The sequence below is a fragment of the Panicum virgatum genome, chromosome 1N (genome assembly GCF_016808335.1).
Source record: "Panicum virgatum strain AP13 chromosome 1N, P.virgatum_v5, whole genome shotgun sequence".
Taxonomy (NCBI): domain Eukaryota; kingdom Viridiplantae; phylum Streptophyta; class Magnoliopsida; order Poales; family Poaceae; genus Panicum; species Panicum virgatum.
This window is the reverse complement of record NC_053145.1, coordinates 44,158,591-44,229,862: the sequence shown is the minus strand read 5'-3', so window position 1 is coordinate 44,229,862 and position 71,272 is coordinate 44,158,591. Positions and strand designations below refer to the sequence as shown.

Genomic DNA, 71,272 nt, shown 5'->3' with positions numbered 1-71,272 from the left:
CAAAACCATGGAGCAACTAGCCCATCAAATGAATATGGTGTAGCAGCATAATTACCTTGATGTGGGCGAGAATCCGGTTGCTCCCGATGTCCCAGCGATGGCTTCGTCAGCTTTACTTGACCACATTTTCTACTCTTGAGCGGCTCCTTTCTTCTTATACTTGGAGGAGCTCTTCAAAGCTCAGCCACCCCTTCTTCTTGTTTTTGAGACTTTTTTACAAAATTCCCATACGAACCGGATTCCAGACGGGTCTTTGTAGACCTGGTGCTCCTCTTTTGGTCTGGCTCCCTGAGCGCTGAATTTTTTAATGAAACTTCAGGGGTCTTCTTCTCTAGAACAACGTTGCCCCGTTTCAAAAGCTTAGATCTTTTTTCACCTATGATTACATTTTTTTCCCTTTGTTGATTCGGCTTGATACAGAAGAATAATACTTTGGGATTTGCAACTCAATAGCATATACTGGGAATTTGCATCTGATAAAGAACCAATCGACCTTCATTAATGATCAATTGAATTTGTCTCCGAAATACATTGCAATCGTTAGTTGCATGAGAGATTGAATTTTGCCATTTGCAGTAAGTGCGCCGCTTGAAGTCATCAAAGCGGTATAGCATGAGACATGTGATATTTCCATCTTTTTTGCAATTCATCAAAGATTCTTTCGCACTTGGGTACATGAAAAGTGAATTTAACATCACCTTGCCAATTTTTATAAATCAGCTTGAGAGAATTGCAAGTGCTAGATTTATCCTTAGATGGCCATATAAATTATGCAGCATAAAAATCTTTGCCTTCATCGTCCAAATCATTTGAATCACAATCAAGTGCATAAATAAGATGATTAAACTTTTCATTAGACGTTGATAAATTTGTAGTTTCTTTAGCTCAGCTTTCATTAGCCATATCCTTTTGCAGAACTTGACTAATATCTAGAAATTTCTGTCCATCTTTTATTTCTTTATGAAAATCAAGTACACAAGAAAAAGCTAGATCAACTAAATCTCAATTAGAAATTGTCAAACTATAGCATCGGTTTCTAGTATTTCTAAACTGTCTAATATATTCAGAAATATTTTCATGCAAATTTTGCTTAACTAATGTAAGATGTGTCAAGTTCATTTCAGTTTCATTAGTAAAAAAATCATGAAATTTCTGCTCTAAATTAGCCCAAGTGTAAGCTTCACCACATTGTATAATGAACTAACCTATATGCTCTAATATGGTTCTACTATGATCACCAGTGAATTTAACAAATTTATGAATTTTAAATCTTGAGGATATGCAATATACTCATAATTATCCGGGTATAGTTTCTGATACAATCAACATTTAACTCTTGGCTCTATACCAAAAGTGTATCTAAAGATCTTAATCACCTCCTCTTTAAGGTTACCAAATCCAATATCTTCGGCCTTAGTCCGATTTACAATTGTTGTACTATAAGTTTGAGCAAAGTTCAGCTATGTAGGGATGTATTGCAATGAACTTTTTGGCCCATATGGCACACTTGCATTAGGTGCTGAATTATATAAATCATCATAGCATTAGTAACAACAGCTGGAATTGCTTCGCTAGCCAAAACCACCCATCGTCTTATTGGCATCAGATGTAGATGTATCCTTATTATCACCGATAGACTACATATCATGTTGGGCTTCTGTTCGAATAAAGCGATTTCAAACATATATGAATATTTTAACCCACAAAATTCTATTATTCAAATGAGCAATAATAGCACCATCTACCACATTAAGAACTTAAGTGTCAAGTGCTGGCTATTTATTTACATTGGTTTTTTCCTCAAATTTTCAAGAATTGAAGGTGACATCTTTGATCTTCGTGACCTTCTCTTGTTGATCCACAGAAAAGTGCGACATATAATGTTTTATAGCTTCTTGCTCCTATCTTTGGATCTCCTGCACCTTCTCACCTCTGATCTTCTTTTGATATCATCAAGAGCTTTCTGATGCTCAGCCGAGAGTTGCTCAAATTTCAGCGTTTGGATGTTATCAACATCATCCTTACTAGGTGCCATGGCCAGCCTATTGAACTTCTTTCTTTCCCAGCGGAGTTGCCAAAATATATTGGCGCAAGTTCAGGGCCAACACCATGAGAGCACTCAGGACCAGTTTGGGATGCCAGTCAGATCAGTCAACACACGATGAATTCTGCTGGGCCAACACCATGCAAGGAGCTGCGTCGTCAAATCCAATCAGCTATCGAGCAAGGCCGATTAATTCTGGCTCAACACACGATGAAGGTCGACACGAAGCCCTTCCCGCAAGCTAACGTGGTAGAGTTGTCAGACTTCACTCCTACGGGCCAGAATTTTTCATTCCAGACCAACATGGCGGGGCCTGTACGTCGTCGTGACGAGCAAAGGAGGGAGGCTGTTTCTGGCAAACGGACCCAAGATCAAAATGAGCCAGGGCGACAGCATATTACTGAAGAGCAAGTGCGTCACATCCGTAATCAGCTTCCTGCTTCCGATCGGCTTCTGGAAAAATATGAATATCAGCACAAGCTGTGTCGCCGATATCAATCGGAAGAAGAGGAGTACGAGTACCGTACAGGGAGGACGCTGGGAAGGCGCCAGGCTGTACGCGACCACTGGCATTGCCCGTTCTTCAGGTACTGCTGGAATTCCGGCATGAGTCGATTGCCCACTATAGATGATTGTCTGGAGTGCATGTCTCGGACGCGCCAGTCAGGCGAGACATCGGTGTTCCGGCGCTTGGGGCCCAAAGTGCGTCACGACGATCACGCCGAGCAGTCGACCAGGGGTGATTCCGAGCCAGAAGAAGAAGACAGGTACCATCGCCCACGGCGGTGTCCTGACGGCCTTAATCGCTCGCAGAAGCGCAGAGTGCAGCGCTTGCGCAATCTAGAAGAAGCAGAAGCAAAGTACCTTGACGTGCTGAGGAAGGCGCGTCCGGATCTCGCGGAACAAGACAAGCACCCGCGAAGGGTGGAATGGCGCCCCCCAAGAAAAGAGTGGCGCCCCAAGCAGACAAGAGCCGATGAGAAGCCATCGGCTGATGTGAACATGGTGTTCGTGCTCCCATCAGAGTTCCGGGCACCCCAACCGGAGGATTTGCCTATTGCACAGTTGGATCTTGGCCCACAGCAGATCATCTTTGAGAAACCAAAGGAAAAAAGTTACAAACATTTGAAGGGGCTGTATCTCAAGGGCTTCATCAACGGTAAACCCGTCAACAGGATGCTGGTTGACACCGGTGCTGCAGTCAACCTGATGCCATATTCAGTGCTGCGCCGGTTGGGGCGTTCTTCTGCCGACCTAATCAAGACCAATGTGATGCTCAATGACTTCAATGGACAACCATCAGAGGCAATGGGGGTTCTTAATGTGGAGCTGACAGTGGGTCGCAAGACGATCCCGACTTTGTTCTTCATCGTCAACAGCAAGAGTACATACACGGTACTGCTTGAGAGGGATTGGATTCACGCCAACTGTTGTATCCCTTCCACAATGCATCAGTATCTCGTCCAATGGGATGGCGATGAAGTGGAAGTGGTCCCTGCGGATGATTCCAGCGAAGTCTCGCTCGCAGATATGAATGCCTGGGACACAGAAGGACAAGAGCCGATCTCAAGGATCGCCTTGGAAGATTGTGATCGGATCGAAGCGACAAAAAATGGACTGAGGCTGGTCTTATCCACTGGCCTCACAGAGTAAACACATCTTGGCATGCTACGGGGTGTAATAGAGATAGAGAGGCCGGTCCCAGCGTCCAGCCCCGAAAAATAGAAAAATCCTATTTGGGGTCGGAATTGTTACATCATGTACATACGATGGCCTGCTCCAGCAGTTGGCCACTCATTGATTGTTTGGTTTCGAATGATAATGGAAGAATAGAAATGGCCAGCCCATGCGGTTGGCCAAATAATTTTTCTTGTCATCTCCCTGTGTTCGCCGCTGATCTTGTGGATAATGAGGACCCGCCTGCGTTCACAGCTGGTTTTTCAGACGACGGCAAGCTGGGATACGGGTTCACGTCAGTTGATGATTTGGAAGAGGTTGACATCGGTCATGGGGATAAGCCACGGCCGACATTTATCAGCAAAAAGTTGGATCCGGCGTTGCGTGAGGAGATGATTGCACTGCTGAAAGAGTACCTTGATTGTTTCGCGTGGGATTACACTGAGATGCCCGGTCTAGACAGAAGCATCGTCGAGCATCGGCTCCCGCTCAAGAGAGGGTTTCGGCCGTCAGATGAAGGCCGAAGTCCTAGAAGAAGTCAAGAAAGAAGTGGAGAAGATGTTGGATGCTGGGTTCATCAGGCCATGCCGGTATGCAGAATGGATCTCTAGCGTGGTACCGGTGCAAAAGAAGGATGGCCGATGGCGAGTCTGCGTCGATTTTAGAGATCTCAACAGGGCGACGCCAAAGGACGAATACCCGATGCCTGTTGCAGAGACATTGATCAACGCAGCTGCCGGCCACAAAATGATGAGTTTTATGGATGGTAATGCCGGCTACAACCAGATCTTCATGGCCCCAGAAGACGTGAATAAGACCGCGTTCAGAGTTCCAGGCGCGGTCGGCTTGTTCGAGTACTTGGTTATGACCTTTGGACTGAAAAATGCCGGTGCAACGTACCAACGTGCCATGAATTACATTTTCCATGATCTCATTGGCAAACTGGTAGAAATTTATATTGATCATGTCGTGGTCAAATCCAAGTCAGCTGGGGGGCACCTAGAAGATCTGTGTCAAGTTTTGGAGCGGACTCGAAGGTTTGGGCTCAAAATGAACCCAAAGAAGTGTGCCTTTGGCGTGTCGGCCGGTCAATTTTTGGGATTCCTGGTGCATGAGCGGGGAATCGAGATTGGCCTGAAGAGTCAAGAAGCTGTGAAGACGATGAAGCCACCTGCTACGAAGAAAGAGTTGCAGAAGCTCATCGGTAAAATTAACTTTGTCAGATGATTTATTTCTAATCTGTCTGGGCGCATCGAACCGTTCATGGGTTTAGTGAAGATCAAATCCGATGATGAGTTTCGCTGGGGGGTAGAACAGCAACAAGCTTTCGATGAAATTAAAGAATATTTATCAAAGCCTCCAGTGTTGGTTCCTCCTCAGCAAGATAGGCCGTTCTACGTGTACCTATCCGTGGGTGACACTTCCATTGCTTCGGTGTTGGTGCAGAAGCACGACGGCCAAGAGAGGGTGGTTTTCTACCTCAGCAGGCGCATGTTAGACGCCGAGACAAGGTACTCTTAAATCGAGAAGCTTTGCCTTTGCTTATTCTTTACATGTACAAAGCTTCGTCATATTTTGCTCTCGGCGGAAACAATTGTCATATGCAAATCGGATGTCATAAAACATATGCTGGCGGCTCCTGTCCTGAAAGGCCGGCTTCGAAAATGGATGTTTGCATTGTCAGAGTTCGATATTCGGTATTAGCCTGCAAAAGCAGTCAAAGGACAAACACTGGCGGATCTTGTTGCAGACAGGATCAGTACTGATATTGCTGCACTATTTATTCGTGCTTGGGCTATGTTTTTTGACGGATCGGCTTGTGGGAATTCTGTTGGTGTCACCTCAATGGGCGACTTACTCTTTTTCCATCAGGATGACTGCCCCATGCACCAATAATTTGGTGGAATATGAAGCCGTTCGCAAAGGAATGGAACTACTCGAAGCTGGTGCAGAAGCGGTGGAAATATTTGGAGATTCGAAGCTGGTGATTTCTCAGCTCACGGAAGAATATGGATGTGAGAGCGAGGCTCTTTTTCCGATATGGATGCAGTGCCGTGAGTTGATGTCACGATTCAGGTACATCAATTTCCACTGGATACGAAGAACTTTGAACAATGAAGCTAATGATTTAGCACATATGGCTTCTGGGTACAAGGAAACAGCCGATGTAGTCGATGTAGAGGTTCAGTTTCTAGAACCTGGAGACTGGAGAGCCGATATCTTCAATTACTTAAAGGATTCGGCTCGGGGGGCACCCAGAAGGATAAGACTCAAGGCCATGAAGTATGTTCTGATAGGGGATGACATGTTCTACAGGACCTTGGAAGGACTACTGCTTAAATGTCTGGGACCTTCAGAGTCAAATCGGCTCTTGCATGAGGTTCATGAAGGAGCCTGCGGTACTCATCAATCGGCTCATAAGATGAAGTGGTTGATTAGGCGATCGGGTTATTACTGGCCCACTATGCTTGAAGATTGCTTCAAATATTACAAAGGGTGTCAGGCATGTCAGAGGTTTGGCAAGATTCAGATCGTGCCGGCATCAGTAATCAATCCTATCATCAAACCGTGGTCATTCAGAGGTTGGGCCATGGACATGATTGGTCAGATCAACCCGTCATCTAGCAAGGGTCACCAATGGGTCTTAGCTGCTACAGATTATTTCACAAAGTGGGTAGAAGCAGTGCCCATGAGAACAGTAGCGTCAAGAGATGTGATCAGCTTTGTCAAAGAGCACATCATTCACAGATTTGGGATCCCTCAGACTATTACGACCGATGGTGGATCGGTCTTTATATCAGAGGAATTTAGGAAGTTCGCCGATGACATGGGAATTAAACTGATTAGATCATCTCCATATAAGCCCAAGCTAATGGACAGGCTGAAGCATCCAACCAGAGCCTCATCAAACTCATAAAGAGAAAGATCAATGAATATCCTAGGCGCTGGCATGAGGTGTTGTCAGAAGCTTTGTGGGCGTATCGTATTTCATGTCACGGGTCCACCAAGACATCGCCGTACCATTTAGTCTACGACCAAGACGCTGTGTTACCATGGAAAATCACGGCCGGATCAAGGCGTGTTGAGTTTCAGAATGATCTATCTGCTGAACAGTATGCAGCCTTGATGAACGATAATGTGGAGGATCTGACAGAGCTAAGGCTTTGGTCACTGGAGAAGATCAAGGAGAATAAAGATAAAGTTGCTCGCACGTACAACAAGAAGGTCAAGCCAAAGAATTTTCAGGTTAGAGACTTGGTTTGGGAGGCAGTATTGCCATTGGGAACTAAAGATAGAAAATATGGCAAGTGGTCTTCAACTTGGCACGGACCGTACAAGATTGATCAAGTCTTGCCTGGGAATGCATACATGCTTGAGGAGCAGGATGGTGTCAAGTTTCCTGTTGCTGTCAATGATCAACACCTCAAGAAGTATTTCCCGAGCATGTGGGAAGGCGAGTGACAAGAGCCGATGAGATCCATCCGGCTGTACTGAGATAGGCCAACACGTTGAGTTGGCCAAGAAGAAAAAAAAATTATGAAGGGCCAACACGTTGAGTTGGCCAGTAAAAAAAAGAGAAAGGCCAACACGTTGAGTTGGCCAGTAAAAAAAAGAGAAAGGCCAACACGTTGAGTTGGCCAGTAAAAAAAATATATGAGAAATGAATGAGGGGCCAACATGTTGAGTTGGCTAGTAAAATACATATAAGAAGCAAGATAGCCGATGTGCGACCATCGACTTAAGATGTTTTAAACAGTTACAAGTTTCAGGATTAACAGGCAGTACTAGTTGTTTCTGGAGCCTATCTATTGGTTCAGGAATTCTTCTATGGCGTGGATGGCTTCTGTGCGGACGGCGTCTGCTCGTGCTATGATTGCTTCGTCATCCTTGTCATCGCTTGTAACTATCTGCCGGCTCAAGGTGCTTATCTCTGCAAACTCTGCTTGTATCTGCTCGGCTATTTCCTGGGTTTCTTGTTCGGAGTTTGCGATGGAAGTTTCCTCGGCCTGGATGAGTTTCTTGGTGGTATGAACCTTTTCTTCGAGTTCTGCCAGTTCTTTCTTCAGGAGGTCGAGTCGTTTCTTGTTGGCAGACACGTCAGCTTTGGTATCTAGAGTTGCCTTCTTCTGGTTGAGGGCCTTGCACTTTTGAGCAATGTCAGCTTTCAGAGAAGCTTGAGAGCGACGTGCTTCTATTCTTTGTTGTGCTTTGTTCACTTCTACCCAGAAGAATGGAAGATTGCTAGCTGGCCAAAGTTTGATTTGCAATGGCTTCGAGAGTTGGGATTCTATTTGCTCGAAGATGTTCTTTATTTCACTAGAATCGCCAATTAGAGCAGTGAGTGGAGCAGATAGTAGATCCTTGATGAGATGAAGCTGATGCGCCAAATTATCCGATTGCTGCAAAGATGGTGTTTTTGCTCCAGGGCCAGTCAGACCCATTGATATCGGGTCAAAGGAAAGCAAACTTGAAATGTCAAAGCCCTGTGGATATATCTGAAGTTAATAGCAAGATGCATTTATGGAACTATCGGCTGGTTCAGAATTAGTTCTTGTAATATTACCTGTTCTGAACAGGAAGTGATGATCGGTTCTGGTGTAGCTGATCCGGATGGATTGGAGGTGACAACAGAGGCTTTGACTGTGTTAGCCTGTTCGTCATGTACATCCGTCAGAACATTTGAAGTGTCAGTTTCAAGGATGTCTTCAGTTGCGTCCTGAAAATAGAATCACAGTCAACCAGAGTATGTGTGTATGCAATAAAGAAGAAATTTTAAAAAGATGAATTACCTGGTTGGTGTTGGACTCTGATGGACTCGGGGAAGCTGGTGCTGGTTTTTTGATAACGCGCCTCGTGATCATCTTCCTTTTCTTGGTTAAGACTCGGGGGGCAACAATTGTAGAAGCTTGTCTTCGTTTGGAAGCCGACTGAAGTAAGTCTGGCTGAATGGTCATTATCACTTTCTTCAACGATGGCAATCCTTTGCAGAAGAGTACATCAGGGGCAGTTGGAAGAAAGTGGAATGGCTCCCCGTTGCTGGTCATAGGTTCTGGACCATCTTGTTGCTGCAAACAGGGTGAGCATGATTAGTCAAGTAAAGGAATGAAGGACTTGGGAAGGATGTATGTATAAATTCAGTACCTCTTCCTTGGGGATTACATATTCAGGATCAATTTGCTGCAGTCGAGGATCTAGAGCTTTCCTGAATACATGTGTTTTCCACATTCCCCACCATGTGCTAAAATCGATCGATGAAGGATCAAAGGATAGATCGGCTGGTATTGGAATGTGGAGATCATTGAATATGTTGTAGCATCTTGAACTAGTGAGGCCATCAGGCAGATCAGCTCTACTTTCCACCAAGTGGTGAATATGGAAGTGGGGAGGGACCAGTCCTAGGCCAAATTGCCGAGCTGCTATGACTGGTTGGTAAGATTCATAACCTGGCTTGATAGTTCTATTAGAGGTGCTAATGCCAACAGGAAGGAAGTCAGGTCGGATCATTAAAGAGTATAGATGCCGAGTGCTGTTGTCATCGGCAAAATTATCTAGTCTAAAGGCAGTTGGGTTTTCAAAGGATTCAGATTCGGTGAATGGGAAATAGAGTGGATTATCCCGTCCCTTGTAGAAGATTCTGAACCAGTTTGCTGCATCTGCTGAATTCAGTTTACTGCCAGGAAGACTAAATAAAGTTTGGCCGTAGCTAGTACATCTAATTGGTTTGCCATTCTCATCAGGAAAAGAGTTCTTGGTTAGGCCTTGGAAGTTCGGAATCTGGTGCTGAAAGTATAGTTGTGCCCACAACTGAATAAACCACCAAGGGCCACCAGTTCTCAGTTTCTTTTGGTTAAGCAAGTTAGATATCATCAAATGGAGATATCTGTAGGTTTCTCCAAGAAAAAGTTTGCCTTGGCCGATGTGATTGCCATGGGCCAGGTGGTAGGCCAAGGGAAGATAGTTCTTAGTTGGAGCTAAAGAAGGGCCACAGAAGATGAAGTGCTCTAGCCAAAGATTTAAGAAGGCTGTGTGTTCCTTCTCAGTCACTGGACCTTTTCTTTTCATGTGCTGATTCATGTAAGTGCCCCAGTTTGTGCAGTTAACCTTGGAAGAAAGTTTGAAGGGGACTTCTGCCATTTTATGGGCAGCTGGATTAGGAGATCCAATGTCTAGGCCAGTGATCATGGTGACATCTAGCAGAGTGGGAGTCATGAGTCCATGACCAAAGAGGAAACAGTTCAGAGCATCAGACCAGAAATAGCCGATGATTTTCAGAAGATTCTCATCTTTGTCAAGAGGAGATAATAATAAGCTAAGTGCATCGGCTATGTTCAAATCCTGCCACAAGGGCATATAAACTTTTGCTACTCTGTTGTACCATATAATCCAGCTCTCAGGAGGGTTGGGCCAGGCTCTTAAGCAGTCGGCCCAGAGGTTCAAATCGATGTTTTGACTCACAAAATGGATCCTATTTGCTTCACAAGAGATCAAATCTGTGGGATTTTCATAGGTTCGTGGGCCAAGACATAAAAATTTTGGATTGGAGGGATGCGACAGAAGGATGTCTGACACCTGAAGTTCAGAAATTCAGAAGTATGCATATGATGTCATGTTTCAGAGTTTAGTATTTCAGAGGCTTAATAAGCTGAGGGAAACTAAAGGATTAGGCCGAATATTACCTTCAGGCCACAGATTGCCGCATCACCGGTTGCATCATCAGCAGTAGGATTTGTTGTCTGAGTTGCAGAGTCTGCCATGGCTCAGATCCGTTGACTTGGGGTTTGGTTGCTGTGGGCTCTGATTCGAATTCCGGATGCTTGAAGAGTTCTTGCTCGAATTTGTAGAGCTGGGTTTTCGAATTACGCTCGGATTTGAGAGCTTGTTTCAAGTTCGGTTCAAGGTGGAAGTGATACTCTACTCTTATGCGGGTTGCTTCTAGTTTGAATTTCGTCAGCTCTTGGATATTTATAGAAGCCTGATGCGTTGCCGTCGGCTTTTTGGAAAGAAAATCAGACACACAGAATTGAAGGAAAGTGATTTCATTAATAAAAGGTCATTACAAGGAAAGCCGATTGTTACAAAGGAATTAATCCTTCGGCTTTGTGATCCTACCCCTACGATGCTACAGTACTACTTCTACTGCTCGTAGGTACCTAGTACCTACGGCGCTTGGGGCTTCGGGCCGGCACGTCCCTGCTATCGTCATCGTCGTCATCGTCGTCGCTGCCGAAGGCGCTGCTGCCGCCCTCGGACCCGAAGTCGCTCCAGCCGTTGCCGCCGCCGCTGTTATCTTCCTCGCTGTCCTCCTCAGAGGACCCTAGGAACCGGAAGGGCTTTCTGCCCATCGGCTCGTCGTCATCGGAGGAGGAGTCGATCTCCTCTTCCGAGGAGGAGTCGACTCCCTCTGAGGAGTCTTCTTCGTCGCTCTCCAACTCCTCCTGGAACAGGAGTTGGAGGTCTTCTCCTTCAGTTTCGGGCTCGTCCTCCTCGGAGACGACCCCGAAGTCGAACTCGTCTGCATCCCAGTGCAGAGGAGCCAACGCTTCATACGCTGCGGTTGGGTCCCACTCCGGCGTCGGCTCCCGACTCTCCGGGATGGAGTCGATGGAGGAGGCGGAAAGGGAAGAAGAAGAATAGGGAGAAGAGGAGGAAGAGGAATCTCCGAAAGAGTTGGAGCCAGAGGAAGAAGAGATCGCCATGGCTGGCAGAGGAGTGGGGTTTTCTGTGCTATTTGGCTCGGGGAGGAAGAAGGAGTTCGCTGTGAAGAAGAGCCGATTCGGGGTGAGATTAAATAATGAGAAGATGGAAGACGGATTGGCAGTTTCACGTTCTACGAGGAGCCAGTTGCAGAGACGTTGCATCTTCCTTGGTGGTTGCAGTATGTTTAATGAGCATTAACGGGAAGATGAAATGACGGAGTGGTTTTGGAACTATCATTGCCAAAACCAGGGGTGCATGTGTTATCGCCATAATTTAACAGGATTAATTTATGGGCCGAAAGTAAGATGGGCTTGAAGCAGGAGAATAAGAAGGCTTGTAAATCGGCTCCTGCGTGAGCATTTGGGCCACATGGGCCATGTATATTAGATTTAGTTTAAGATTAGAGTCCGATCGGGACAAGATTAGTTTAGATTGTTTCCCAAGTCTCCGGACTATAAATATGTACCCTATGTTATTCATGAAAAGAAGAACGTCATCACATCTCGCAATCAACAATCTCGGCGCATCAACACCCCTAATCTTAGGGTTTCATCCAAGTAAGCGCCATGCTGCCCTGATCGCTTCTCGCGATCAGGGCAGCGTTGTTCTTGCTTTTACCTTGGTATTACTCGTACTGAAGCGTTTTTGATGGCGAGTGATGCTAGTTATCCTGATGTTCATAGCATGGCTTTTAGTAGACCTGTCGTGCTTTGTTGCTTTTTGTCTACGAATATCATGTTGTCTTTATGTGATCATGTCATCATCTTATACTAGCTCTTGTTGCATAGAGTTAGCTGCGTAAAGGCAACACCCTACTTCTTTTATGTCTGGTAGATCTAATCTGTTACGGTTTGCTCTTATTCTTAAGAGTTGGTGTAATATCTGCTAGGTTAGGCCTTGCAAACGGGTTGGACAATCCGGTGGCGTGTTAGATGCTCTGCTTTACTCTTAACAGGGAATTGATCCGGGAATCGGCTCTTGCTAGTTCTTAGGCCTCTGTTTTGGTTATGGTTTAGTTATCTGTTATGTTTATTAGGCTCAATCACGTGTAGGATGTTCCGATCTAGCAGTGAAGCCTTTACTGTCGTGGATTAGATCAATTACATTTAATTGAAGCAGTTTTACAGTTATTCGTTTTAATCATCAATATCCGGATGCAAACAGATCCCATCTGACACCGGGACTCGATCGGCTCTTTAAAGCCGATGCAAGAGTCGTCCCGGGGAGCCGACCACGGTTCGGACTTATGTTTCCACGTGTTTGTATATGCAGGCAAATCATTGCAAGTACGTTCGCACCTTCCTGATCGGGTATAGGTCAGGTGGCACGCCCTGCGTCTTCACAAGCCGCGGCGTGTGCTGGAATTGCGGGCCGTCGACGAGAGAGCAGTGCCTGCCAGCGCCCCGGCAACCTCCCGGCTCTTCGTGTTGCCTGTCGGTGTTCGCCGGTGGATTTCGACCGACAACAATGACTTAGCCCAGTTACCTTTTACCTAATTCTCTGGCATGCAGCCATTGTCGCTAGCTTCTAGATGACTAAACTCAGCAGCAGCGGCGCACAAAAATCTGAGTAAACATAGCATGCAGAGACCATTTTATCTTTTGAGGAGACAATGCAGAGATATATAGCACGCATAGACCAAATCAGATTTAAAAGTGGTGGAATAAATACTAGTCACACTCTTGGCTCAACTAGATCAACCGTACATGACCTTCTCCTGATATATGGAGAGAACTGAACGACTGAGTCTACCAGCTGCACCCTTTCAACGATTTTCTAGGAAAAAAAAGAGAACACACAGAAGTCATTGACAAGAAAATAGAAGTGCAAGATAAATTATTGTCTCTGATTATTTGTCATGGGTGTTGGGCCCAGGATGGCCCAGGCTGGGCTGGCGTGAACAGTACCCACGGTACTGTAGTGCGCATCTAGTTTAGGAAAGATTAGATTAGATTGGTTTGTTATTTAAAGATTAGTTTCTTAAGGGTCAAGTCAACCATCTATATAAGGATGGGATTATATCTTTTTTAATCAAGCAAGGAGAATATCAGTTATCCTCTATCTAGGGTTAAGTCCTGGCTCTTGAGGCGCGGCACCGCCACCACGGCGTTGAAGATCTGGATCGGGATGGCCCTGGACCTCTAGGGCGCGGCTTCGATGCCATGGTGGCGGTGCCGCGCCTCAAGAGACAAGACTTAACCCTAGATAGAGGATAACTGATATTCTCCTTGTTTGATTAAAAGAGAGATAATCCCATTCTTATATAGATAGTTGACTTGACCCTTAAGAAACCAATCCCTAAATAACAAACCAATCTAATTTAATCTTTCCTAAACTAGATGTGCGCTACAGTACCGTGGGTACTGTTCACGCCAGCCCAGCCTGGGGCATCCTGGGCCCAACACCCATGACACTACTCCCTCCTTTTTTGAGCAGCTCGTCATCGGGCTGAAGCATACTCTTGGACGCAGCAACCACCCCTCCTGGTTCCCAAGGAAAACACACGGGTCTGCTTGCATGATAGCTATCTACTAACATCGCTGCACCTGGCACAACTTGCATCGAGGCCATAGCGGAAGTAGTGGGGATGATGACGGTGCGGCCAAACCAGTTCATCGAGACGCCATGTGGGGTACAAACAGGCAACTGCGGCAGCGCGGTTCTCAACCGGCTACAGAGTCGAGCAGGGCCTGGATCAGCAACAACTAGGGCCTTGTGACAAGCAAGCTGATCCACAAAGACGCCGCCTTGAAGCTGCTCCTGTGCCAACGCCACGGAAAGTGGCAATGGCAGCGCTGCCCGTGCCTGTTGCCTGGCCAAAAATCCACGTGCTGCTGCTTGAAGCCGCACTGCCGCCTTGTCGCGCAGCAAGCTCTCCTTTAACTTCAGGAGTAAGGCTTTGAGCTTTGCGCAGCCTTCTAGCATGTTGGCGCACAAAACCTCCGATGGATCACCGGCAGCAGAAGCCATGGAATCAGATCGAAACCACAGCTAACTGATACCAATTTGTTATGGATCTGGATCGGGATAGCCCTGGACATCTAGGGCGCGGCTTCGACGCCGTGGTGGCGGTGCCGTGCCTCAAGAGACAGGACTTAACCCTAGATAGAGGATAACTGATATTCTCCTTGCTTGATTAAAATAGATACAATCCCATCCTTATATAGAAGGTTGACTTGACCCTTAAAAAACCAATTTCTAAATAACAAACCAATCTAATCTAATCTTTCCTAAACTAGATGTGTGCTACAGTACCGTGGGTACTGTTCACGCCAGCCCAGCCAGGGGCATCCTGGGCCCAACACCCATGACATTATTTGAAAGGAATGGAGGAAGATATGCTCGTATAAGAGTGTTGTCAGAACAGAACATCATGTCAAATGCTTAGACGCAGATGATGGCACGGTTTGGGCGAGACTCTAGTTTAATTTATGCAAGTTTCAAGCAGAGGAACCTAGGTTAACGAAATTGCAAAGTTACATATTATATTCTTCAAAGTGAGAACCGTTCAAGCAGAGGAACGAACAGTCATCAAATGCCTAGCTACAGGTTAAAGGTAACAGTTAGTTGTTTTGATAAATAGAATCGTCTACTGTCAACTCCATGGGCAGCACGCTAACACACGATGAGTTATTATTTAGCTCTCCCCTGCTGTCGGCATTCAACTTTGATGCACGCTTCCCCGTTCTCTGCACAGCCACATGATATACTCCATCCCGGCCGGATAAATCACGGTCCATGGACGCCGACATGATAGATGGAGCTCGCAAGTTGTGTCTAGCTAGGCTGCTAGCCCATCCACGCTTGACGCCATGCTGTTACTTGTACGTAGGAGTGGTTTGCCAGCTAGCCAGTGCCCAGTAGCCACTAAATCTTTGCTCCATTAATTCGCAAAAAATATATATCAGTAGGTCCCATTGCAGATCAGATAATGTTGGAGATGCACCGTAAAGTTAGCTCTTCTTCTTCCACTACTACAGAATAGACCTTTGTTCCAGGCCATTTGTCCCGGCAGCCTTTGGGCCCGGGACAATAGGTGGCTTTTGTCCCGGGTCCAACGGCTAGCCGGGTCAGCGGGGGGACAGGGGCCTTTTGTCCCAGTTGGAGACACCAACCGGGACAAAAGGCCCGCGTACCCTTTTGTCTCGGTTGGAACCACCAACCGGGACAAAAGTCCACCCCTTTTGTCCCGGTTGGTGTCTCCAACCGGGACAAAAGTCCTTGGTCCCCTTATCCCCTTCCCTCTCCTCCCGCCCGAGCCATTCAGCTCACTTGTTTCTTGCTGTTCTTGGCTCGGGAGAGAGTAGTTCTTGCTCATTTCTTCAACACATTTGTGAAGATCTTTGATTCCCCGTCCATCCATCGGCGCTAAAGGTTTGGGGCTTATTTTTCTCTACTTCTTTAGCTTGTATAGCTCATTTCATGCTTTAGAAATAGAGAAAATGTGCAGCTAGCTCATTTTTTGGATATTTAGCTAGATTGCATATGTAGGTGTGATTTTCTTTTAGATTTAGATGAGTATGTGGATAGTAGAAATTTTTAGAATTAGTGTAGACACTTCATGTGATGTACTTGTATATATGACCATATTGTGGATAGTTGATTTTTGTATTCAAGAATGAATTAATGAAATGAGTATATTAGAATTTTTTGTATTATGAATGGATTATTTTGACACTCTAGTGATGTATTTATTCAGGCTCACCTTGAAACCATCTAGAAGCTAAAAAAAATCTTTATTTCGAAACAAGTATACATCGTTAATCTCCATCCAACGGTGATGGCACTACCTTTCGGGAATACACCATGCGCTATAAGCACGTCGCGAATCGGTTGGTCGCATCACCAGCACTTCCGATTGATAAGAAGACAGCATTTGACGCAGTCAGCATGGCCGTTGTTGTACTGAGAGCATATCAACGAGCATGCTGCCTGTACCAAGTGCTGTGCCTATTAATCGTAAATGTTGGTGCTGCGACTGGCCGATTGGTGACATCCTTGTACCGCATCGTGCCCCCCCGAAAGGCAGTGTCATCACCGTAGGGTTGAGGTTACTGACATATACATTTTCAGAAATAAAGGTTTATTTTTCTTCTAAAGGGTTTCTGGAAATTGAAAAGAGTGTACTCCTGGAACTGAAGGGTGTCAAAGTAATTAGAAGTTATAGAGATTTCTTTCAATTAATTAGAGATTTCTTGAGGATTAATGATACATTTCATCTTTTTTATATGATTTCATTGTTATTTGCAAGAGTTATTAATCTGATCATTGTAATTGTAATATTAAATAATTTTTGCATTGTAATGGTAAGAATTTATAATTTTGTGGAAAATAAAGATATTTTTCAGTAAAATATGGCTTCAGCAGCCGGAGGGAGTGGCGCCGGTGGGGGTGATCGTTGTCCTTCAGGAGAGAAGGGCACAACTCGAGTAGGTCGTCGGTCCAAAAAACCTAGTGCTTTTCATAGAGCATTCTGCGTTCCAACGCAAGGACGGTTGAAAACCTATGTGTTGTTGACCGAATTTTTAAGTTTCATGTATAGTACTCCTTTGTTAAGTTCTGTAATGGATTAAGTACTCCTTTTAATTAATCAAGATGTATGATGGATATTGCATATCTTTTAATTATTCATGTTATGTTACATTTAGTTTAATTTAGGTTTGATATATTTTATTTATTCGATACGTGTAAAGAATTCAAATCGATTTATTTAAAATGCAGATGGACTGGTAATGGATGTACAATGCTGACCGACGTTCGAAAGAATTCATTGATGGTCTGCATTATTTTTTGTCTGTGGCTGAGACAAACAAGCAGAATGGTTTTATGTGCTGCCCGTGTGTTCATTGCAACAATAACAAGGATTACTCATCTTCAAGAATCCTACACAGCCACATTTTCGTAAATGGTTTCATGGAGAAGTATGTTTGTTGGACGAAGCACGGAGAACATGGGGTTACCATGGAAGACAATGAAGAAGAAGATTTTGACGACCATTTTCCCGGGAATGCTGGAATCGGTGCATTCGATGACGATATTCCCATGGAAGAGCCCGAAGTAGATGTAGCAGAAAATGATCCCAGCGACGATCTGGGGCAGGCATTGCACAATGTGCAGGCAGACTGTGAGAGTGAAACGGAGAGGTTGAAGTTCCAGAAGTTGTTAGAGGACCACCATAAGTTGTTGTACCCAGATTGTCAAAATGGATTGAAGAAACTTGGCACCACCTTGGAGTTGCTGCAATGGAAGGCGACAAATGGTGTATCCGACAAGGGATTTGGTGAATTACTCAAACTTGTTAAAAAATGCTTCCTAAGGACAACGAATTGCCTGCCACAACGTATGAAGCCAAACAACTTGTTTGCCCTTTAGGACTGGAAGTGCAAAAGATACATGCATGCCCCAACGACTGCATCCTCTACCGAGGCGAGTACGAGAATTTGGATGCATGTCCCGTATGCAGTGCATTGCGTTACAAGATTAGAAAAGATGATCCTGGAGATGTCGAGGGGCAGCCTCCCCAGGAAGAGAGTTCCTGCGAAGGTCATGTGGTATTCGCCTATAATACCACATTTGAAGCGTCTATTTAGAAATAAAGATAATGCTAAGTTGATGCGATGGCACAAAGAGGAACGCAAGAAAGACTCGATGTTGAGACACCCCGCTGATGGGTCGCAGTGGAGAAAAATATATAGAACGTACCCTGAATTTGATTTGGATGCGAGAAACATAAGGTTCGGTTTGAGTACGGATGGCATGAATCCTTTTGGTGAGATGAGCAGTGGTCATAGCACTTGGCATGTGACTCTTTGTCTGTACAATCTTTCACCATGGCTCTGCATGAAACGAAATTTCATCATGATGCTAGTGCTTATCCCGGGTCCAAAGCAGACCGGAAATGACATTGATGTGTACCTAAGACCATTGGTCAAAGAACTCTTATTGTTTTGGGGCGATGAAGGTGTACGGATGTGGGATGAATACAAACAGGAAAACTTCAACCTACGAGCATTACTGTTCGTAACGATCAATGACTGGTCTGCTATTAGTAACTTGTCAGGACATTCGAACAAGGGATACAAAACATGCATACACTGTTTAGATGATACCGATAATATATGGTTGACTCACTGTAAGAAGGTTGTATACATGGGTCATCGTCGGTTTCTTCCCATCAGGCATGCGGTACGAAAGAAGGGTAAGCATTTCAAAGGCCAAGCGGACCACCGAACAAAACCGATGCACCGTAGTGGTAAAGACGTCTTCAACATGGTAAAAGATCTAGAAGTTATTTTTGGAAAGGGATCTGGTAGCCAACCTGTTCCGAACGAAAACGGAATGGCGCCCATGTGGAAGAAGAAATTTATATTTTGGGAGCTACCATATTGGGAAGTCTTAGATGTTCGTCATGCAATTGATGTGATGCACCTCACGAAGAATTTTTGCGTCAACCTGATAGCATTCTTGGGAGTGTACGGAAAGACAAAAGATACAGTAGAAGCACGTCAAGAATTGCAACGTATGGAAGAACGAGATGCCTAACATCCACAACAGCGAGATAATGGACGACAATACTTAAGTCCTGCCAGCTATACTTTAGCAAGGAAGAGAAAGAAACCATATTTGACTTCTTGAGCAGTATAAAGGTTCCATCTGGATACTCATCCAATATAAAAGGAATCTTAAATTTGGCAGAGGAGAAATTTACAAATCTCAAGTCCCATGACTGCCATGTGCTTATGATTGAACTTCTTTCGGTTGTGCTGCGGGGGATTCTGCCTGATAACGTCCGGTTAACCATCGTGAAGATATGTGCCTTTCTCAACGCAGTTTCTCAGAAGACAATTGACCCGGAGAATTTGATAAAGCTACAAAACGATGTGGTGCAATGTCTTGTTGGCTTTGAGCTGATATTTCCACCATCTTTCTTCAACATCATGACACATCTTCTAGTGCACCTTGTCAAAGAGATTGATATCCTCGGACCAGTATTTCTACACAACATGTTCCCATTCGAAAGGTTCATGGGGGTACTCAAGAAATGTGTTCGTAATAGAGCTCGTCCAGAAGGAAGCATCGCCAGTGCCTACGGAACTGAGGAGGTCATTGACTTTTGAGTTGACTATATTGATGACCTTAAACCGATTGGAGTCCCTGAATCGCGATATGAGGGGAGACTAACTGGAAAGGGTACATTAGGAAAGAAATCTTATGTCTGCACAGATGATTTCTCATTCAAGAAAGCGCATTATACGGTTCTTCAACAATCAACCTAATATATTTTTGCATGGTCAAAATAACAAATATGATTTCAAAAAAGTTAGATATTTCATTGACCCAATCACTTGAATGAAAATTAATTATTTTTGTTGCGTGTATCAAGTTTATATAGAGATAAGAAATTTTGTTCCATAATTTTTGGAATCATAATTTTTTAACTGAATTAACAAATGAAAGCCAATTTTAAAAGAGAAGTAAAAAGAAACAAAAACAAACATAAGATTAGGCGGGAACGAGGGAAAACGGGCCCCTTTTTGTCCCGGGTGGTAGATCCACCCGGGACTAAAGGTGGGCCGCGGGCTGGGAATTTTCCCGGCCCGCCCAAAAACACCTTTTGTCCCGGGTGAAGCCACCACCCGGGACAAAAGGCCCTTTTGTCCCGGGTGGTGGCTTCACCCGGGACAAAAGGCCCCCCCATATATTTCCTTCCTCCTTCGCCCTTCCCAAACACTTGGTTTCTATCTGCGCCTGGTGCCGCCGCCGTCCCCTGCTCCCCCCACCGCGCGAGCCCAGCGTCCCCGAGCACCGCCGCCGTCGACGTCGCCGCCCAGAGCCCCGCCGCACGAGCCCAACGTCCCCGAGTGCCGTTGTCCCTGCGAGCGCCGCCGCCATCGACGTCCGCCATCCCGGCCCGGACCCCGCCGCGTGAGCCCAACATCCCCGAGCGCCGCCGACCTCACGCCGCCGCCCAGAGCCCCGCCGCGTCCTCCGGCTCGCCCTGCCGTCGCCTGTGCGCGCCCTCGCCGTACGTCCGCCACGCGCCGCCCTGGCCCTGCCACTGCAGCGCCCAGCCGGCGCCGCCGGCCGGCGCCGCCCTAACCCTTATGTTTAGAAATTAGTTTAGAAATTAGTTTAAATCTGGATTATTTGTTTAAATTTGAAAATATGGATTATTTGTTTAGAAATTATGTTGTAAAATATAGATTATTTGTTAATTTGTTTAATTTTGATGACAAATAGGGTGTTAATTACTTTTGAAATTATATTATTTAGAGTTCATGTTATTTAGAGTGAAATCATAATTTGTTGTTTAGAGTGAAATCATAATTTGTTGTGTAAATAAAGGTATATTTACAAATTTTTAAATGTATGAATGTGTATGTATGTATGTATGTGTAAAGTGGGTTTAAATTTCTTTTAAATATTTCATGTATATTTCTTGAATTACTTAGAGAATATTTCTTGACTTCATCCATCGATCGTTACTTAGTGAAAAAACCGTCTAGAATATTTCATATATAGATGATTTCAAGTTTATTTCTTGAATTACTTAGAGAAAATTACTCGACCTCGTCCATCGATCGGTACTTAGTGAAAAAACCATCTAGAATATTTCACAGTCGATACTTAGTGAAATTATAGATAGAATATTTCGTGTATATTTTTTGAATTACTTAGAGAATATTTCTCGACCTCATCCATCGATCGGTACTTAGTGAAATTATCGATAGAATATTTCTTTTATATTTCTTTTACTCTCCTTACGTATTGTTTTGCATGATCTCAACATACTGATCTCTTGATTTATTCGGTATCATGTAGAATGGAGATACAAACTTGCAGGAGAAAGGGATACTCTCACCTCGGCTTCATCGACCCAATTACTTGTAATTGGAGGATTCTATGCGACAATGCCGATGAGCTATTCCAAAACTTGTTCAAGTACATAAGCGTTCATCACAACAAGCAAATGATATTGTTTCCTTACAACTTTGCGTGAGTGATTCCTTCCGTCTAACTCTTTCTATTCTGTAATCGAATTGTTTAAACCTTAACTACCAAGAACTGCCTCCGTATAATCTTGCAGTGAACACTGGGTCCTAATTGTCATAATTCCCGAGAAGAGCCTACTCGTGGTTATGGACTCATTGAGGAGACCTCCGGAACAATACGAAAATCTTCTTAACATGATGAAAAAGTAATTCTACCACTACTCCGTCGATGACCGATAATTTGAATCACTTTGTTACTTGACTATAATTGTTTTAATCATGCACATGATTTGGAAAGAATTCGCTAAAAATCATCTAGGCAAATTTGACAAGGAATTGAAGATCAAGACAGATTTTGCGGTACGCACTTGGATGATTCGTTGCACGATTCATTAGTTTTATTATATATTCATGTAAATACCTGATAATTTCTTCTCTCTTAAAGTGTATGAGGCTGAAACAAGGCACTGTATTGTGCGCATACTATGTATGCGAGAACATCCATGGTCTGGTAGGTCCTCCAAAGGGCTGGACAGATTGGGAGGAGGAAGTAAGTAAAAAACTTGTTAATATTTGAACTCGTATTTTAATTAGTCGAAATTAATTATTCCCTTTTTCCATAGGTCAAGGAGATGCGCGATAAACTCATACCGGAGGAAAAGATTATGGCGATTCAAGAACAATTCTCCGGATTTATTGTTGAGCAAGTCCTCGATCCAAAAGGCGAATTCTACTATGATGGAATATCTAATATTGACAATCATATCAAATATGACAATATATGTGTATATATGTAATTAAGAATGAATATACCTATGTAAATATATATGTGTGTATGTATTAAATTTCTATTTATAAGTATGTATGTATTAAATTTCCAAAAGGCGAATTCTACTATATAATTAAGAACGAATATACCTATGCAAATATGATGGAGTATGTATGTATTATATATATAAGCACTCCAATAATATATGTGTGTATATATATATAATATTGGTCCTAGACATTTTCATATGTAAAGGAATTCACATGTATAGATATGTATATATATATAAGTGAATTAATTTATATATGAAAACTATCTAGGACAAATATTATATAAGTAACTATATATATATATATATATATATATATATATATATGTATATATTAGTGGAGATCATACACACTGAATTCCAATACATAAGTTTAATTGAAATGCAAAAGTATAATTGAAATAGAAAAAGAATTGAGAAAAGAAAACATGAAAAAAAATGGATCTTTTGTCCCGGTTGGTAACACCAACCGGGACAAAAGGTCCTCTTTTGTCCCGGTTGCCAGACCCGGGACAAAAGGGCACCCCAGACCCGGGACAAAAGGGCACCCCCTTTTATCCCGGACTGGCGTTCCCGGTTGGGAAACCGGGACAACAGGGGTTTCCCAACCGAGACAAATCCACGTTTTTGTAGTAGTGTTCCATCAAGAAAATTAATGAAACAAAGTGCTCGATGATCTCCACTGAACAAGAGAAGTTGAAAAACAAACTCAATTGATCCTCAAATTAAAACTCTAATTTACTTGATCGTTCACCAGGCTTCATCAAATAGTAATGGCCACATCTTGGTCCGCTCATGTGCCAACAGAAAGGAGAATTCGATTAGAGCATCAGGATTATAGCGTCGAAGATCTGCATCGGGATGGCCCTGGACCTCTAGGGCGCGGCTTCGATGTCGTGGTGGCAGTGCCGCGCCTCAAGAGACAGGACTTAACCCTAGATAGAGGATAATAGATATTCTCCTTGCTTGATTAAAAAAGATACAATCACATTCTTATATAGATGGTTGACTTGACCCTTGAAAAGCCAATCTCTAAATAACAAACCAATCTAATCTAATCTTTCCTAAACTAGATCCGCGCTACAGTACCGCGGGTACTGTTCACGCCAGCCCAGCCTGGCCCATCCTGGGCCCAACACCCATGACACTACTCCCTCCTTTTTTGAGCAGCTAGTCCTCGAGCTGAAGCATACTCTTGGACGCAGCAACCACCCCTCCTGGTTCCCAAGGAAAACACACGGGCCTGCTTGCATGACAGCTATCTACTAACATCGCTGCACATGGCACAACTTGCATCGAGGCCATAGCGGAAGCAGTGGGGATGATGACGTTGCGGCCAAACCAGTTCATGGAGACGCCATGTGGGGTACGAACAGGCAACTGCAGCAGCACGGTTCTCAACCGGCTACAGAGTCGAGCAGGGGCTGGATCAGCAACAACTAGAGCCTCGTGACAAGCAAGCTGATCCACGAAGACGCCGCCTTGAAGCTGCTCCTGTGCCATCACCACGGAAAGTGGCAATGGCAGCGCTGCCCGTGCCTGTCGCCTTGCCAAGTATCCACGTGCTGCTGCTTGAAGCCGCACTGCCGCCTTGTCGCGCAGCAAGCTCTCCTTTAACTTTAGGAGTAAGGCTTTGAGCTTTGCGCAGCCTTCCAGCATGTTGGCGCACAAAACCTCTGATGGATCACCGGCAGCAGAAGCCATGGAATCAGATCGAAACCAGAGCTAACTGATATCAATTTGTTATGGATCTGGATTGGGATGGCCCTGGACCTCTAGGGCGCGGTTTCGACGCCGTGGTGGCGGTGCCGTGCCTCAAGAGACAGGACTTAACCCTAGATAGAGGATAACTGATATTCTCCTTGCTTGATTAAAATAGATACAATCTCATCCTTATATAGACGGTTGACTTACCCTTAAGAAACCAATCTCTAAATAACAAACCAATCTAATCTAATCTTTCCTAAACTAGATCCGCGCTACAGTGTTCAGCCCAGCCTGGGCCATCCTGGGCCCAACACCCATGACATTATTTGAAAGGAATGGAGGAAGATATGCTCGTATAAGAGTGTTGTCAGAACAGAACTTCATGTCAAATGCTTAGACGCAGATGATGGCACGGTTTGGGCGAGACTCTAGTTTAATTTATGCAAGTTTCAAGCAGAGGAACCTAGGTTGACGAAATTGCAAAGTTACATATTATATTCTTCAAAGTGAGAACCGTTCAAGCAGAGGAACGAACAGTCATCAAATGCCTAGCTACAGGTTAAAGGTAACAGTTAGTTGTTTTGATAAATAGAATCGTCTACTGTCAACTCCATGGGCAGCACGCTAACACACGATGAGTTATTATTTAGCTCGCCATTCAACTTTGATGTTCTTAACTGCTTCGCGCGCTCTGAAGTAAAGCTGCTAAATTCCTTGTACTCCTGCAGGAGTACGTATAGCAGCTGGCTGCAGCCCTCCCCTGCTGTCGGCATTCAACTTTGATGCACGCTTCCCCGTTCTCTGCACAGCCACATGATATACTCCATCCCGGCCGGATAAATCACGGTCCATGGACGCCGACATGATAGATGGAGCTCGCAAGTAGCCCAGTAGCCACTGAATCTTTGCTCCATTAATTCGCAAAAAATATATATCAGTAGGTCCCATTGCAGATCAGATAATGTTGGAGATGCACCGTAAAGTTAGCTCTTCTTCTTCTTCTTCTTCCATCAAGAAAATTAATGAAACAATGTGCTCGATGATCTCCACTGAGCAAGAGAAGTTGAAAAATAAACTCAATTGATCCTCAAATTAAAACCCTAATTTACTTGATCGTTCACCAGGCTTCATCAAATAGTAATGGCTACATCTTGGTCCGCTCATGTGCCAACAGAAAGGAGAATTCGATTTTTTTTTGAAAAAAAGTGAAATGGAAGCCCTAAACTTGTTTGTCAGATGTGTTCGTCCAACATAACATCTACTTTCGTGATGCTGCTGCTGCTAAACCATGGCATAAACGCGTTCAAACTCTTGACCACATAAACACTAGAGCGACATCGAGGACAGTTGTACTAGATCACAGCAAACTAAATTCAAAGATGGACTGCAGCAGACACAGTTCTCCTAGATCACTCGGAACAGATTTCATATCTGGTCAAGCTGCTGCTGCTGCTCCTGCCCATGCAGATAGGCTCCGCTGAGATCGGCTCCGCTCGGCCCACGACGCCGTTTACGCGGCTGCGGCGACGAGGGCGCTGGTGTCAACGGGGGACCGCCCGGCTCGCCGTCCCCGCCGCGCCCGCCGTCCCCGCCGCGCCCGCCTTGACCTCCGTCGCCGCCGCGGCCTCCGTTGCCTCCTAGCCCGCCGTCCCCGCCGCGCCCGCCTTGACCTCCGTCACCGCCGCGGCCTCCATTGCCGCCGCGCCCGCCGCACCCGCCGCGCCCGCCGCGCCCGGCGCTCCCGCCTGCCCCGCCTGCCCCACCGCGCCCGCCAGGCGCGCCAGCCCCGCCAGGCCCGCCAGCCCCGCCTACACCGCCTACACCGGCAGATCCGCCTTTACCTCCACGGCCGCCAGGGGCTCCTGCTTCGACGGCGCGACGGCGGCGGCGTCCGATGCCTCCAAGGCCGCCGTCGCCGCGGCCGCGACCGCCGATGCCGAGAAAGCCGCCGGTGCCGCCGTCGCCGCCGTGAGGGCTGAACGCGGATCCGCCGGGGCCGCCGCCCTGGCCAGGTTGGCCGGGCTCGCCCGGCTGGCCGAGCTCGCCCGGTTGTCCTCCCTTACCGCCGCGTCCTCCCCTGCCGCCGCGGCCTCCGATGCCGAGAAAGCCGCCGTCGCCACCGTGAGGGCCGAACACGGATCCGCCGCGACCACCGCCCTGGCCCGGTTGGCCTCCCCTGCCGTTGCGTCCTCCACTGCCGCCGCGTCCTCGCCTGGTTGCCATTGATGGCGATCTAGGTCGGCGCCGGCGCAGAGGCAGAAAGGGAACGGGCATAACCTAGACCGGCGCAGAGGTATAACATCAGTATATATTTCCAATCCAGCATTAGCGTCATTAATTGTACGACATTATGGCTAGGCGAGAGGGAGCAGTGCGATGATTTCCTTCCATCCATGACTAGAGACGCTTGCGTCTTCCATATACAGCCGTAATTTCCACAAACAAAAACGTGAACCCCAGTTTGCCGTGATTCTTGTCCCCTCCGCAGCCTCGTCTCGTCTCGTCTCGCCATAAGGCGGCTGGCGACGACGACGAGCCCTCCTGCTCGCACTACTACCTCCGCCACCTCCAGGCGGCGGATGAGCCGCCGGTGCGCGACCCCATCGGCGAGGGCACCGCGCACGCGTGGGTCGAGCGCAGCCCGTCGCTGCTCCGGCTCACGGGAGGGACCCGTTCAACGGCGAGCCCCCGCTGCCGCTGCTCATGCGGCACGGCTTCGTCACCCCGGCCCGCTGCACTACGTGCGCAACCACAGCACCGTGCCGCGGGCGGACTGGGCGACCTGGACCGTCGAGGTGACGGGCCTCGTCCGGCGTCCCGCACGGCTCGCCATGGCGGACCTCGCCGGGGGCTTCCGCGCTGGAGCTCCCCGTCACGCTCGCCTGCTCCAGCGGCCGGCGCAAGGAGCAGAACATGGCGCGGCAGACGCTGGGCTTCAACTGGGGCCCCGGCGCCGTGTCCACCTCGGTGGCGCGGCGCGCCGCTCCGCGACGTGCTGCGCCGGGGCATGCTAAATTGCTAATGCGATATTGATCAGTTGTCTATCTTGTCGAACGGGTCATTTGCAATAGCATTTACGAAAAAAATATGATTTGATAGTCCTACTCCTATTATGTACGAGAAGCTAAATAGGGTGCTGTATGAATGTGCAACATGATGAATATTAATTTCTCCCAAATGTTTTGTATGAGACAGGCACGATCTTCTTGATTCATCATATTCCCAAAGGACGCGTTACTATAATACAAGCAAATTATCGTAAATTAAGTACAATGATTCTGGATGGCAAGTTACCACGATAATGTGTATTACTGATGTTTGGATGAACCAAGCCACTTTAATGATGAGATCAAATTACCTTGATCAAATTATGATAATTCAAATGGCTCGAGATTATATTTAGAATGGGAAATTACCACAATTTGGCTGCTTTAAATTATTAGAACAAAATTACTATAATGATGAGAGCCATTTACCACAATCTGTTTACAATAATTCAAATTGTTTGAGATGATAATTAGGATTTGAGGACCCACAAAAAGAATAGATGATGATTTGAAGAATCACTTACTATAATGAGGATGGAGGGGTACTACAAATGTGCGTACTGAGGACGTCGTAAGATGCCCTGCTTTAGATACTGTTTCTCATTTGCACAAACTAGAGTATTTGAGAAAAGAGAATTCGTACTTCAACTGGCACTCTTGTGCATAAAGAATTAATAATGTTGTGCTAAAGCTTAACATTAAATTTTGCTGATACTCCATCTTATCCAAACTCTGGTACGTCTTGTAGTCTTTAACATCCTTTTGTGCTTTTCATGTCACCAAATTAAAGCATGGAATTCCTAGATGTTGCAAACTATTCTGTGTCTATGAATTTTAACATTATTTGTATCTGTATTGACGATGCTGAGTTACAGAATTGGAGGGCTATGAGTTGCACTGATTTGTAGATGCAAAAGAAACATTTACGAAAATGTTGTGGAAAATGGTAACCATTTACCAATATGTCATCATCACTTTATTACCACAATGGCTTCATCCCTATACCAATTAAAAGTATTTAAAAGTATTTAACACCATGGCATAATGAGATTAACAAAAAAAGGGTTCCCAATCCAATATACCATAATTACGGCAATGCCTTTGTACAGTGGGTTGCATGGTGGATCAATACGTGGACAAATTATTACTATTGGGCAAGATCACTATCAATACATGTTCCTGCATGGTACCTGACATGCTGGAGAGGTCTAGAGCTACAAAATTATGTTATTTGAAGAATCTGGAGATGACCGGTGGTATTTTATTCTGTCCATAGTACTATCGACACTGAAAAATATGGCAGGGAGAGTTCAAGAATTGCTGGATGTGTTCGCAAGCTAGTCTCCGTACTTCACTTCTACAGCCTGGTGATCGAAGATCCATGATGGCCCCAATGCCAATGGATGGTCCTATTTGCATCTTATACAAGTGAGATGCAGCTTGAGGGCAAGCTGCTTTTTATGGAGGGAATGTTAGGATCATTGTACCTCTTATTACTACTCCCTCGGTTCCAAATTTTTTGTCGTTTTGACTTTTTTAGATTCATATATTTTACTATATGTCTAGACATATATTATATCTAGGTGCTTAGCAAACACTATGAATTTAGAAAAGTCAAAACAACCTATATTTTGGAACGGAGGGAGTATTAGGCTCTCTGCACTGCACTGGGTACGCTATCGCGTCCGCAACCACATCCTGCAGGACGCGATAGCAAACTAAAACGCTGCAGCGGGTGCGGTAAAAGCAAGTGCTAAAGAAGCGTATGACCGCCGCTCCGCCATATTCAGGGTTGTACGGACCGCAACGCTATCGTCCCACCCGTCTTCGCGCCGCGGCTCGGAACTGGAGGAGGAACCGTCGTCCAGCGTCAACGCCGCCGGTCAACCCCAGCTCCGCTGCCGGGCGAACCGCGCTACCCCTGCTCCACCGCGCCTCCGCCCTCCTGCGGCCACTGGCGCTGCTCCGCTAGGTCCGCCCGCAGCAGCTTCGCGCCGGCGGCCGCAGAAGCTCCGCTCCACCCGCTCGCAGCAGCTCCGCGCGGGCTGCAGCTGCACCACCGCTGCCGCTCCTCCACCTCTGCCGCTACCGCTCACCCCGCGCCTCGCCTCGCCTCGCGCCGGTTGGCCGGGCGACCTCCGCGCCCCGCCGGCTGCCCCTGCTCCGCCGCTGCATCGCCGCACCCGCCGACCTGCCCCACTTCCCCGCCCCGCCGCCGGTGGAGGGGCGCGGCGAGGTGGGGAGCCAGAGGGAGAGAGGAGGGAGGGCGTGTAGACCATGGCGGCCGAGGACGCACGCCGCCGCCACCACTCGCCGCCGCGGACGCGCGCCGCCGCTCGCCCCCACGGACGGCCACGCTCCGGCCCGCTGCCGGGAGGAAGGGCGCTCCAGCCCGCTGTGGCCGGGAGGAAGGGCGCTCCGGCCCGCCGCCGCCGCCACGCACCTCGCGTCCTCCGGGCCGCCACGCCTCGCGCACGCAGCCCTCCACGCGATAGCCTCCGCGGAGGAGGGGCGAGGAGGGAGGAGAACGCACCGGCGGAGCTCGTCCGCCATGCCATGGCCTCCGCGGGAGCGCGAGGGAGGAGGAGTCGGAACGAGGAGGGGCGACGAGGGAGGACGGCATGCCGGCATGGGGAGGGAAAGCCGCGCGCTGGAGGCGGGGGCGGCGCGCTGGGCGGCCGGGGTGCTCTGGGTGGGAGAGAGAATGGGGGAGGGAGCGACAGGAAGAAGGGAGAGAGAGTGATAGATTGAGTCTATGACGCAAGGGTCCTGCCGATGGGTAGTTGAGATAGAGGATGAGATAGAGTATGAACGAGTGCAGAAAAACTCAATATAGAGTAGACAATATGGATGACTAGGACGGAATATTCTATTTAGAAGATGGATTTAGAGTATGATGAGTGCAGATAGCCTTAGGTCCTCATGTCGATTTGGCCCAAAAGCATATGGCATCGGTTGGGCCTGCGTACCTTTTCCTCGTTGGGCTGAGCCCATGTATCCGGCTAGCTACTTATACGTAAAGAGAGTGAGCAAGAGGGGCATTGATGAATCTTTGTATGAACTAAATTTCTTGCTCCTCTCAAAAAAAAACTAAACTTCTTCCTTCTCAAGGCAAGCGGTCCTCGTGCCGTGTCCGATCTACTCTCTTGATCCCTATTTCTTGTTGCTCTTCCTCGAATTCCTTTCTCTCTCCGATTCCTACTACCTGTTGTTAACAGTAAGGTTTCCAAGTGACGATGGTATAAGCCCTGATAACCTAGTCCTGTACGAGGCAAGTTGAACCATGTTTGCTAATTTATGCATGCTGTTGGGGATCACACCGGATATCGAGGTGTTTGAGAAATCAAGTGTTTCTAGTCCAACTAAATTATACAAACTGACAAAAAGAGATAGTACAACTATGGGAACGACTATAGAATCTGTGTCGCTCTCGTCACCAAGGCGGCCTTGTTTAGTTGCAAAATTCAAAATTCTAAAACTACCACATTGAAAGAGAATTTTATATGCATGGAATATTAAATTCAGACGAAATAAAAAAACAAATTGTATAATTTGCTTGTAAATTGCAAGACGAATCTAATGAGCCTAATTAGGCTATGATTAGACACTAAATTAGTACAGTACATATGTTACTAATTGGAGGTTTCTTTTAAGACTGAACATAAAACCACCTAGAATCCTAGGTGGACACTCTGAAAAAATAGAGAAATTTTAGAAATTCTCACAAAAATCAAAAACATTCGGCCATCAATCCGACAACTCTAATTATTATAGCCATTGGATTTGTTATCTTTCCTAACAAATTACCCACCTTTAGACTAAAATAACCCCCTAAACATATATCTAAATTACCCACTTCTGCCATTATAAAAAAAAATCTAAAGTAACCCTCTAATTTTCATGTAAATTACCCACCTATGCCATTATAAAAATAATGCAAATTACCTCATAAATTTGCATATAAATTATTCATTTATGTCATTATTAAAAGTTTAACCTCTAAATCTGAAACAAAATATATACTTATAATAAAATATTAAAGTGGACCAATATAAATTCTAAATTACTATTTCTATCATTATTAATATATTATTTACTATCCATGATATGTTTCATCATATATTCATGTACGATGGAAGAGATAGAAATATCAATTCACAAACAAATAGTTCAATTAAATAATATCAAACAAATATGGAGGTGTGATGCAAAATAGAATCTATTGCAACTAGATAATGATAAATATGTATTTTAGAGCATGAGTTAGAATATTTAATTGTGTTAGAATATTTAATAGATGAAAGATGGCGTGAAACAGATAATTATAATTATTAGCTACAAGTCTTATTTTTTATATTAGTTCTAATTAGTCCGTGCCGGAGCACGGCTTGATAGATTAGTTCTCCTTAATTTTCCCTCCCATGGCGGCCACCTGCGTACGTCATCGCTCCCGCGTCCGGCCGGCCGGCCGGCGCCGCGGCGCCTGCCACCGTTCGGCAACGTGGCTGAAGCCACGACCACGAGCCCGCGCACGAGCTGTGTGTGAGGGCGGCGGCAGGGCTTGCACAGCGCAGCACTGCAAAGGATCATATGCACTAAAGTGATCTTAGTCGCACAATATTGATCTTTTCTTGAAGGCTAGAGCATGGTGTTTTTGTCACAAGAGTGCACCTAGGCAGCCCGCTACCTAGCTTGCAGTGCAGCACAATAACAAAAGGCCGTGGCCCACTAGCGTAAGTACTTTCTTACTTTTCTTATACATTTGTATCATAAAAATATTTATTGAAAAAAATGTTAGCTCAATAAATATGTAAAATATGTTGAATCAATAGCTCTTGTAGAAATTATTGAATGAAAACTTCTTATAACACTGTTAAATCAACATTACTTATACAAGAAAAGTTAAATCGCTAAAATCCAGACTAAAAAATGTTGTTTAGAAAAGTTGACAAGACAATTGTTTTAAATGTTGAATAAAAAATCAATAGGTAAATGTTGAGGCACCAAGAATATACATGAGAAAACAAATCCAAAAAAGGAAAGATGTGGGTAGTAATAGTTGATCCAAAAGGAAAGAACTACGAAAAATAGCCATAAAATTGATCATACTTATCTAAGTAATGGTGCACCACCAAATAGCAAAATATGAAACAAAGCGGGACTTGATCAGGCTTGCACATACATGCATCACAAGCATTGCATTTACGAAATAACTAGTTCATACTCAGGTAAATATAAATTTCACTTTGTTCGTTTGGTTTATCAGCTAACCAGCCAGCAGTGTTCTTCTCTCACACCAAATCAGCACCAGCCACCTGTCACCAGCCAGCCAGCGGTACTTTTCTTTCATAATAAATCAGCACCAGCCACAACCAAGCGAACAGAGATTGTCAATATATTCGATTGGCTAATAGTTGGTGCCTGTCCTATTAGCGTGTCAGCTTCTCTTTCATGTTCCACTGCAAGAGAGGCAGCTAATTAACATCAGGTTTGTATCTCGATCTAATAGCATGCATCTCCATGGCTGCATCTCGTATCGGCATTCGCTCTCTGGGTTGCTGCTTCGAGCATAATATGCCAATCCTAATGACAGAGACCAGACACTCCTGAACTCTGCATCTTGTGATCTTATAGTTGGTGTCATTGTGCACCCATATTGTCGGATCAGCTATCTCCAGGACCCTATCAGGGAGAACAGCCTCTGAAAACTTGTGAAGGCCTACTGGTTCTCTAAACATATCATCCGTTGGGCTCCTGCCCGTAAACATCTCAAGTAGCAAAATCCCAAGGCTATAAACATCACCAAGAGTTGAGATCGGAGAACCCTCACCATATTCTACAATTATGCAATATTTTTACATTTATCACTATAAAATTTGTATGAAAGAACTAGGTAAGGACAAAAAGAATGCAAAGATTTGATTTACCTGGAGCAACGTAGCCAATTGAGCCCCTTATTCCTATTGTGCTATTTGAATTTTGCCCAGCTTTGTTTGCACTTTCAAGTAGGATCCTTGATATACCAAAGTCTCCAACTCGGGCACTCATGTCTTCTGCAAGAAGGATGTTGCTTGGTTTGACATCACAATGAACTATTGGCGGCTGACAGTGACTATGAAGATAGTCCAGAGCATCAATGACATAAACAGCAATATCTAGCCTTTGAACTAGGCTCAGAGTATTGTTTAGAGTGGCAATGCTGTATTTCGAACGAAGCCAACCATCTAGGCTCCCGTTGGCCATGAAGTCGATTACTGATGCCTTGAAATCTTGACCTTGATTATCGATGCTTGAACAGCATGTGATGATCTTTATGAGACAACGGTGACGTACCCTTCTCAGCACCTCACATTCAGCATGGAAACTCTTAGAAGACCCTGATTGTTGAAAGTTAAATACTTTTACAGCTACAGGTGTATCCTCACCTTCTAATGTGCATTTGTAAACCGCGCCATATCTTCCTTTGCCAAGCAAGTTAGATTCTGAAAATCCATCTGTTCCTCGCAACAATGCCTGATACGAAACTCTTTGGAAGCCTTTCTCGGTAACTGTGGGTAGAGCTTGACTTCTTGGTCTTTGTTTAAGCTTCCAAATAGTAACAACGACTGAAACTAGCAACAGCGTTGCTCCCGTTGTGATCAGAGAAATCATCAGAGACTTGGACCTATGCTTTTTGCTGTCTCTTGTAGTATGAGTGGGGCATGGAGTCAAGTGAAGCTGAGGTATTCCACCACACAGCTTGCTGTTTCCAGTTACAAATATGGCGGTCAAGTTCCCGAAAACACCCCCGTTCGGCACTTGACCCTGCAAATCATTGAATGATGCATCGAATTTGAGCAACGATGCTAATTTCTGTAAAGATGCTGGGATCAGTCCTGACAGGTTGTTGTGCGCTAAATACAACTCTTGCAAGTCATTGATGTTGCTAAGAGTGTCGTATCGTACCAGACAATCTGTTTGCGGTCAGGTTCAGTACCCTGAGCCCTTTTACATTCTGCACAGATTGCGGTATGCTTCCTTCAAACATGTTGTCATCCAGCATCAATGACTCCAGGACTAGGCAATTCCCGATGGAATTAGGTATTTGGCTGGACAGTCGGTTTCCTGATAGGATCAACTTGTTGAGGTTAACCATGTTACCAACTTCTGATGGAAGGGGTCCAGAGAATGAATTGTATGCTAAGTTCAGGCTTGAAGATAGGGAAGGCAGCAAAACCTCCTTGGGGATTGAACCATTTAACAGGTGGTTCTCTGACAGATCAAGAAGGTACAAATTCCTTAGTTTGCCGAGGCTTGGCGGGACTGGTCCTTCCAAGTTGTTACTGTATGCAATAATCATGTTCAGCCGTGTGAGGTTTCCAAGTGACGATGGTATGAGCCCTGATAACCTGGTCCTGTACAAGGCAAGTTGAACCAAGTTGACTAGTTTGCCAGTACTGTCGGGGATCACTCCGGATATCGACGTGTTTGAGAAATCAAGTATTTCTAGTCCAACCAAATTGCCAATGTCATGGGGTATGCTGCCAGAGATGGTACAATCTGACAAATAGAAATACTGGAGCGTGGTTGACAGGTTTACCACTGAGCTGGGCAGTTGCCCACCGAAGGAGTTGTCACTGAGGCTCAGTTGCAGCATCTGGCTGCAGTTTGCCAGCGAAGTGAGAACTCCCAGCCCTCCGTGCCGCCAGCCTCAAGCAGATTTTGAGTCATGTACAGATACTGAAGATGCTGCAGCCTCCCGAGATCACGAGGAACAAGTCCAGTGAATCCGTTGATGGAGAGCTGCAAGCTTGTGCGGGTGGTGAGATTTGAGATGGAAGAAGGGATGCCTCCGGTGAACCAGTTGTCGGCAAGTCTCAAATCTTTCATCGCAGGAGCATGCTGCCGATGTCGGCTGGAATCCTGCCGTGGAGCCAGTTCCCTTCCACATGCAAGCTCCACAGCAACGACAGATTGTACATGGAGAGCGGCAGCGCACCGTCCAGCTTGTTCTCGGCGAGGTCAAGACTTCGAGGGCTGGCGAGGTCGGCGAGTCCCGATGGGAACGGGCCGTCGAGCTGGTTGTTGCCGAGGGCGAGGTGCCACAGGGACGACATGTTGGCCAGCGACGCCGGCACAGGCCCGGTGAGACTGTTGTTGTTGAGTCGGAGCACCTGGACCTGCGTCAGCCTGTCCCCGAGCTCGGCAGGTATGCGGCCGACGAGGTTGTTGGCGTCGAGGAACATTTGATCCATGGCCACGCACGAGCTCAGGTTGGCGGGGATCTCGCCGGAGAAGGTGTTGTGGCCAAGGTCCAAGTAACGAAGCCGCCGGAGACAGCCCAGGCTCGCCGGGACGTCGCCGTGCAGCCAGTTGAATCCCAGCTCGAGCGTTCACAGGAACGTGAGGTTCCCGATGGCCGTGGAGAGCGTCCCGGCAAGCCCTTGCCTCCATAGGTTTTCAAGTCACTCGCGAGCTCCTCTTATCAGGGAGGTTAGGGCAGGGATTCTTTTTCTCTGTGTACAGAGGAGTAGCTGCCCCTTACTTATAGCTCGTGGTGGCATGGGACCTGCCCCACTTAGCTTTTGGATAGGCTCACTGATCATGGGCTGGGCTTGATCCAATGTGGCCCAATTCTTATGGGCAGTTAGTGCTCTCAGGACTAGGTCCTCTTTGACTAAGCCAAGATCAATTCCAACATCCACATCAAACAAAAATTTAAAACATTGAAAAACAACGTTCGCAATATTTAAAAGCAACGATCACAACCTTCAAAAACAACATTCGCAATATCGAAAAATCATGCACCAAAAAACATAAAAAACCTCATCCCCCGGCGGCTCACTTGCGGCCACAACATATGACGATGTTGCATGCAACATCATTCATGGTATGTAACATTACTGTAAGGATCACCGGGGTGTCCGACCCTAGAGGGGGATGGGGTGAATAGGGTCGCTAATTCGCTTTCTAATTTAGGGCTTAATCTACTTGCATAAGATAAACCTAACACGTCCTACACATACTAGTTATGACTAAGGTTTATCTATGCTACTCTCTACTTACCCCAAAAGACTTGCAACCTATAGCCAATTCTAATCAAACAAATTAGGAAAGTAAAGACACGCAAGATAGAGTAAATGCGGAAACGTAATACGGTAAGTAAAGAGGTAAGGGAGAGAATATGCAAACTCCCGTGAAGACACCAAGACACACGATTTAACGTGGTTCGGTTAGGATACCAAGTCCCTCCCTACGTCCACGGCCACTTGTCCATCAAGAACAAGTGTGATGCCAAATCTCTTCGCTTGATCACCGTCTTGCGTTCGCCACCAAAGCTTCCGGCAAGCAAAGGCTAAGTGACACCAAGTCACCAAGACAAGGCCACCACCACCGTCTCTCTCGAAGCGTCACCAACGGCACCGTCTTCACTATTGGAGCTTCTCACCAAGATGGGTCTCCTTCCCCTAGTACACGGTTGCTTGCCGCAGCAAGACTTTGCTCAAGGTTGATCTCGCAAGATCAAGTCCTCCCAAGCACTAAACTTCTCAAGCTCACACTTGCACTAAGCTATTCTAAGCTTGAATGTGGCACTAAGCTCAATATGCTGGATGGAGTTGATGTTGATCTTCAATAGAACTTCCAGAGTCTCCAACCTCTCCAAATGACCCGGCCTTGGGGCCTGGGGGTATATATAGCCACATACCCCAAAAGAGCCGTTGGAGGAAAGCTGACAGAAAAAGTACGTAACGCCGGTTAAGCCGACGCTCCTCCAATAGCCATCGTCAGTTCAACCGGTGAATGTAAACTGCCCACTGAAAAACTATCTGTTACTTGTACGAGCAATCAACCGACGTATCGTCGGTTTAACCGGTGAATGTAACTGTCCCTTGATTCCCGAAAAACCAACTCTCTGGACAATTACACCGACGTTCACTTTTCTTTCATCACCGGTTCAACCGGTGTCCCTCTGTGTCTGACTTCACTTCAGTCATTGCACCGACATATGTCTTTTCTTTATCGTCGGTTTAACCGACGCAAAGCTCTAGCCTCAGCTTCTGGGTCTATTGCACCGGTGAGTGCAATTTGCTCATCATCGGTTTAACCGGTGATAGCAAATTGTCTCTGTCTTGTTTGTTTTGACTTGATTTCTTCACGGTCTCTTCAATTCTTATCCTTCGGGCCTAGCTTCGCCTTCCTTCTATTTGTCATCACTTGAACCTAAAAGCCTGAGGATATCATCTAAACAATCGCATTAGTCCAGGTATTGTGTTATCTATATCAATCACCAAAACATTATATTGAAATGTGGCATAAGAGGTCATTTTCCCTACAATTACAACATCAGCATTCCCATTGCAACATGAAAAAGAATGCCAATATAAAAAAAATACCGTTTGCAACATAAAAAAAATGTTGCACTGGTTATTTTTACATCTCCATCATTGCAACATCGAGAAACAAGGAATGCAACATCTAAAAAAGCAATTTGCAACACAGAAGCACCAAACATCTATTTGCTTGTCTTCCTCCTCCGTCTTCCACCTCGCTTTTGCTACACCTCCCCGTCGGATCGCGCCCCAGTAGCACCGCCAATCGGGCCGCCACTAGCCGGATCCGGGGCACTCCACGGTGCTGCTGGCGGATCCAACCCGGATCCTGCGGCGCTGCTGCACGAGGCGACCGGGGGCGGCGGGAGGCACATGGCCGCGCGAGGGGAAGCCGAGGACAATGCCGGGCGTGCGGGGTGAGCTAGCGACGAGCGAAGCGACGGTGCATGAGGGGGCCGTCGGGCGGCAGGGCCGGCGACGGCACGCGAGGGGGGTGATGCGGCTGGTGTGGAGCCGACAGGGTGTGTGTGGGGCGGCGGGGGCGGCGACAGCACGCGAGGGGGGCGGCAGGCAACTGGCGACGGCGGGCAGGACGCATGCGGGAGCGGGAAGAGAGAAGGGGAGGAGGAGAGATGAGAGAGTGGGGACGAAGAGAGAAATGAGGAAGGAGGCATCCGATCTATCGGACGTCCTACTCTTAGCATTACCAATATTATTAAGTCATCGGACTAATCCTGATTAATCTCTTTTATCAGTCATCTGATACCGATAAATGAGGTCGACTAGCTGGCTTATCGTCCGACTAATCATCGACTAACCATGATTAGCCATCCGATTAGAGCGTCAGGATGTCTTGGACTTGCAATTTGGTTCGGCTAGGGACACTTCATTATTGCAACTCTCAAAATCATTAGTGACTAATTGACCATCCTTGACCTTGAACTTTATTTTATTGCGTAAGATTATAGTCAACTATATAGTATACACATCCTGGGTACCATGGTATTTAGGCAGAAGACTAGGCTACCAGCTAGCTCGACTAATCATGACTAGTCGGCTTATCGGTACCTAGCAACTAATCACGATTGCCTCGAGTATGTCACACTTTCAGCACCCAAATATTGATTTGTTTTATTTAGCCTTGCTTGATCATACCAACCCGTGAGCAACTCTATCTCTAAGGTTGGGAAGAGTTGGATTTGTAGATACATCCCAATAGGCCAATACAAACATTTCAATTGTTTTACAGTCTCTATGCCAAATTCGTGAGCTTATCTTTGAGCCTATTTAGAAATTAGATTTTTTCCCTACACCATATTTTGGGGCACAAACAGTTAAACTACACCATATTTTGGGGCACAAACAGTTAAAGTAGAACACACGTCCTCTATATTGATGAATTTAGGAGGTCACTAATAACTAATTAAAACAGAGAAGGAAATAAGATTAATCGTACTGAACTTTTGTGCATTTTGACTAGGTAGCTGGCTTTGCCGACTTCTTTGTCACGCCAGGCAACTTAGGGCGCGTTTAGTTCCCAAAAATTTCCACTTCGAAATTTATGACTTTTTTTTTGGACACATGCAAGGAGCACTAAATGTAATTAAATAACAAAATTAATTACACAGTTTGGATGTACACGACGAGACGAATCTTTTGAGTCTAATTAGTGTATGATTAGCCATAAGTGCTACAGTAACCCACATGTGCTAATGATGCGGTCAAAGACCTCAAAAGATTGTCTCGCAGTTTCCAATTGAGTTCTGAAATTAGTTTTTTAATTAGTGTCCGAAAAGTCCTCCCGATATCTGGTCAAACCATTGACGTGACACCCAAATTTTTTTTTTGTTTGTGAACTAAACGGCCCCTTAGGCGTGCTCAGCACCCTCGAGCACATCAGCGCCAGTGACAATTGGACTCGGACCGTGCCACCGTGATATTTTGATCCACGGAGCTGGGCGTGGCCAAATGAGCGATTCCTTGAAAAGAGTTAAAATTAAAAAAAATGCATTGTCCGGGCAAGTTAAGTGGGCTCTATCCAGGGAACCGAATAATGCTAGTGCTAGGCTGCATCACACGAGAGGCCGTCGACCAATACCCAAAGAAAAATTTCATTGTTCCATCGAATAGCTTTAGAGAGAGAGCGCGAGCTGGTGCTCTGTCGACCAATACCCAAGGAAAGTTTCGAGAGCTGGCGCTCTTCTGGGGTCATGAACTTGATGTCTATGTACTTACTTTCTATACACCTCCAGTTTTAAGGAGAAAGAACCTTATTACAGACGGCACAAAACAATGGCTAAAGTTCATCATGGGCGCTACAATTACAACACTAAATATTAGTCTAGGCAGTGTATTATCTACATATATATACACCTATGAATAACTTAGGGTACTCATCAGGTATCACCAGCCATAAACAGGGTGCTGGACCTGAGGCGGCAAAAGGCCCATATCCACGCAGTGCTGCTTATCATAGTCACGAGTGCCAGGAATGGCACCCGTTGCCAACCTGAGAACCTCGCTGCCAGTTAGGCATCGATGAGCAAAAGCCAATCCACCATCCATGATGTCGGAGAAATTAGGCTGTGAGGTTCTTCTCAATTTGCTTCTAGCTCCAGCTTGTCCAGGCTGAACCACCTCATCGTTGAGAACCTTGTCAAGGTCTGAGTACTCCAGGAACCTTTCGGTTGCTGCCTCCCATGATAGGTTGTATCTTTGTTCTGGGGTTAGAGGTTGGGGTTCTCTATCCATTGCTTCTTTCACTCTGGCGACAAATTCCTCTGAAGTTTTGTATGTCAAGCAGTTCGGAAATGACATGAAAAAATCGTTTGATGGATGTTCTGCACAGATGACGAATTTCCCCATTGCAAGAGCCTCTGCTGTTGCTGTGCAAAGGACATCACTAATGCTAGGATTTATGAAAACCTTGTACCTGAGAATAATACAAACAACAGATGGCTGCATTAGTAATCAACGGAAAGTGAAATGCAAATGATGAATTAATTGAGATTTGAGAACCCTCCATAGTTTCTTGATACGTACCCATGGAGTGAATTATCAGCATGATCCCTTCCCTTGAAAAAATTGAGTCCCAAATCCAGCTTCCTGGCAGTAGTCTGAACTTCATGTGAGTCCTCACCACTTCCGTATACATCTAACTTGAATCCTTCCAAGTCACTTTTATGTTTAGACATCAAATCTATCAGTTCCCTGTAACCCTTGGCCCAAACCATCTTCCCAAGGAAATATGCTCCCTTGGAAAATGACGGGTCTCCACTCTCCCTATCTGCAGTAATTTTCTCTCCAATCTTCAGAAACTTTGGGTTTACGCCATGAACATTGCAGATTATAGACTTTGGTAAATCTTGAGTTGCTGCAGAAAGACGCAAGACCTACACATGGATACCATTAGAAATGTTCTTGGGCAACAGCGTAATTAACAAAACAACTTAGCTAGACAAAGCACCTTGTCACAGTATGCTCTGGTCACCCAATTGTTGATGTGTTTAACTAGAAAAGCTTGAAGAGCTCCACTCTTCTCTCTCTTGATATATTCCAGGTAGTTTGTATGAACTACACCAACAACATGGTTGAACTTGTCAGTCCAGCGTTTCCCATGATGATACCAGTTGAGATGCTCTGGTTCTTCCAATATTGCTATATCAGCTTCTCTTGACGGAATGAACTGAGACGTATCACCAGCAGGAATGATGCTACGCCACTCTTTTGAGAACTGCAGAGCATATAACATGTCATGCTAATTTGAAGTAATAAAATATCGAATTTGACATAAGATGCATTAGATTGTAACCTTGCCAGGATAGAATGATATCTTGAAGTTTGATTCAAAGCCAAGTCTTTCCTCTAGCCAGTTCCTTATATAAGTTTCCTGCTCTTCTGGTGAACTGAAGGTCATGCTGTTTGGGTATACCAGTTCTTGGTCTGATTTGCAGAGCCAAGGAACTACCAGAGTCACATCTTGTTTAGTACCTTTTGCAAGATACGCTGCACGGAACAATGGATTAACTGCTGTTCCTGTCATCCAAGGTAGGCTTGCTGTGGTGACAATAGCCACATGTCTTTTATTGTCTGAGACCTCATACTTTGCAGGTTCACTCCAGAGACCATTATCAGCATGATAACCAGTACTTTGAAGCACACTGGCGATTCTCAAGTCAAGTTCATCTGATGAGTTATCATTTACAGGCAAGGATGTGTCTTCTGAAAGGGAATGATTTTGTTTCCTATACAATGCCTTCACTAATCTGTCACATTGATCTGGACCACAGTATGAACATATAAGAGGGTCAACACCTGATAACTGGAAGAAAATAGGATGCAGGTGCACGTTTTATGATTTTTATCTGTACCTCTTCGTACACCAAGTTGATCCAAGAATGGTTCAGACTGCCTTACTAGATTCGCCAGTATTTCAGTTAGATCCAGTGGAGGGATTTCCTGCATTAAGCACCAAGATTAAGTTAAGAATACATCATAATGAAACATCAAAGGACTTTGAGTATTCATTATCAATTACTATCAAATATTTAAACCAATGGTGGTTGCATTCTTTTGGAAAGATCCACAGTTCAATGTTCTGAACAGGAACAAAGCCCCATACATGTCTGCAAGATCCATGGCATGCATAATTTCAAGTAAACTGCAAGAACTGATGTGAAAGATCATTCACCATTTCGGTGGCCATGCAGCTTTTTAACCAACCCCCTTTTACTATGTTTCTCGTACAAACCAACTGACGAGAAATATGGAAATGGGTTAACCAAATAGGGGAAATAACACCTAGAACCACAATTCATCACAACTATGTTTGGCACAAAAATAAATTATGAAGAATATGCCTTGATAAAGTAGACAATTTCTAGTCATTTAAATATATAATCATATTTTTTATAGTTTGTGAGAGTTACCTTGGATCCTTGGGACTCCATGTTGAATGATTTCTGCACCAAAAAGGTGAATAAAGGTGAGTATCTTTGCTACAATGCTCATATAATCCAAGAGAAGCCAGCTTTTCCAGTTGAGTATAACTATTGAATAGTTCATTTGAAATTTGCTCTATCAACAGCTTGTTAGATGAACTGAGATTTTATTGGAATTAAATTAATAAGATTAATATTTTTTTAAGCAACTGCAGCATCTCATCAACATTCCTCTCATTCAAACATTATGCAACCTAATGGTCCATTGAATACATACTCACATAAGCACTGAAATTCATGTGTATAAATGAAATGTAGTTGTCCTAATTAAGGTCAAGCAATTATATTTAGGTAGCATTTGGTTCATCCAATTTGCTCCGGGAACTAATTACAGTGCCGATAGATAGCATTGTTTCATATTTGTTTCAGATGTTACACGGTATGGTAGTTCAAAGGCGTTAACGCTCCTTCATGAGGTGAAACAGATCCTGTCCCGCTTTCTTTTGCCTGCGCTTGTCCCAATTGGCCAATCCCCCATCGCTCGCGCCTAGCACTTTGTTCACCGACTGTTTCCCTTTCCATTACCAGATGAGCACCAAACAATCGCAGGATTTCATTACTGTTTTTAAGTCACAGCAGTAATCAATTCCATTACCGTTTGCATTTACATTCTCCTCACCAAATATTTTGCAGTTTCCATTATCTCACTCCTTATATTGCATTTACGTTGGTCCTCACAACATTTATCCATTCCTCACACCATAGCCATTTAATGATTGAGGAGGAGGCACTCTGCAATTTTGACATAAATAAATGATGAAGTGGGTTCCTCACTTTAGAGCATCTCCAACAGCTTAGCTAAATCTATTTAGTTAGGTAAAAATGAACAAAAGTAGCAAAAAACTGCATCCAAGAGATTCTCCATACGCCTCGCTAATGCATCCGGCTCGGCATCCCGGGTTTCCCGCTAGTTTTTTTCCCCGAGCAAATCCTCTCGCCATCCGCAGCCTTCCCACTCGCTCCTACCTTGGCGTGCGTGCTCCTGCCCTCCCGCTCGCTCGGCTGCGCTGCGCCAAGGGGAGGTGGAGGACTCCGCCGAGCCGTGCCGACCGCCGGGGAGGTTCGCCGCCGGGTGCGCGATGGCGATGGGCGCTGGGACTCGCCCAGATGGCCGCTCTGCGCCAAGGGGAGATGGAGGAGGAGGTCTAGTGCCCCGCCGGGCCGCTGGGAGGTTCGCCGCCGAGCACGCGGAGGCGACGGGCGCTGGGGCACGCTGAGGCCGAGGGTCGCTGTCGAGCTGCATCTTGCCGTGCGGGGGATGACCATGAGCGGCGGGCCACCTGATTGGACAACGACAACGAGCTTCGATTCAACTAGCACTGGGTAGCAGGCTAGCAGCAAGGAGTACTTGCGACTCAACATTGCTGCCGCCATGTCTGGGTGCTGTTGTGCTGCCGCCATGGATGAGGAGAGGAGGGGGCTGGTGATTGGATGAGGTTATTGGGAGAGATGAGAGGAGAGTTGGATATGAAGACTGACATTTAACTAGTCTGTTGGAGTGTAGTCAAATCTAAAGAGCAAATCTTAGCTAAATGGATAGCTAAATAAGAATATAGAGAGTGGGATTTACATAAGCTTTTGGAGATGCTCTTAGCATGACTTTTCCTCCGCTTTGTTCGGATTGTTCTGCAGAATCTATTCCAATCAGGGAGTGTGTGGTCCAAGTCCTACTTATAACTCAATTTAAAACTTTCTAGAGCAATCCACCCAATACATACAGGCCACTTAGTATATTGCTCAATTAACTAGAACAAATTAGTGAGATCGATGTGCAAAATTACCAGGCTGGACTTGAATTTCTCAACGAGCTCGCCGGTACTGCGCAAGCCCTCGAAAATCTCGCTGGTTTGGCTCCGGCGCTCGAACTCCTTGATGCCGTCCCGTATCATCCTGACGACCTCCCACTCCATCCCCTCCTGCACCTCCGCCTCCCCCTTCCACGCCGCGCGCCTCCACCGCTCGCCACCGTCCGCCTGGGAGATGATGGCGTTGCGGATGGCGGTGATCCCGGAGAGGTCGACGCGGGCGCGCGCGGGCCCGCTTGGGGCCCAGCCCTCGAGCACCCTGCGGCCGAGGTCCCGCTCCCGCGACGCGTACCGGCGGCGCAGCTCGGAGATCTTGGGCTGGATCCGGGTGCGCACGAACTCGAGCTCGGCGATGGGCGCCCCCGCGGCGAGCGGCGGCGGCGGCGGGGCGGCGGCGAGCGCGGTGGAGGCGGACGCGAGGAGGTGCTCGAGCTCGCGGTCCGCGAGCGTGCGGAGGGAGTCGGCCCGCGCGCGCATGAGGCGCAAGTCGGCGGTGGCGGAGTCCCGCACCTCGCGCCACCCCTTGGAGAGGAACGAGAAGGCGCTGGCGTCGCCCCGCGCCCCTCCGAAGCCGCCGCCGACGGAGACCGACCGGGGCGGCGACGCACCCGCCTCCATGGCCGGTTCCTGATTGGGTGACGGCTAGGGTTTCGCCGTTCGGGAGTGTCGCGCGGCTCGCGAGGAGCAGAGAGGAGGAGGAAGAGGAGCAATAGCGAGACAAGACGAGACGCGAGGTGTCGGGAAGGAGAGGGGAAGACGACGACGACGAGGTCACGCGTTGAATCGGGCCCGGCAGCGGCAGGAAAGGAAGCCCGAAGCCGTGTGCTTGGGCCTGGCGTGTGGGGTCGGCTTGCCAGTGAGGGTGGATGGTGAGGGCTGGATCTGCGGGGCCCATGGAATCCGGGTTTGTGGTGAGGTGGCACGGGGGGCTCTGCTGACGTGGGCGTACGTGCGGCGAGGATGGAGCGGGGCTGCGGGGAATATGCTCCCAACTGGCTTTGGGGGATGCCCTGGAGGCTGGAGCAGGCCAGCCTGCCACGGCCACGGACGGCTGAGCTTTTCCCATTGCCAACCTGAGTGCCCTTTTTCCCTAGCATCCACCCAAAAAGAACTGTTCGCGTCCAATTTAATTGCCCAGCAATGATATAAACTGCTCTTTAAGAATTAGCACAGTGGGTGCATGGTGTCACGTGCCTAGAAATAAATTTTTTTTTTGGATAAAGCCATGCCGGCAAGTTTTATTTATCAGATAAAAGTGTTACACCATTTACCAAGAGTACTGTAATAAACGTGGGCTGTGAATCAACCCAAGTACAAGAAAATTTTGTCTCTAAAGCTTGCAGAGCTAGCTCATGAACAACTTGATTCGCTTCCCTGTCACAGCGCTCATTCGTGGCCATTAGAAAGTCCTTCCATAAATCACAGCAAACCTTAAAAATTGGTGTTGTACCATCAACTCTCCACCACCACCTCGTTAGGATTTCATTCCCTTAAATTTGTACCCAACACATTGGACTTAGTAACTTCAACTTATTTTTATAGACCACATACATGTTAGTCTCTATGTTATGAAGCACATAGCTTTTATATTTACAATACGGCTAAATTAATTTCGTTAGCATAGTTGATTGTTGCAAAGTTCAACCAGTTGCGCTTATAATAGAGTTCGAGTCCCCCATATATTACCCGATGCTGGTGCAATTCCTATTGAGAGAATTATTTTTTGGTTCTAAAAAACTTGTGCTAGTTTTTTTGACCCTTTTTCTTTTGAACTTGGCTATTTGGCCTCAAAATGAATTTTGTTTAGTTTCTTAGCCCTTCCATCGTCTGCAGTTAGCTCTACAGTCTAATTATATTCAAACACATCAGTATATGTTTTAACAAAGAAAACGATAACATAAAGATTTTTTTCGTGATTTTTTTGGTATCTTCCCACCAGTAAAATAATCTCTAGGTTTTATAAAATTATTTTCAATTTTTAAATCATAGAAATTGCAGAAACATGGTAAAACAGTAAATTTTTCACTAGAGTCGTATCTAAGAATGCTGGATCTAGCAAAAATTACCAACATGTCATTTGAGCTACTGAAAAGTAGATATTGTTAAGCATATGTCAGAGAATCTGTTTTATGGTGATTTGAAACTTTATTACTTCTTAGTTTTGTTAAACAGCGAGTCCTATCCAAAAATCGTTTACATCGTACTGCTGTTTACAGATTATGTAAAATTACGCAGTTTTTTCTTTACAAATGTACAAAGTCGATGTCCAGCGCAGCAGCGCTGAATCGCTCTACCAGTCCAGTCCAATTCAGTCTCCAGTGGCCCACCCAACACCAACGCCTCACCCTGACGGCCTGACCCCACGCGGCCACACGCGCCGTACAGTTCGGCGGCGGATTTCGCCCTAACCGCCGCGGCGCGATGCCGGTGCCGGCGGCGGCTTCGGCGGCCGACCCCCGCCTCGTGCGCAACACTTGCATCCTAGCGCACGTGGACCACGGCAAGACCTCCCTCGCGGACCACCTGGTGGCCTCCGGCGGCAGCGGGCTCCTCCACCCGAGGCTGGCCGGCAGCGCCCGGTTCATGGACCACCTGCCGGACGAGCAGCGGCGCGCCATCACCATGAAGTCCTCCTCCGTGGCGCTGCGGCACGCGCACCCCGCGGGCGTCCACTGCGTGCACCTGATCGACTCCCCGGGCCACGCCGACTTCTGCTCCGAGGTCTCCGCCGCCGCGCGGCTCTCGGACTCGGCGCTCATCGTCGTCGACGCCGCCAAGGGCGTCCGCGTCCAGACCCACGCCGCGCTGCGCCAGGCGTTCGTCGAGCGCCTGCGCCCCTGCCTCGTCCTCAACAAGCTCGACCGCCTCATCACCGACCTGCTCCTCTCGCCCGAGGACGCCTACGCGCGCCTCCGCCGCATCCTCGTCCTCGCCGAGGTCAACTCCATCTACTCCGCGCTGCGCTCCGCTCCGGATCCTACTTCTCCTCCCTCCTCCAGGGCGACAACGGCCGCCGCGCAGGCGGCGGTGTGGACGAAGACGAGGACGAGGGCGACGCCTTCCATCCCCACAAGGGCAACGTCGTCTTCGCCTGCGCCCGCGACGGCTGGGGCTTCCGCATCCACCGCTTCGCCGACCTGTACGCCCAGAAAACCGGCGCTAGCAAGGCCACGCTGCTCAGGGGTTTCTGGGGCCCGTACTACGTCGACAAGGAGAAGAAGGCGATTCTGCCTCTGAGGAAGGAGTCCACGGGCAGCGGCGCGGACCAGCAGCCCGCGTTCGCGCAGAACGTGCTCAAGCCGTTGTGGAAGGTGTACCAGAGGGGCCTGATGCCGAATGGCGCAGAGTGGATGCACAACAACGTCGTCTCCGTCTTCAATCTGAAGGTGTCGCCACGGGAGCTGCGCAGTAATGACCCCAAGGTCTCGCTGCACGCCGTGCTGAGGGCGTGGCTGCCGCTCGCGGAGTCGGTCATGGAGATGCTCGTCGAGTGCACGCCCGACCCCGTCGCCGCCCAGGCGTTCAGAGTGCCAAGGCTTATGCCGGAGAGGAGGGTTGCTGCCGGCGGTCGCGCCAGCATCGTCGCCGAGACGGCGCTTGTGAGGAGCTGTGTGGCGACCTGCAGCACGAGCGCAAGCGCGCCAGTGGTGGCATTCGTGTCCAAGATGTTTGCAGTGCCATACTTGATGCTGCCGTCCAAGAGGCTGAACGGGGAGCTGATGAACCGCAACCATGGGCACAGTGAGCCGGAGTCGGAGGAGGAGTGCTTCCTGGCGTTCGCGAGGGTCTTCAGTGGGGTGCTTCGTGCAGGGCAGAAGGTGTTCGTCCTGTCGCCGTTGTATGATCCGGTAAAAGGGGATGAGGCGTCGGGCCAGCATGTGCAGGAGGTGGAGTTGCAGTGCCTGTACGAGATGCTTGGGCAGGACCTGGTACCGGTTGACAGTGCGGCTGCCGGCAATGTTCTCGCAATCCAGGGGCTTGGACAGCACGTGCTGAAGAGTGCAACACTGTCGTCGACCAGGAATTGTTGGCCATTCTCGAGCATGACGTTTCAGGTGTCGCCGACGCTCAAGGTCGCCGTTGAGCCCTCAAACCCTGCTGATCTGGGAGCCCTTCTGAAAGGACTGAAGCTTCTTAACCAGGCAGATCCATTGCTTGTGTACACGGTCCCTCGGAGGGGCGAGCATGTCCTTGCTGCAGCTGGCGAGGTGCATTTGGAGCGCTGCATCAAAGATTTGGAGGAGAGGTTCGCGAAGGTCCAGCTGGAGGTCTCAAAGCCATTAGTTTCATTCAAGGAGAGCATCCAAGGAGAAAGTGTTAGTTCAAGGGGAAGCATGAAGGCTCAACAGGGGTTTGCTGAGAGGACCACTCTGAATGGGAGATTCACCGTGAGAGTTCAAGTCATCAGGCTACCCGATGCACTGACTAAGGTCCTTGCAGAAAGTGAAGAATTACTTGGTAAGATAATTGATGGGGAAAGTTCACAGTTTACTCAGGATGGTGGTAATTCAACAGCAATGCTTAGGCACCGCTTGATCAGTGCCATTGACTGTGAATTGGAAGCGATCTCTGAGCAAGTGGAAAAGGAGAAGCTTGAGAGATATAGAAAAACATTGGTTGGGTACCTTCACAGAATCAGAGCCTTAGGTCCTTCACATGTTGGGCCAAACTTGCTTCTCTTGCCTGACTTGAAATCAAGTAGTGCTGTTACCGCAAGCCAAAATGGAAGAGGAGGTATTCTTGTGAGTAGTAGATGCCATGTCTCAGAGAGGTTGGGGTTTGTGGGGGCATCTGGCGCAGAGACTAAAAATGTCACTGAAAACAATAAAATACAGGCATCAATATATTCTCTTGATTCTGAGGTGAAAGAGATGTAATTTGTGTGGAATAATTGCTTGATTAATTAGGAGATACACATGTTACATATATAGGGCTGAGAATAGCTTGGGGCTAAAGGAAACCCCGAAACCAAATCTACTCAGGACTCTAACTAACCATATCTCTAGCTTGGGGCTAAAGGAAACCCCGAAACCAAATCTACTCAGGACTCTAACTAACCATATCTCCCTAACCAAACACAGGGCCGGCCGGCTTATACATGCCTAGCGCAGGACCCACACACAAGTATATACAGAATCTGTCTAACACGGTCCCGCAGTCAAATCGTCGGGTGACCGAACATTAAGACTGGACCTAAACTCCGTGAAGACGGATGAAGGCAACCCCTTGGTGAAGATGTCGGCGAATTGAGATGTCGTCGGGACATGAAGAACAAGCACATCACCAAGTGCAACACGCTCCCGAACGAAATGAAGATCGATCTCCACATGTTTGGTGCGCTGATGCTGAACGGTATTGGAGGACATATCGACAGCACTGATGTTGTCGCAGTACACCAAGGTTATCTTGCGCAAAGGAGTGTGCAGCTCAGACAGGAGTTGGCGTAACCAGGTGGCTTCAGCAACTGCATTAGCAACAGCTCGATACTCAGCCTCTGCACTGGAGCGAGAAACAGTGTTCTGACGCTTGGACGACCAGGAGATCAGATTATCACCAAGGAAAACCGCATAGCCTGAGGTAGACTTGCGTGTATCTGGACAGCCAGCCCAATCAGCATCAAAGTAGACCACCAAATCTAACTGAGAAGAGGGGCGCAGGAACAAACCCATATGTAATGTGCCACGGACGTAACGCAGAATGCGCTTCAGAGCAGTGAGATGAGGCTCCCGGGGATCATGCATGTGAAGACAGACTTGCTGAACTGCATAAGAGATATCTGGCCTGGTGAAAGTAAGATACTGGAGGGCACCAGCAAGACTGCGAAAATCGGTGGGATCTGAAACAGGAGCACCATCAGCTGACAACTTGGGATTCAGGTCTACAGGAGTCGCACAGGGCTTGCAATCTGCCATGCCAGCCCGCTCAAGGATCTCAATCATGTACTGCCGTTGAGATAGAAAAGAGATTTGCAATCTGCCATGCCAGCCCGCTCAAGGATCTCAATCATGTACTGCCGTTGAGATAGAAAGAGATCTGAACCCACTCGTTGAACCTGCATGCCAAGGAACTGATGAAGGGCGCCAAGGTCCTTCAGTGAGAATTCCTGTTGGAGAGAGGTGATGGTGCGTCTCAGAAGATCAGCGGAGGAAGCCATCAAGACAATATCATCAACATACAGCAAAAGATAGACCACATCTTCGCCACGATGGTAGATGAACAAAGAAGTGTCTGACTTAGCTTCGACAAAACCAAGCTGCAGAAGATGTGAAGCAAACCGGCTGTACCATGCACGAGGCGCCTGCTGAAGACCATAAAGTGAGCGATTAAGCTGGCACACATAATCTGGATGTGCGGAGTCCTCGAATCCAGAAGGCTGAGCGCAATAGACCGTCTCAGACAGATTGCCTTGCAAGAAAGCATTGTTGACATCAAGCTAATGAACAGGCCAGGAGCGTGATAGAGCCAGAGATAGAACCGTCCGAACTGTAGCAGGCTTGACCACCGGACTGAAGGTTTCAGCAAAATCAATTCCAGGACGCTGAGTGAATCCACGAAGTACCCAACGAGCTTTATAGTGCTCAAAAGATCCATCGGTCTTGAATTTATGTTTGAAAATCCACTTGCCGGTGACAACATTACACTGAGATGGTCGAGGAAGAAGATCCCATGTATTATTAGACAGGGGGGCAGAGTACTCAGCTTCCATTGCAGCACGCCAATTGGGATCAGCGAGGGCGGCACGATACGTCCGAGGAATTGGCGATAAGGGCGCCGCATGATACAGAGCCAGCAGGCGAATACCACGCTTGGCCCTAGTGACCATGGCATGCTGGTTGGTCACAGGGTTGACTCGGACGGCGCCACGAGGGAGGGGAGCAGCAGGTGTAGCCGTGACGGGCGCTAGAGCAGCAGGCTGAACCGCGGGGCGCCGGGAGTACACCAAGCCAAAGCGTCCCAGTGGCTGTGCAGCATCAGGACCACTGGGGGAGGATGAAGCCGTGGGTGGCGATGGTGCCACGCATGTCGCAGCTGAAGTCGGTGAAGAAGCTACGCATGGTGCAGCAGAGGGCGTCGTGGCCGCGCGTGGCGCAGCAGGGGGGTCGAGGCCGCGCGTGGCGCAGCAAAGGGCATCGAGGCCGCGCGTGGCGCAGCTGGTGCAGGGACCGCAGGTGGCGTAGGAGGTACATCGCTGGGAAGGGTAGCAACCATGCGTGACTGCATGTTGCTTACGGTAGTACCTGCAGGCAACAAATGCGGTGATGGTGGAAAAGGAACAACCACCGAATTAGTGAACTCGTCCAAAAAATCGAAATCCGCACGTGAGGGAGAGGGAGATGTTTCCGCAAAGGGAAAGGAAGTCTCCTCAAAAAATCACATGGCGAGAGATGATGATCCGATTAGTATGACGGTCAAGACAGAGATAGCCCTTGTGGTGAGGAGAATAGCCAAGGAATACACACAAGGCGGAACGAGGAGCGAGTTTATTTGTGGCGGTGGCAGAAAGGTTAGGGTAGCACTTACACCCAAAGATGCGCAGGTGGTCATATGATGGTGGTGTCCCAAAGAGGGAGAGATGTGGAGTAGAAAAATCGAGCGTCTTGGTGGGTAGAATATTCAGGAGATATGTAGAAGTGTTAAGCGCGGCAGCCCAAAACTTGGGGGGGATGCTAGCCTGAAACAGAAGGGAGCGAACGACATTATTAATGGAACGAATAATGCGTTCAGCCTTACCATTCTATGGTGAAGTATGGGGGCAGGACATGCGCAGACGAACGCCATTGGCGAGGAAGAAGATGCACGAGCTGGAGTTATCAAACTCCCTGCCATTGTCACACTGAAGGCCCTGCACACTGGTGTTAAATTGTGTGCGCACATAGGAAAAGAAATCAGACAAGGTTGAGAAGGTGTCAGACTTAAGGCGGAGGAGGAAGGTCCATAAATAGTGAGAAAAATCATCAAGAGTAATGAGGTAATATTTATGACCCGAGACGCTAGCAACTGGCGAGGTCCAGAGATCACAATGTATTAACTCAAAGGGGCGCGAGGCGCGGGATGTTGACATATGAAAGGGAAGACGAACATGACGACCAAGTTGACACGCATGACAAATAGAGTTGCTAGCACTTTTATTACAACAGATGGCGGAAGAGTGTGCTAATCTAGACAAAACTTCATGACCAGGGTGCCCGAGACGCTGATGCCAAAGCGAGGAGGTGCTAGATGCTAGGAGGGCGGATGCCGGAAGCTACAACGGATAGAAAGGTCCGGAGCTGTTACATCTGACGATCTCGTTCCGAGTGGGAAGATCCTTCACAGAGCAACCAAAGGGGTCAAATTCCACAGTGCAGTTATTGTCGATAGTGAATTGACGAACGGAAATAAGATTCTTAATAAGGTTAGGAGAAACCAAAACTTTATTAAGATGGAGGTTATGTGGAAGGACAGTACTGCCGGTGGAGACCACGGGAAGGAGATTCCCATTGCCAACAATGTAGATGAAGGATAGTGACTAGAAGGAATAGTGGAGGTCGAGAGTATACCAGCATCGGAAGTCATATGAGTGGTAGCACCGGTATCAAAATACCAATCTTGTTGTGGCGGCTGTTGGAGCGACATGGTCTGGAATTGGGCCGCTAGGGCCTGCTGATCCCAGCCCAGAGACAGAGGCGCAGCAGGGGAGGGAACACCCCACTGGCCAGCCCATTGGCCAGGTGGGCCGGCGACGTAGGTCTGGTGTTGAGCTGGAGGAGCGGCCCGCGGAGGCATCGGGGCCCGTGGACCCGGCCACATGTAGATCGCGCCGGTCCACGGGTTGTAGAAGCTGGTGCCGGTCGGTGGAGCCGTCGCAGGGAGGAGGAGCCGCCGCCAGATGTGTTGCCGGAGGCGCCGCCAGCGGAGGAACCCCCACCGCCGCCGCCTTTGTTGAAGCGCTTGCCGCCGCCCCCGGAGTTGGACGCCGACTGCTGTGGCATCTTCGGGGCGGAGTCCTGCTGCTGGGGTGGTCGAGGCGACGCCGGGGTGGGTGGCTTGGATCCGCCAGAGCCGCCGGTGCTAGAGCCGGAGAGGGCGGTGAGGGCAGCGGCGGGGGGGGGGGGAGCTTTGGCCATGGTTAGCTCCTCGAGACGAAGGTCGTCGCGCACCTGGAGGAAGGAAGGGAGCGGGGTGCTGCGGTGAAGATGAAGACCAAGGGCGCTGAAGCGCTCATTGAGCCCACGGATGATGTTGAGGATGAGCGTCTCCTCGGAGATCGGTTGGCCAAGGTCCCGAAGATCTTCCGCCATGACGGAGAGATCGCCTTGGGAAAAGGCCCGGAACTCTTGGTCGGCGTAGAGAGCTCGGGTGGTACGGTTCCAAAGGAATTGGGACTCGATGGCGAGCCAGATCGCACGAGCGGAGGCGCCGTGCTCGGAGACAGAGTCGGCGAGATCGTCGGAGATGGCGCCGAGCAGCCAGGTGCGGACGACACAATTTATCCGCACCCAGGAAGGAGAAGCAGGGGCGACGGCGACGGCGTCGGAGAGAACATGGCGTTCCAGCGAGTACTTTCCGAGGACGTCAAGGAAGGACTCCTTCCAGCGGGCGTAGAAGGTGGAGTTGACATCCAGGAGCAGCGGGATGAGAGTCCGGATGTTCTGGACAGAGACAGCTTGCGCATGGAGATTGAGGAGGACGGCGGCCTCCTGTTGGAGAAGAGCGGCCTGGAGGTCGATGTCGTCTTCGCCATGGTGGAAGGCATCGGCGTCATCTTCCTTGGAGGGCGCGGCCGCGGCACGTTCGGCAGCAGCGCGCTCCTGCGCGGCACGGAGACAAGCGGCGGCGGCTTCGAGATCGGCCTGAGCGGAGGCGGCCTCCCGCTCAGCTTCCTCGGCGCGGGCCAGAGCAGCAGCTCGGGCAGCCTCGGCTGTGCGTGCTTCCTCGTCGCGTGCAGCGTTAGTGTCGGCGGCAGGCTTGGTGGCGTCATCATCGCCAGAAGTCATGGCGCTAGGCCGGGCGGGCGCGCAAAGTGCAGCGCTGGCGGGCAGCGCAGAGGCGCGCTAGGAGCAGCGCCGGTGAGGTGGGGCGCGCGTGCAGCGGCGCTAGCAGCGGAAGGAGAAAACCTAGACTCGTGATACCATGAAAGAGATGTAATTTGTGTGGAATAATTGATTGGTTAATTGGGAGATACACATGTTACATATATAGGGCTAAGAATAGCTTGGGGCTAAAGGAAACCCCGAAACCAAATCTACTCAAGACTCTAACTAACCATATCTCTAGCTTGGGGCTAAAGGAAACCCCGAAACTAAATCTACTCAGGACTCTAACTAACCATATCTCCCTAACCAAACACAGGGCCGGCCGGCTTATACATGCCTAGCGCAGGACCCACACACAAGTATATACAGAATCTGTCTAACATGAGGCACTAAGGAATAGCATTGTCTCAGGTTTCCAGTTTGCTACAAATGCAGGTCCCATATGCGATGAACCTATGATGGGTGTGGCGTTTGTTGTTGAGCCCTACATTTTTGTCAATGATGATGATGTTCCAACTCATTCTGATGATAACATCTTCACTGGGCAAGTAATTACAGCAGTGAAGGAAGCATGCCGAGAAGCTGTTCTTCAGAACAAGCCAAGGCTCGTGGAACCAATGTACTTTTGTGAATTGACCACTCCGACGGAGCAGTTAGGTGCAGCGTTTGCGGTTCTGGGTGATTGTCGAGCCAAGGTGCTGAAAGAAGAGATGCAAGAAGGTACTTCTTTGTTCACAGTGCATGCTCACTTGCCAATTACCGAGAGCTCTGAGTTCGCTGAGAAACTTCGGAAACGAACATCAGGTGCAGCTAGTGCGCATCTAGCTTTTAGCCACTGGGAATGTATCTCTCAGGACCCCTTCTTTACCCCGAAAACACAGGAAGAGATTGAAGAATTCGGTGATGGCTCAAGCATTGGCCCAAACGTGGCCTACATGTTAAAGAGAAAGTTGTGGAGTATGGAACGAAGCAGCGAACTCTTGCGAGGAAAGTGTAATTTTGTTGACGCAATGTACGAAAATTGTACAGTTTTGATATGGTTAGTAGTTCTAGTGGAGCAAACTGAGCAACATGAACTTTTTTAGTATTGTGCTCTTGATTCTGATGAAGGTGAAAACAATCTAATCCGTTTCTGAAGACAATAAGTATATATATCATCCCAGATGTCGATGAACGGATGATATATAACTCTACGCGACTATGCCAATGAATGGATGATAACTCTCCCTTAGATATTTCACATATATTTTGAATTCAAATCTATGCAATGGGAACTGCAGATCAAGTTCTCAACAAAATGAAACTTACTTGGCATTTTGGATAGAACAACCTGAAAACCACTCATCAGCTTTACTTGGTTTACAAAATCTGAACAATTTTAATTTGATATTTTTCTCCTGTTGTTTAGTAATTTATTTGTTCACTGATGAGTCAAAATGACATTATCCTATTACTAGATCTCTCAGATAAATGCAGTCACCGAGCCAGGTTACGTGACTCAATTTCTTTCTTAGTGTTGCTTGATCTCTTGCATAAGTTCCCACTTCTCAGCAAGAAGCTAGCTACACACATGCATGTGCACAAACGGTTTGTGGTGCCTAAACCTTTTATTTTCTCCATGTCAGCAGTGTTTCACAGCGCTTGTGTTTATTCCCTTTAGCTCTTAGGGGTGTAAGTCAAGAGCATAAAAAAAATTAATGGTTTATATAGTGGCATGTGGCATAGAAAGGTGGCAAGTCTGCATGATCTGCACTGTAACATTAGTGGTCCAGCTGATGTTTTCTTCACGTAATAACAGAGCATTTTTTTTCGAGAATACACGAGAGAGTTGTGTATCATTGCATTGCATTAAGAAGATGGAAGAAAATTCCTCATCTTATCATATTGTAGTATATTACTTTACAAAGATGCAGCCACTGCCCAATGCAAAAAAAAGGCAGCTTCAGTAATTTTTACTATCCTCTGTAGTTCTATGTCTGCTTCACTGTCAAGCAAAACTGAACTTTTGTTTTTTGTATAGTTGACTGTGGGCCAAAAAGGGAAACAAGGCATTGTGATGGTAAATATGGTTTACATTTAGAAATATTGAACTCTGGTGCGAAAAATTATTTTAAGAAGACATAAAGCAAGAACAACCACCCTTTCCTGTTGTAAGGAAAAGATAGTAATTGCTTTCGTTGACTTAATATTTATGCCATTTTCCACATGCTGTAGACCGTGGAGCATGGATGCTTCATGTTTGAGTTCTCTTAGTGAATGGTGAGCTTACTATATTGATTTAAATTTACAGAATTTCAACTGTACAATGTAATGTGAGGACAAAATACCAATGCACTTGAAGTTACTACATACTTGTTCTCTCGGTCCCTTCCAATTAAGGGTTTTTTTTTTGCAGTTTTTCTACCGAAAATTTCAAAATGGCATGCCACCAAGTTAATGTGGGTAGGATATATACCAACTCGTAACTTTTATCTGTTGTTTGCTTATACTTTGAATACTTTTACATAATGATTTGCTTATATTCTGAATTTCTGATGCACCTCTACTGTTTTAATTTGCTCTAATGACCCTTACGTACTAGCATGTCTGGTTATCTAGAGATTCTTCTAGGAAGTTTCATTGAGGCACTTTGTGCATATATCCAGTGTCTTGCTTTGTAGGAATTTTGATTTTTGTCTCAAGAAAATGGTAGATGCATGACGGACTCTGTCGCCCGAAGGCTGATGACCTGAGGTTGCCCGCTAGTTGGTTGGCGGCTTGTTGTTTGGGGGGAGCATGAATGGGTCGAAGGTCTACTGCGACTCAGGGTTCTGTGAAGTTCCACAGGGAACACAAATTGCGGGTTCTGCTTTTGTTGGTTCCAATTATACTTTTCAGCTTGCCTCATTAATCTTCTTTGATCTACTCTCCATCTGTGTTCTGCATCTGATCTGGCATATTTCTCTGCCTTTGCGTACAAGTCACTTAGTGTTTTTGGAGGCTCTCGGGACAGATGAGAGGCACTGACCAGGTAGCAGTCCGGCGATGCATTTGGCTATTGCATCCTTGTCGGTGTCCAGACCTCAGGGCCTGGCGCCAACTAGTAATCGATGCTGCGTGTCCCTAATCTTAGATGGTTGATGTAAGTGACAACACAGTAACGCAAGGGTTTATCCTGGTTCCGGCTACGAGGCCGTACATCCAGCAGGGTGTGCGAGTGCACTGTATTATCTTGCACCAGAGTGCCTGTAGTAGGGGAGTACAAGCGAGGTGAGAGAGGGAGGTAAGCTCCCAAGTCTCTGCTAGAGGAGAAGATGATTGAGGCGAGTGCCAATGTCGAGCTCTAGAGAGCGGGTGTGTGTTCTGTGAGTTGTAAGTGTTAGGCCGTGTGAAGAAGGCTGGGGAAGGAGCCCGCCTCCTCCTTTTATAGACATAAGGAGGGGCGGTTACATGCAGGGGAGATCTCAGAAGTCGTCGTCTTCTCTCCGAATCGGGGGGGGTGCAGTAGACGGTTGCTGTAGAAAGTACACCGTGGGGCACTGGAGAGTATGGCGCCGGGCGTGACAGCTGTCCTGAGAAGCTCTTTAGCCTTGCGGGGATCGCGCCGGCATCCTGGTGACTCCTGTGGGTGGTGTGGTGTCTTCTGTTGAAAGTACCGTCCTCCGCGCCTGAGTTGGCGGAGTGCCGAGGTTTCCGCTGATGGTGGTCTTGCGCTGGTCAAGGTCCGTACCTCGTTCGAGGGTCTCCCCTAGGCCTGCCGAGGGTCCTGCAGTAGAAGAAGGTATGGGGAGTTGGCAGCACAGTGGCAGAAACAGCATCAGGCACGTCTGCGCAGGGGGTCGTAGGTTCCCACAGGACCAAAGCAGTGCCGGGAATGGCGGCACAGTGGCCGGAGTTGGCGGACGAGACTCTTGTCATACCCGCTCTGCGGCATGGCGGCCTGACGCCTTCTGACTCCGCTCTTTGCATAGGAGTGGTTGGCATTTAATGTCTCTGTCAGTCGGGCGGGTGAGCAGATGGGTTGCTTGTTCTGTCTGTTGAGGGTGGCCTCAAGCGAGGCAGAGTTTCCCCCTAAGCCGAGGCCCTACGAAGGACTCGGCCAAGGGGGTCTTGAACGAGGTGGAGATTGCCTGCTTTCCGAGGGTAGGGCCCTACCCTCGAGCGAGTCAGAGATGGAATGCGCTGCTGGAGGCCTCGGCGGGGAGACCTCGAGCGAGGCGGATATCGCTCTGCGGGTTTGAGGAGGCCTCAGATGGGCTGTACCGCGGAGCTGGGCCGTGGGCCGAGCGTATATTGGGTCTCATGGGAGCCCTGAGAGGATCCGGGTGTTGTGGGAGAGCTGGAGGAGCTCTATGGTGTCTGGGTGTAGAGCGACGACGGAGTTGTCATCATTGGTGGCTTTGGCGACTTCTTCCTCTCCAGGATCACCTTCTAGTAGTCCTTTTTCCCCTTCGGATCGGAGGAAGACAGTTTGCCTTGGTTCGCTGTGACTGTAGAGTCTGACGAGGTGGTTGGCACTGTGGGCCCGATTGCCTAATTGTGTTTTGTGTTTTTTAGGGTGGTTTAGTCCTCAGGTTAGGGTGCCCCTAATTTTGGTACCCGACAGTAGCCCCCGAGCCTTTGTAGGAATGAGTATCAGTCTTGCAGAGGCTTGATCCCTCGGAGTGGTGACTCGGATGATAACTGCCGGGATTTAGTTCCTCAAATGTGTGAAATTTCCTTCGTGGGGGCGCGTCAGCGCACTCGCGAGTGTAGCCCCCGAGGCCTTGGAGGAGTGCTAGCACTCGTCCAAGGGCTATAGACGTCGTGTTTGTATAGTTGATCGGGTGAGGCAGTTGCTCAGCTTTTGTTTCAACCGGCCTCGGCGTTCCTTTTAGCCAGCCTCGCCGTTCTTTAATGCTGATGAGGTGGCCTCTTGCCGTCTTTGGACCAGTTCAAACGATTTATCAGATCTGTGGGGGGGGGATTTGTTAACACATTGAATTTCACGATCGGCGGCAGCCGATTTATTCAAGGATACGGCCTTAGCCGCAGCGTGCGAGGAGCCCCCGAGCCCTGGCCCGTGTGAAGGCATTCAGGGAAACCCTTGAATTAGTGTTACGACCCTCGTCGCCCTTTCGCAGGGAGGAGGGGTGAAGCAGTCCATGCTTCCCTTGCCCGGGCCGCGAGCCATAGACGCTTTGGTGAGCTGTTAGCGGGTGATTCAAGCAGACGTCCGTGTCCCGTTCGATAAGGGTCGCCTCGTGGTCCGTAGACACGTCACATAAAGCGCTCGCAAAGGTTCGCTAGGCGGGGTTAGAACCCACTAGATAGGGTCCGAGGGCTCGATGCTCTCCCTCGGTGGGATCCCCCTTACTAGGCACCCTCGGCCGGCCTTGAACACTGCGTAGGACATCTCGAACTCCGTGTCCAAGGGTCACTGGTAGGGCACGTCCGTGCTGTCCCTGACTCTGGTGATCTGGGGCGTCTGTCGAACACTCGGCGGGCCAGCCTTCGAACCCCTGATCAGTAAGGCCTCGAAATAAAGTTCCTTCGATGGTAAGGAACCCCCGGAGGGAATATTCCGTCACAGCCCGCATACGGCGTGGGGTTGTGGGTCGCGCGCGCGTCATCCGCTGATCGTGGGTGACGTGGCCCGGCGCGTGCGGTGCGTGCGCGCCTTTTCAGGCGGCAGCCTCGGGTAGATGGAGCGGCGCGGGCGGCGACTAGTGGATGTGAAGGCGCTACAGTGCCACTGTTCCGCGTCGATTACCGCACCGCGGTGATTATTGCGCGTGTGCGCGGGGGTTCACAGGTGTGGGGCCCAACTGTAAGCGACGGTAAAATCTAAGGTATTTAATGCGGTAGATTCGGGGCCGCTGCGGAGAATCTGCCCGACGCAGCAATAAAAAAGAGAGGCGGGGGATCCGTTCGGCTTACCTTGCCATTTGCCTTTGCCACCCTTGCCTCCTCCACCTCCCCTGCATCAGAGCTCGGAGCCGAGAAGTGAGAGGAAGAAGAGGAAGAAGAAGAGCGGGCACACCTTTCCCTTCGTCTGATCCCTCTCCCCGCATCCTCCCCGTGTCGAAGCAATGGCGCCGCTAGCTGATCCGGCGCCATGGGGTAGGTCTACCGCCGACGAGGCGTTCCTGAAGACGTTGGTCGCCGACGGGGTCTTGCCGCCGAACACCGATCCGTCGCGCCCGGTGTGGATCGCCCCAACATCGGCGGAGAGGGAGCCGAAGCCCCCGAGCGGCTACATCGTGAGCCTAGTGCGGCTGCACGAGCAGGGGTTCGAAGTCCCCGCCTGTCGATTCGTCCATGTGCTTTGCCACCACTACAAGGTGGAGTTGCACAACTTCTCCCCCAACGCCATTTCGTAGGCGGCGGTCTTTGTCGCCGTCTATGAAGGCTACTTGGGGGGTGGAGGTGCACTGGGATTTGTGGGTACACCTGTTCCACGGGGAGCTCTACACCGAGCGTGTCCAACAAGGGCCGAGGAGGGCCGCCCGTGCCGGTGGCCTCACGCTGCACGTGCGGGAGAACATGAGCGATTTATACATCCCCAGCAAGATGACGCCGAACAACCGTGACTGGAGCAAAGCGTGGTTTTATCTACATAATGACGACGGGCGGCTCTCGGCGTACTCCGGCAAGGTCCTGACGGACAAGCTGGACGTATGGGGGTATGGGGTGTCGCCCCCCGAGCTCTAGGCCAAGCTCGGGGTGTTCACCGACGCGCTGCAACACCTGGCGCACCGGGGGCTGACCGCGGCCGCCGTCATCGCCAACTTCCACCGGCAGAGGGTGCTCCCCCTCATGGAGAGGAGGCTGGCGATCTACCAGCTGAACCCCAAGGCCATCCCCGAGGGTTCGCGGATGTCGAGGAAATTGCTCTCCCTCGATGCCGCTGCCTAGAGGGCGAAGAGCGTGGTGGCGCACTTCCCCTCCGATGCCGCAGAGCTTTGGGCGATTAAGATGCACCCCGGGGAGGGGTACATCCAGCTGGTAAGTTAGCTTTCGACTGTCGATGGTTTTGCATTGCTCCCCTTCCTTTCCCTAATCCTAGTCACGTTCGCAGGGACTGACCCACAATGGGTACGTCTCAGACCCCCCACTCCCCGAGATCCGCACCGCGAACCGCCTGCGCGCGGAGGCGGAAAAGAGGAGAAAGGACAAGGAGAAGGCGACCCGCGAAGGGAAGAGGAAAAGGAAGGAGGACCATGAGAGGGAGAATAAGAGGCGGGAGAGGGAAGGCCTCTCGCCGCAGACTACGCCCGAGTCCACCCCGGAGCAGTACAGCTCGTCGTCCACCGGGGTGGACTTCTCAGAGTCCGAGGACCTTGACACGGAGGTTGCCGAAGGCCCTCCTCTGGTCCAGCAACGAGCTGGCGTCGAGGCCTCGGCATTAGCGACGGTTGAGAAGGGGCCCGCGCCGGCGATGATGGAGAAGACGCCCGCGCCGAGGGCGGGCAGGAGGTTACCCGCGCCCGCAGTGGGTAGAAGGTTGTGCACGCCGGCGGCGGACGCGAGGTCACCCATGCCGACGGTGGGTAGGAGGTCGCCCATGCCGACGGTGGGTAGGAGGGTGCCCGCAATGCCCGCGTCCGCGACGGCGGTGGGCAAGACTACACCCGCGCCCGCCGTGACGGCAGTGGGCGAGTCGACGCCCGCGCCCACTACGGCGGGCGTGGGGACCCTCGGGCGGCCGCCGCCGCCGAGGGTGCAAGTGAGTCAGGGGGGCTCCGCCCCCCAACCAATCGGCGGGAAGCGGTGGGGTGCCAAGAGCCCTAAGGAGTGGCTCCAACAAGCGCAAGTTGGGCGCCCTTTCGAGGTTAGTAATCCTATGTTTTGCTCTTCGTGTTTGTTATTCGATTCTCTGGTCCTCGCTGATCCCGACTCCCTCCCCTGCTTGGTTCAGCTGGAGGGCTACCCCGGTGGCTTCCCCACTGGCGCCAACCAAAGCTCCCAAGACAGGGGCGAGCGCCACGCCACACATAGCGGCGCAGCCCCCGACCAGAGGGCCTCAGATGGTGGATACCGTTGCGCGGTACCAGGAAGTGATTGCCCGGGGAGCCACGACGGTCCGGGCGTAGACGGACACAGATGACGTCGGCCAGAGTAGCATAGAGGAGGCTGCTCGGTCGGGCGCCAAGGGAGAGACCAGCCGAGATAGCGAGGAGCACGCTGTCCGGCCGGATGCCGGAGAAGACACCGGCTGAGGCGGCAAAGAAGATGCCGCCCAGCCGGGAGCTGGAGACGATGCCGGCCGAGGCGGCGTGGAGGACGCCGCTCAGCTGGGAGCTGGAGGAGAAGAGACTAGCGGGGATGCATCGGAGTGCCCCATCAGCCAGACAGAAGGAGAGGTCCCCGCCCCTGAGCCCGCGAGGGCCGGGGACGAGGGTGCCGCAGCAGCGGCGATGGTGCAGACGGCGCCAGTGGTGGTGCCGGTGGTGGAGGTGCCAGCGGAGGAGACGCCGGAGGCGGGGGCGCCGGGACATCTCGAAGACCCCTGGGAGGTTGCCGCTGCGGCCGCCGTGCCTGGTGCCATGCTGGTGGCGGATATGCCTGTGGAGGACCCCTGGGAGGTCGCCGTCATGGCCGTCAGCATTGTGTCCGCATCCGAGGGTGGCCTCGGCGCCGGGCCGTCCGAGGAGCCCGAGCGCGAGGGTAGCTGGGCAATGGTTCAACCCGGGATCCCCCTGGTGTTTGACCATAATGAGCGGTGGGAGTACAAGGCCTGGGGGGAGCATTACAAGGTCAACGATGAGATCCACAACGCCCTCACGCTTGCCCTGGACCTCCATCAGGGGAGGAGTCTCCAAGTCAGCGACGTAAGTGACTATCCCGTGACTTGTCCATTTCTAGTTGCATTTTTGTCATTTTCGCTCATGTCCTCCCGCTTGCAGTAGCTGAAGCAGATGTCGCGCGACAAGAGCAACGAGCTGGCCCAGCAGTACACCAGGGTGCATTGGCTCGAGCAAGATAATGCCCGCCTCATTATGCAGATAGGCGAAGCCAACACCCTGGTGTCTGACCTGGAGGCGTGAGATCGTGTGCGTGAGGAGGAGCTTGCCCAAGCCCGCCACGAGCGCGACTCGCAGAGAGCCGCAGCCGAGCGGAAGGCCCAAGAGGTCGAGGCACAGGCTACCGAGCTGCGGCAGAATGCGGTGGTGCAGGAGCAAAAAGACAAGGTGCTCGAGGCAAAGGAGGCCGAGCTCCAGGGCAAGGAGATGGCCGTCATGACGCTTACCGACGTCTTGGTGCATAAGGATGTCGGCCTCGAGGCGCAGGGGGCCACCCTCCACAACGCAGAGGCCTCCCTGTCGGCGCTCCTAGAGCAGGCGGACGCTGCACGGGCTTAGCTGGAGGCGGAGAAGGAGCGTATCAAGGGTAAGCGTGAGGGGCATGATTTGCTTAAGTTAAATTTCAGTTTGCCGAAACTTATCTTAGTTTTCTTATTCAGCACTGAGGAAGGCAGTGGCGGACAAGACCGCGGCGAAGGAAGCTCTCCAGGTTGCGCTTACATCAACACAGGATGAACATGAAGACATGGAGAGAACCGCCGTGGCCGTGTGCCAGGAACTCGAGGGGGAGGGTGGCTCGTCTGGCAGCTCAGTGGCCAGTCGCTGCGGTCCTTGAGCGGTCGTGTGACCGAGCGTCTCAAGGATGCCTTCCGCCTCGGGGTCCAGAAGGCCCTCGGCGTGGTGTTGATGCACTACGTCCTCGACCTCGAGCTGGTGGCCATGGGCTACGTCATTGCGCCTGGCGTAGGAGACGCCGCGGTGGCTGCTATGGATCAGGCTGACGCTGTCGTCAAGGGTGCCGCCTGCTCCTTATCCGTACTACTCGAGGGCGACTGTCGGTGTTTACCGCCAAGTCTACTCAGTGATACCCTTAGCAGTAAGGTTTGTAGGTAGGGATTGACTGCTCTGGAACTCGATGGTGCAAGGAACACAAAGATTTAGACAGGTTCGGGCCGCGAGTTGCTTAATACCCTACGTCCTGTGTGGTGGTTTGTATTGCCTTAGGTGTTGATTATTTAGAGGGGGTCCCTGCCCGCGCTTATATATCCGGGGTGACAGGGTTACATGGAAAGTCCTAGCCGAGTACAGTTGGAGTCCTACTACAACACAATTGGGTAGTTTCCTTTGTACTGCAGCTAGTTCTATGCCTATTCGGGTAGTTACAAAAGAGATAAAGTACATCCACAAGCTATCTCTTATTCTAGAACATTCTATGCCTATAAGCAGTCCCGCTGCCCCGGGTCTGACAAGCCCCCGAGCTCTTCGTAGCTGAGTCCTGCAAGCGTCGAGTACTTGGTGGGCGTCTTCGAGTACTTCAAGTAGTCAGAACATCCTTCTGGTTGCTTCTGGGTCTTCCTTCACATACGTCGAGTAGTCCTTCAAGTACTTCTGGTTGCTTCGAGACTATGAGGTGATCAAGCCCCGAAATCTTGATCATATATGGTGCGCGAAGTACTCGCGCTCCATATGGAGTAGCCCCCGAGCCTTAGGTTGAATCGCAGAATCAGGCTGAAAATTTTGAAAAATAAATCTCTGATGCACATATTCCGCAGCCCCCGAGCCTTAAATCAAATTCTCTTATGCTGCGAGTAGCCCCCAAGCTAATATTTGGAATTAAAGAATTAAAACGTGGCATCAGATTTTATTCTTCAGAATATTTGCAGGATTCATCAGATTCGGTATCCGAAAAGACCTCTTTTTCAGGTAAAATCCCAGAAAAATGGTACAATTAAATACGCTACACTAATTGCACCCGAAATAACTTCAGACATAAAACCCGGGATGTACGGCTCTTTACTGTGTGCTCACATGGGATGTTACTGTATGGAGAATCTACATTATTGCATCCTTGAATGCATCCGTGAATGCTGCAATTGTAGCGTCACGGGTTGTCCTCCAGTAGTATCCCTTGTGGCTATAAAAGGCAGGAGAGAGGCCCTTGCCAGAAGTACCAACGTATAGCAGCCATGGCTTATCCTTGGTGTTCTTGCTCTCGCCCTCCTGAAGTTTGTGTAGTCCTTTCCAGCAAAAGATGCTAGAAGAGAACTTGCAAGTGACAAGAAAAGTCCCCGCTACCTCATCCTGCCACTCCCATGCTCTCATTGGATCCATTCTGGACATCATGTCCTTGCATCTTCCAATGAGGCAGGTTCTCTGTGGACTGGTTGAGTCTTGTTGTGTCACATCCTTGGGGTTGCCTGTTTCTGGGTGCCCAAGAACTGACATCTCTGGTAAGGAGACTTAATCTTATCACAACGTATTCAGGGAGAAGGAGAACTTTCTTCTCAAGATGCGACAAGAGGACTTGCGAGGCGATTACTGTAATCTGCCTCCATACTCTTGAAACTTTTCTCCCAAAATACGAGTATCATTATTCTCTTAATGGGAATAACAAGTTTGTACTTTGTCATGGCCTCGGGCCGATCTAGCTGCAGCAGGCTTCTCAGGAAGCCAAGAAGTGTGCCTGAAGATCCGAGTCGCTGTAAAGTTTGTTAGGAAAAAAGTACTCGAGTTGTAATATTGAGTAGTTGTACTGTGTCGAGTACTTTTCCTTGTTCAGGAATGTAATCCCAATCGAAGAAAGAAGAGACGAGTAGTTGACTAGGGATGTGAGTGTTTTCTTTTTCCAGAATGTAATCTTAGAAAAAGGAATGTCTCAGAAAATCCCGCTTTTTCCGCAATTTGCAACGGACTGTTGGCCTGTTGTGTGTTTTTACTATGCTGGCACCGCCATTATAAAATGAAACGGTAACTAGGTTTTACCACACCGGCCGCCATTCACTTTCGCTGCTGTCAGACCCGGGACAACGGAACTGCTCACAGGCATAGAATATTCTACAGTAAGGGATAGCTCATGGATGTATCTTACCTCTTTTGTAACTACCCTAATAGGCGTAGTACTAGCTGCAGTACAAAGGAAACTACCCGATTGTGTTGTAGTAGGACTCCAACTGTGCTCAGCTAGGACTTTCCATGTAACCCTGTCCCCCCGGATATATAAGGGCAGGCAGGGACCCCCTCTAAACAATCATCAACACCTAAAGCAATACAAACCACCACACCGGACGTAGGGTATTACGCAACTCGCGGCCTGAACCTGTCTAAATCTTTGTGTTCGTTGCACCATCGAGTTCCAGAGCCTTCGATCCCTACCTATAAACCCTACTGCTAAGGGTATCCCTGAGCAAGCTTGGCGGTAAACACCAACAGCTGGCGCGCCAGGTAGGGGATTCGGCAAGTTCATCGGCGAGTTCGATGGCCACTTTCGCTTTCAGCACCATGACGCCTCCAGAGGCGCCACCTTCATCTTCGGTTCGTGGGTCTGTGTCGCCCATGGTTCAGGCAGCTTTGATAGCCACTTAACCAACTCTCCCACATCGAAGAACTCCACGTCGGAAGACTCCAACAAGCTCGCCAGATCTCATGATCGCGGCGTCATGTTGCTTCCCGACCTCGCCAAGGAGATCGAGCCGAAACTCGAATACAACTCGAGTTCTATTCGTACTCAGATTGATCTCAAACCAAAATCCACTCGGATTGGGACTCTTATTGCGCGACCCGTCTTTGGCTTGCGCAACTCATTGTCTGTTTACAAACAGACGATTAGATCCACCTATGAAAATAGCTTGCAACGTCCACTTCACGTCGAAAACCAATCAGCCACCGCTAGCCGGGAGGCACCTGTTTTTGACGTTTACCCAGATCCAGTCGAGTCACCTCAAGACAGCCTGGATTTCATCACCAATACGCTGGCTAAGATGCAACTCAAATCTTGCCGAGGTGATACCCTCGCAAAACTACACAACAACCTGCGAGAAGTCGCCAACATTGACGATCTCCCGTTTCAACACGGCACTCCCCTCGAAACTGAGAGGGAAACTGGCTCCGGTGAAACTGCCCTAGCTGATTACGAATTAGACCTGGAAAGCTTCTCTCACGAGCGTTTGGTTCCGGTAATCATCCAGCCCGGGGTACTCCAAGCAACCACGATCCAAACGAAGCCTTGGATCAGATCTCAGCAGACAATCTGAGCCAAGACGCTCCAGCTGATGAAGACAAAGTCACTCGTACAGCCCGCAGAGAAAGGAATCAACGCAAAGAAGTGCGCAGGACTCGCGCGGCCGAACATGCTCATCTCCCGCCACGCAACCTCAGCAACGAATTCAACAATGCTGCGGATCCCATCTTCAGAACATCAATCGCCGCAATGACAGAAGCAACCCTGCAACTCATGACGATGATCCAGAATCCCGAGTTGGAACGAGTCATAAATCTCACCAAAAACGTTGTTGAACAACTCGAGAGACAGAACCCCCTATCCTCGCTTCATGGTACGCGATCAAGGGCTACTGCAATAGCAATACCTCAAGCAAGCCGTACGCCCGGAGGCCACCAGCGTCAACAGCAGTAGGAACAGCAGAACCGAAGAAACCAAGAGGATCAGGAAGCTGCGAGTAGTCATCGCCCTAGAGGTGGCCAACCACAAGCAAATCAAGCTCCTGGCCCTCAGCCAAACCGCAATAACAACAACCATGGGAACAATAGGGAAGAGGTAGCGGATTCCATTGTGGACGCACTGGACATCATCAACGCAAGACGCAGAGCGCAACTTGCGGACAACTCCGACCGCTTCGAAGCCCTGAGCAAGGCTTTAGACAACATCGAGTACCCGAAGGATTTCAATCCTATGAACATCCAAAAGTACGACGGTAAGCAAGACCCTGCTCAATGGTTATGATTATACTCGACCGCTATGAGTGTTGCAGGGGGAGACACCAACACCAAGGTCCTCTACCTCCCGATGGCCCTGGAGCCCGCACCCTCACGTGGCTCGAAAGCTTGGCACGCGAGTCAATCCACTCATGGGAGGATCTGAAGAAGGCGTTCGTCGACAACTTCCAAGGGTCGCTACACCGAGTAGCTACTCGCCACGCCCTATCCATGATCAAGCAGGAGCAAGGCGAGTCGATTAGATCCTACGTCAAGCGCTTCTTCGACACAAGAGCTACCATCCCCAACGTCGCTGATGACGACATCATCGACTACTTCTAGAGCGGCATCACCGTCCAGTCGCTATACCGCGACTTTGGGCGTAATCGGCCCAAAATGGTGGTAGATCTACGTGACATGATGCAGCACTGGGCAGATGAAGAGGAGCAATAACGCAGTCGCTTTTCCCGCTGCAACAACGACAACAACGGGAAGCGCCACAATGACCGTGGAGGGCCCAGCAACCAGCGGGATCCTACGCGCAAGCGTAAGCCTGATGACACTGTCGGCACTATGGATCGCACACCGCGTGATAAGAAGGGGGATAAACCGCAGGACCAGTTCGACAAGATACTTCACAACAAAAGATGTCCAATCCACCCCAAGAGCAACCACTCGATGTGGAAGTGCACGATCCTGCGCAAATCCTTCCAGTCGGCACCTGCAACTGCTCCATAGAAAGAACAAGACAAAGATAATGAAGACGACAAGAAAGACCGTGATGGTTTCCAACAGCAGCAAAACATCGTCAACGTCATATTTGGAGGAGATTCCAGCTTCTCCAAGCGAGCTCAGAAGCTCCTACTCAGAGAGATCCTCTCAGTCGAGCCAGCAATTCAGAGGCCACTCAAATATAGCGAGGTCCCCATTACCTTCTCCAGGGAGGATCAGTGGACCAGCTTCTCTGAACCTGGAAAGTTCCCACTAGTACTCGATCTAGTCGTTCAGGGCTCCAAGCTTACTCAAGTACTCATCGACAGCGGAAGTGGACTCAACCTGATCTTTGCAAGCACATTGGTAAATATGGGCCTCAACTATATGAGTCTGCTTACTCCAAGCAAGGCTCCGTTCTACGGCATCGTCCCCGGAAATTCCTCTACGCCAATTGGCTCGGTTACTCTCTCAGTCACATTTGGTACAAAACAAAACTTCCGGACAGAATACATCAAATTCAAAGTAGCCGACTTCGAATCTTCCTACCATGCCATCTTGGGAAGACCTGCACTAGCCAAATTCATGGCAGTACCGCACTATGTTTACCTACTCCTCAAGACGCCAGGCAACTCAGGAGTCCTTTCACTATGTGGAGACCTCCTTAAATCTTTCGAGTGCGACAAGGAAGCAATTGATCATGCTGCCACAACTCGGGTCCCAAATTCTGTCAGCGAAATACTTGCTGCTGCTAAGGAACTCTCACTCAAGGAGTCGATGCCTTCCAAGAGGCCAACCCAATCATCAGTTAAACCGACCAGTGATGTGGGCACCAAGATTATCCAGCTACAAGAGGGAGACAACTCCAAAATAGCCATCATCGGAGCAGGACTGGGTGGCAAATAGGAAATCGAGCTCGTCAACTTCCTTAGGGCCAACCGAGACGTATTCGCGTGGAAACCAGCGGATGTGCCAGGGGTGCCCAAGGAGTTGATCGAGCATGCCTTGAAGGTCGACCCTAAAGCAACACCAAAAAAGCAACGATTACGGCGGTTCTCACTAGACAAGCGAGAAGACATCAAGAAAGAGCTGGCAAAACTACTTGCAGCAGGGTTCATCAAGGAAGTCTACCACCTTGATTGGTTGGCCAACCCTGTGCTCGTCCAGAAGAAGAACAACAATGAGTGGAGGATGTGCGTCGACTACATTGATCTAAACAAGCATTGCTTGAAGGATCCTTTCGGGCTACCACGTATCGATCAAGTAATCGACTCGACAGCAGGATGTGTCCTGCTATCCTTCCTCGACTGCTACTCAGGGTATCATCAGATCACCCTAAAAGAAGAAGACCAAATCAAGATGGCCTTCATCACCCCTTACGGGGCATACGCCTACAAGACCATGTCCTTCGGGTTGAAGAACGCTGGCGCTACTTACCAGCGTGCGATACAGCTGTGCTTCTCCGATCAGCTACATCGCAATGTTGAAGCCTATGTTGACGACATCGTTTTCAAAACGAAGACCCAGGATCAATTCATTACTGACCTGGAAGAGACCTTCAACAGCCTCCGAAAATTCCGCTGGAAGCTCAACCCAACCAAGTGCGTCTTTAGAGTACCCTCTAGAAAACTACTCGGATTCATCGTCAGCAACCGAGGAATTGAAGCTAACCCAGAGAGGATCAATGCCATCATGGCCATGGACGCCCCAGCTACCATCAAGGACGTCCAGAAGCTTACAGGCTACATGGCAGCCTTGAATCGATTCTTGTCTAGGCTTGGTGAACGGGGATTACCCTTCTTCAAACTCCTAAAGTGACAAGATAAATTCGAGTGGACTACAAAAGCCACGGAAGCACTCGAGAATCTCAAGCAACATCTCCAGTCACCGCCGATTCTAACAGCCCCAGTACCCGGTGAGGAATTACTCCTCTACATCACTGCGACTACCCATGTAGTCAGTACGGCGATAGTAGTCGAACGCCCGGAGGAAGGCCACGCTTACGGTGTTTAGAGACCAGTCTACTTCATCAGCGAAGTACTCTCTGAATCAAAGGTTAGATATCCATCAATTCAGAAACTTCTGTATGGGATTCTAATCACCTCCAGGAAGCTCCGGCATTACTTCGATGAATACAAGATCTCAGTCATAACTGACTTCCCATTGGGGGATATTCTCCACAATCGGGATGCCACTGGACGAATCTCAAAGTGGGCAGTTGAACTGGGAGCTCTGGAAATCAACTTAAAGCCAAGAACAACAATCAAGTCACAGGCACTAGTCGACTTCTTGGCTGAATGGCGGGAAAATCAAATTCCAGCACCCCAGAACATTCCAGAGCATTGGGTGATGTACTTCGATGGCTCACTCAAGATCGATGGAGGCGGCGCAGGAGTTTTGTTCATCTCCCCCAAGGGAGAACAATTGAAGTATGTGTTCCAAATTTTGTTCAAGGTCTCCAACAATGAAGCTGAATACGAGGCATTGCTACACGGCCTCCGACTAGCAGTATCTCTCGGCATCAAGCTACTACTTGTCTACGGCGATTCTCTACTCATCGTTCAACAAGTCAATAAAGAATGGGACGTCAACAAGGATACAATGGATGCTCGAAAACAAGTTCTCAGGATTGGAAATCCACCACGTCGACCGCAACAAAAATGTGGGAGCTGATGTCCTCTCCAAACTTGGGTCCACTCGTGCAGTTGTTCCACCAGGAGTTTTTATCCATGAACTTCACCACCCATCAGTCA

General features: G+C 48.7%; 3 protein-coding genes, 1 long non-coding RNA gene and 1 pseudogene across 4 annotated transcripts; 3 read left to right on the top strand and 2 right to left on the bottom strand.

Moving 5' to 3' along the window:
- The first annotated feature begins 25,909 nt into the window (after nt 1-25,909).
- LOC120654104 lies at nt 25,910-27,123 on the top strand. Its single transcript, XR_005666986.1, has 2 exons — nt 25,910-26,229; nt 26,425-27,123. It is a non-coding gene; the product is annotated as an uncharacterized LOC120654104 (long non-coding RNA).
- Nucleotides 27,124-33,830: 6,707 nt separating this feature from the next.
- Nucleotides 33,831-35,851, bottom strand: LOC120653553 (annotated as a pseudogene).
- A 3,642-nt stretch (nt 35,852-39,493) lies between these two features.
- LOC120655988 (digalactosyldiacylglycerol synthase 1, chloroplastic-like) lies at nt 39,494-44,764 on the bottom strand. The gene is made up of 7 exons (XM_039933979.1): nt 44,075-44,764; nt 42,222-42,254; nt 41,664-41,751; nt 41,105-41,571; nt 40,760-41,026; nt 40,336-40,685; nt 39,494-40,225 (listed from the first exon to the last, which is right to left on the bottom strand). Exons 1-7 carry the CDS (start codon nt 44,714-44,716, stop codon nt 39,697-39,699), a joined length of 2,376 nt encoding a protein of 791 aa, XP_039789913.1. The 5' UTR covers nt 44,717-44,764; the 3' UTR covers nt 39,494-39,696.
- A 1,755-nt stretch (nt 44,765-46,519) lies between these two features.
- LOC120653552 (elongation factor 2-like) lies at nt 46,520-55,111 on the top strand. The gene is given in 6 exon segments (XM_039931272.1): nt 46,520-47,056; nt 47,059-48,960; nt 49,756-49,769; nt 50,565-50,574; nt 54,501-55,038; nt 55,041-55,111. Coding segments are annotated over 6 exon segments (3,072 nt in total).
- A 5,939-nt stretch (nt 55,112-61,050) lies between these two features.
- Nucleotides 61,051-63,437, top strand: LOC120653551 (translation initiation factor IF-2-like). Its single transcript, XM_039931270.1, has 5 exons — nt 61,051-61,080; nt 61,154-61,801; nt 62,319-62,906; nt 62,985-63,038; nt 63,141-63,437. Exons 1-5 carry the CDS (start codon nt 61,051-61,053, stop codon nt 63,435-63,437), a joined length of 1,617 nt encoding a protein of 538 aa, XP_039787204.1.
- The last annotated feature ends 7,835 nt before the right edge of the window (nt 63,438-71,272 follow it).

Excerpts from the sequence above, each read along its gene's own strand:
- LOC120655988 (XM_039933979.1), bottom strand. The coding sequence starts at position 44,716 with ATGGAGGCGGGTGCGTCGCCGCCCCGGTCGGTCTCCGTCGGCGGCGGC. Across the intron at positions 42,255-44,074 it reads AGAAATTCAAGTCCAGCCTG|AAATCATTCAACATGGAGTC; the intron begins GTAATTTTGCAC and ends TTTTTGGTGCAG. Across the intron at positions 40,686-40,759 it reads CCAGAGCATACTGTGACAAG|GTCTTGCGTCTTTCTGCAGC; the intron begins GTGCTTTGTCTA and ends ATCCATGTGTAG.
- LOC120653551 (XM_039931270.1), top strand. The coding sequence starts at position 61,051 with ATGCACCCCGGGGAGGGGTACATCCAGCTG. Across the intron at positions 61,081-61,153 it reads GGGAGGGGTACATCCAGCTG|GGACTGACCCACAATGGGTA; the intron begins GTAAGTTAGCTT and ends TCACGTTCGCAG. Across the intron at positions 62,907-62,984 it reads GGAGTCTCCAAGTCAGCGAC|CTGAAGCAGATGTCGCGCGA; the intron begins GTAAGTGACTAT and ends CGCTTGCAGTAG.